This window comes from Pleurodeles waltl, chromosome 4_1, assembly GCF_031143425.1.
Source record: "Pleurodeles waltl isolate 20211129_DDA chromosome 4_1, aPleWal1.hap1.20221129, whole genome shotgun sequence".
In the NCBI taxonomy this organism is placed as follows: Eukaryota; Metazoa; Chordata; class Amphibia; order Caudata; family Salamandridae; genus Pleurodeles; species Pleurodeles waltl.
Window position 1 is genome coordinate 811,018,141 of NC_090442.1, and position 72,089 is coordinate 811,090,229.

The following is a 72,089-nucleotide window of genomic DNA, read 5'->3' on the forward strand; positions in this document are numbered from 1 at the left end:
AGTGGATACCCAACTTTTCGATCATTTCAAAGCCATTAATAAAGCTGACAGGAAAGGAGATCAAGGATGAGCCATACACTATAACCTTGTCTAAGGAAGAACTCGAGTCATTTATGGAATGAAGAGAAAGCATGTGCAGGGCACCAGCATTAGGAATGCCAGACTATGAGAAACCTTTTCTGTTGTTTTGTCATGAACGTGATGCTTGTTCTTTGTCTGTCTTAACACAGGTCCACGGAGATGCAAATCGCCCTGTAGCATATTTTTCAGCTACCTTGGACCCTGTCGCAGCAGCCTTACCGGGTTGTTTGCGTGCAGTCGCAGCAGTTGGTCAGAGCCTTACACAATGTGAAGGAATAGTCATGGGATACCCTCTAACAGTAATGGTTCCACACTCAGTTGAAATACTGTTGACTCGAACTAAGATTCAGCACATGACAAATGCACGTCTCACTAGGTATGAGACGATCATACTGGGGTCACCGAATGTCACGCTGAAGAGGTGCACTGTACTGAACCCGGCAACTTGACTCCCTAATGAAAATACTGAAATCAAAGATGGGGAAGAATTTGAACATGATTGTCTTGAAGTGAGGGAGTTGTGTACCAAACCCCGTCCAGACATACAGGACACACAGTTAAAAGAAAATGATTGCATTATGTTTGTAGATGGGTCCTGTCTAAGAGATTCTACTGGAACACTGAGAGCTGGATATGCTGTATGTACCATAACTGGTATCATTGAAGCTTCCTGGCTCGAAAAAGTGTTTTCTGTACAAGTGGCAGAATTGATTGCCCTTACTAAGGCATGCCACGCAGCTGTAAATTTGAAAGTCACTATCTATACTGACAGCAGATACGGATTCGGAATTGTACATGATTTTGGCCGACTTTGATCACAGAGAGGTTTTATGACCTCATCTGGTTCACCTGTGAAAAATGGTGAACAGATAAAGGATTTGTTACATGCAATTCAGTTACCTCTTGAAATTGCCGTGGTGAAATGCAGTGCTCACATTAGATCGCAAGAGTTTGTGTCCATGGGAAACGGCTATGCAGATCAAGTCGCAAGATTTTGCGCATTGAGCTGTATATCGTTCAAGAAGCAATGGGAATTGTTACCACAAACTGAGAATGACACATGTTTGAACCTTGCATTGCGGGTGGTTGACACATTAGATGAGTTAAAAACATTACAGAGCCGTGCAAGCAAGGAAGAAAAACGCTCTTGGCAAAGAATGCAATGTGTACAAAGGGCAGATGATCTATGGGTCTCAGAAGAAGGGAAACTAGTTTTGCCAAACAGCCTTCTATCCCAATTCGCCAGGCTCTACCATGGTCAGGCTCACCTAGGAAGAGATGCCATGATCAGGTCATTCAAAATTGATTGGTTTAATCCAAAATTCAGACATGCCGCAGAAATTACTTGTCACAGGTGCATTATCTATCAACAGATGAATGCCGGAAAAGGAACCGTGGTAACTTTGAGCCACATTTGGAGAGCTGGAGGTCCATTTAACAAGATGCAAATGGATTTCATTGAAATGCCTGTTTGTGGAGGACTGAAGTATGTGTTGGTGATCGTGTGTGTTTTCAGTCATTGGATCGAGGCATATCCCGCATGTAGAAATGACAGTCTTACAGTCGCAAAACTACTACTTAGGGAACTGATACCAAGATTCGGGTTTCCGGTTTCTATAGAATCAGATAGGGGTAGACACTTCGACAACGAGGTGATTAAACTCTTGTGCGCTGCACTTGACATCGAGCAAAATCTGCATTGTAGCTACCGCCCGAAGCATCAGGACTAGTAGAACAAATTAATGGTACTTTGAAATCGAGAATGGCAAAAATGTGCGCAGCAACTAATATGAAGTGGCCAGATGCTTTGCCTCTAGTGTTGATGTCAATGAGAAACACCCCAGACAAGAAAACGGGATTATCCCCCCATGAAATCCTCAGGGGTAGAGCTATGAGATTACCAGCAGTACCTGCAAATGCACTAGTGAATATAACAGATGATATGGTGTTGGATTACTGCAAAGGTTTCGCTGATGTGATTTGCTCTTTCTCTCACCAGGTGGAAGCTAACACGTTGACACCGATTGGAGATCCTGGCCACTCTCTCCAAGCTGGTGACTGGGTGGTTGTCAAGAAGCACGTGAGAAAATCGTGTCTAGAACCACGTTGGAAAGGGCCATATCAAGTAATCTTGACGACTACTACTGCTGTAAAGTGTGCCGGAGTTCCCAACTGGATATATGCTAGTCACACAAAAAGGGTAGCGTGTCCTGTTGAAGAGGAACTTGAAGCTTCCGGCACAACAACTTCAGAAAGAGAAGTCTCAGGGCTAGACAACAGCCAAGGAGGAACTGAGATTACTAAAGAGCCCACTGAGAACAGCCTTGTCCCTCTAACAGTCAATGAGTTCGAGAGAGGTGACAGAGTGCCTATCTCAGTAGAGGCGGCAGGAGAATTAAATCAAGAAGAAGTTCTCCCAGAAGTAGATAAGTACGGGTTAGAACTCGAACCCGGTACAGAACCAGAAGAAGAAGAAGGAGAAATTGTAGAGAGAAATCAGAACATATCAGAATCTCCTGAGCCAGCTGCAGGTCCATCAAGAGAAAACACCATATCACAAGAGGAGGGTGCTGTCCAGGGTCCTGAAAGAAAACATCAAGAGAAGACACATAAAGGAGACAATTGGCCTGATAAACCACTGTTCAAAATAAGAGACGTATCAAGTGACACAATAATAGAAGAGAACAATACCTCTCGAGTGGAAGAATTGAGTGAAGGAGAACAACAGGGTGAACGAAGGCTGAAGCGAAAGAGAATTGCAAACAGAAGATATATCGGTCCTGAATGGGCATATGCTACAACATCAGAATGGCAACAAGAATTCTTAGCTTTCTGTTTTGATCGAGAGGTACCAGGCCAATACTACGGTACTTGAACGAATCTGAGGAAATCTTGGATAAAAATCTGAAATAGAAAATTGAAAAGAAAGAGAGACTTTATGAATTACCTAAAGTGACACTAGAACTGGATTTGACTATTGGTAAACCTGATTACGACAAGCTGCTAACCAGATTTGACAAAAGAGATCCTGGAGTGAGTGAAGACGCTGTAAATAAAACGCGGAAAACCGGAGAGTTTGAGCTATCTTCTGGTCGATTGACGCTCTACTGTCTGATTCTATACAAACATGGCTCATAATAGAAATAGTAGCAAGGGAAGTAAAGTGTGTGGTTGGCTAGAACTTATAATAGGTGTTGTGTGTGCAGTGATAATTGTGGGAGTGATTATAGGAATGCCTTGGATAGAGAAAGAAACTATTAATGCTACTTCTAAGCCTGAAACTACCACATTAACACCATGGGAGAGATTTGAACAGGATGCAAGACATATGCATGAGGGAACTAATGCAAAAGGGGAACTTTCTACTAATGTCTTCTATTGCTTACTAAATGAGTGTAGGAAAGTACCATCTTGCCTGGCATGTTACCCCCATTTTTCACTGTATATATGTTGTTTTAGTTGTATGTGTCACTGGGACCCTGGTAACCCAGGGCCCCAGTGCTCATAAGTGTGCCTGAATGTGTTACCTGTGTAGTGACTAACTGTCTCACTGAGGCTCTGCTAATCAGAACCTCAGTGGTTATGCTCTCTCATTTCTTTCCAAATTGTCACTAACAGGCTAGTGACCAATTTAACCAATTTACATTGGCTTACTGGAACACCCATATAATTCCCTAGTATATGGTACTGAGGTACCCAGGGTATTGGGGTTCCAGGAGATCCCTATGGGCTGCAGCATTTCTTTTGCCACCCATAGGGAGCTCCGACAATTCTTACACAGGCCTGCCACTGCAGCCTGAGTGAAATAACGTCCACGTTATTTCACAGCCATTTTACACTGCACTTAAGTAACTTATAAGTCACCTATATGTCTAACCTTGCAAAGTTACTTAGTGTGAGGGCACCCTGGCACTAGCCAAGGTGCCCCCACATTGTTCAGGGCCAATTTCCCTGACTTTGTGAGTGCGGGGACACCATTACACGCGTGCACTACATATAGGTCACTACCTATATGTAGCTTCACAATGGTAACTCCGAATATGGCCATGTAACATGTCTATGATCATGGAATTGCCCCCTCTATGCCATCCTGGCATAGTTGGCACAATCCCATGATCCCAGTGGTCTGTAGCACAGACCCTGGTACTGCCAAACTGCCCTTCCTGGGGTTTCACTGCAGCTGCTGCTGCTGCCAACCCCTCAGACAGGCATCTGCCCTCCTGGGGTCCAGCCAGGCCTGGCCCAGGATGGCAGAACAAAGAACTTCCTCTGAGAGAGGGTGTGACACCCTCTCCCTTTGGAAAATGGTGTGAAGGCAGGGGAGGAGTAGCCTCCCCCAGCCTCTGGAAATGCTTTCTTGGGCACTGTAAGGAAATGCCTCCTTGGCATGGTTGCCCCCTGACTTTTTGCCTTTGCTGATGCTATGTTTACAATTGAAAGTGTGCTGAGGCCTGCTAACCAGGCCCCAGCACCAGTGTTCTTTCCCTAACCTGTACTTTTGTATCCACAATTGGCAGACCCTGGCATCCAGATAAGTCCCTTGTAACTGGTACTTCTAGTACCAAGGGCCCTGATGCCAAGGAAGGTCTCTAAGGGCTGCAGCATGTCTTATGCCACCCTGGAGACCTCTCACTCAGCACAGACACACTGCTTGCCAGCTTGTGTGTGCTAGTGAAGACAAAACGAGTAAGTCGACATGGCACTCCCCTCCGGGTGCCATGCCAGCCTCTCACTGCCTATGCAGTATAGGTAAGACACCCCTCTAGCAGGCCTTACAGCCCTAAGGCAGGGTGCACTATACCATAGGTGAGGGTACCAGTGCATGAGCATGGTACCCCTACAGTGTCTAAATAAAACCTTAGACATTGTAAGTGCAGGGTAGCCATAAGAGTATATGGTCTGGGAGTCTGTCAAACACGAACTCCACAGCACCATAATGGCTACACTGAAAACTGGGAAGTTTGGTATCAAACTTCTCAGCACAATAAATGCACACTGATGCCAGTGTACATTTTATTGTAAAATACACCACAGAGGGCACCTTAGAGGTGCCCCCTGAAACTTAACCGACTATCTGTGTAGGCTGACTAGTTTTAGCAGCCTGCCACAAACCGAGACATGTTGCTGGCCCCATGGGGAGAGTGCCTTTGTCACTCTGAGGCCAGTAACAAAGCCTGCACTGGGTGGAGATGCTAACACCTCTCCCAGGCAGGAATTGTCACACCTGGCGGTGAGCCTCAAAGGCTCACCTCCTTTGTGCCAACCCAGCAGGACACTCCAGCTAGTGGAGTTGCCCGCCCCCTCCGGCCAGGCCCCACTTTTGGCGGCAAGGCCGGAGAAAATAATGAGAATAACAAGGAGGAGTCACTGGCCAGTCAGGACAGCCCCTAAGGTGTCCTGAGCTGAGGTGACTCTAACTTTTAGAAATCCTCCATCTTGCAGATGGAGGATTCCCCCAATAGGGTTAGGATTGTGACACCCTCCCCTTGGGAGGAGGCACAAAGAGGGTGTACCCACCCTCAGGGCTAGTAGCCATTGGCTACTAACCCCCCAGACCTAAACACGCCCTTAAATTTAGTATTTAAGGGCTACCCTGAACCCTAGAAAATTAGATTCCTGCAACTACAAGAAGAAGGACTGCCTAGCTGAAAACCCCTGCAGAGGAAGACCAGAAGACGACAACTGCCTTGGCTCCAGAAACTCACCGGCCTGTCTCCTGCCTTCCAAAGATCCTGCTCCAGCGACGCCTTCCAAAGGGACCAGCGACCTCGACATCCTCTGAGGACTGCCCCTGCTTCGAAAAGACAAGAAACTCCCGAGGACAGCGGACCTGCTCCAAGAAAAGCTGCAACTTTGTCTCCAGCAGCTTTAAAGAACCCTGCAAGCTCCCCGCAAGAAGCGTGAGACTTGCAACACTGCACCCGGCGACCCCGACTCGGCTGGTGGCGATCCAACACCTCAGGAGGGACCCCAGGACTACTCTAAGACTGTGAGTACAAAAACCTGTCCCCCCTGAGTCCCCACAGCGCCGCCTGCAGAGGGAATCCCGAGGCTTCCCCTGACCGCGACTCTTTGAAACCAAAGTCCCGACACCTGGGAGAGACCCTGCACCCGCAGCCCCCAGGACCTGAAGGACCGGACTTTCACTGGAGGAGTGACCCCCAGGAGTCCCTCTCCCTTGCCCAAGTGGAGGTTTCCCCGAGGAACCCCCCCCTTGCCTGCCTGCAGCGCTGAAGAGATCCCTAGATCTCCCATTGACTTCCATTACAAACCCGACGCTTGTTTCTACACTGCACCCGGCCGCCCCCGCGCTGCTGAGGGTGAAATTTCTGTGTGGGCTTGTGTCCCCCCCGGTGCCCTACAAAACCCCCCTGGTCTGCCCTCCGAAGACGCGGGTACTTACCTGCAAGCAGACCGGAACCGGGGCACCCCCTCCTCTCCATTCTAGCCTATGTGTTTTGGGCACCACTTTGAACTCTGCACCTGACCGGCCCTGAGCTGCTGGTGTGGTGACTTTGGGGTTGCTCTGAACCCCCAACGGTGGGCTACCTTGGACCAAGAACTGAACCCTGTAAGTGTCTTACTTACCTGGTAAAACTAACAAATACTTACCTCCCCTAGGAACTGTGAAAATTGCACTAAGTGTCCACTTTTAAAACAGCTATTTGGGAATAACTTGAAAAGTATACATGCAATTTTGATGATTTGAAGTTCCTAAAGTACTTACCTGCAATACCTTTCGAATGAGATATTACATGTAGAATTTGAACCTGTGGTTCTTAAAATAAACTAAGAAAAGATATTTTTCTATATAAAAACCTATTGGCTGGATTTGTCTCTGAGTGTGTGTACCTCATTTATTGTCTTGTGTATGTACAACAAATGCTTAACACTACTCCTTGGATAAGCCTACTGCTCGACCACACTACCACAAAATAGAGCATTAGTATTATCTATTTTTACCACTATTTTACCTCTAAGGGGAACCCTTGGACTCTGTGCATGCTATTCCTTACTTTGAAATAGCACATACAGAGCCAACTTCCTACATTGGTGGATCAGCGGTGGGGTACAAGACTTTGCATTTGCTGGACTACTCAGCCAATACCTGATCACACGACAAATTCCAAAATTGTCATTAGAAATTGATTTTTGCAATTTGAAAAGTTTTCTAAATTCTTAAAAGACCTGCTAGGGCCTTGTGTTAGATCCTGTTTAGCATTTCTTTTAGAGTTTAAAAGTTTGTAAAAGTTTGAATTAGATTCTAGAACCAGTTTTAGTTTCTTAAAAAGTATTCCAACTTTTAGAAGCATAATGTCTAGCACAGATGTGAATGTGGTGGAACTCGACACCACACCTTACCTCCATCTACAGATGAGAGAGCTAAGGTCACTCTGTAAACTAAAGAAAATAGCAATGGGCCCCAAACCTACCAAAGTACAGCTCCAGGAGCTTTTGGCAGAGTTTGAAAAGGCCAACCCCTCTGAGGATGGCAACTCAGAGGATGAAGATAGTGACTTGGAGGGAAATTCCCCCCCTCCAGTCCTACTTAGGGAGAGCAGGGCTTCTCAAGCCCTGACTCCACAAATAATAGTCAGAGATGCTGGTTCCCTCACAGGAGGGACCAACAACTCTGAAATCACTGAGGATAACTCCAGTGAAGAGGACATCCAGTTAGCCAGGATGGCCAAAAGATTGGCTTTGGAAAGACAGATCCTAGCCATAGAGAGGGAAAGACAAGAGATGGGCCTAGGACCCATCAATGGTGGCAGCAACATAAATAGGGTCAGAGATTCTCCTGACATGTTGAAAATCCCCAAAGGGATTGTAACTAAATATGAAGATGGTGATGACATCACCAAATGGTTCACAGCTTTTGAGAGGGCTTGTGTAACCAGAAAAGTGAACAGATCTCACTGGGGTGCTCTCCTTTGGGAAATGTTCACTGGAAAGTGTAGGGATAGACTCCTCACACTCTCTGGAAAAGATGCAGAATCTTATGACCTCATGAAGGGTACCCTGATTGAGGGCTTTGGATTCTCCACTGAGGAGTACAGGATTAGGTTCAGGGGGGCTCAAAAATCCTCGAGCCAGACCTGGGTTGACTTTGTTGACTACTCAGTGAAAACACTAGATGGTTGGATTCAAGGCAGTGGTGTAAATAATTATGATGGGCTGTACAATTTATTTGTGAAAGAACACCTGTTAAGTAATTGTTTCAATGATAAACTGCATCAGCATCTGGTAGACCTAGGACCAATTTCTCCCCAAGAATTGGGAAAGAAGGCGGACCATTGGGTCAAGACAAGGGTGTCCAAGACTTCAACAGGGGGTGACCAAAAGAAAGGGGTCACAAAGACTCCCCAGGGGAAGGGTGATGAGACAACCAAAACTAAAAATAGTAAAGAGTCTTCTACAGGCCCCCAAAAACCGGCACAGGAGGGTGGGCCCAGAGCCTCTTCACAAAACAATGGGTACAAGGGTAAAAACTTTGATCCCAAAAAGGCCTGGTGTCATAGCTGTAAACAGCATGGACACCAAACTGGAGACAAGGCCTGTCCCAAGAAAGGTTCCACTCCAAACTCCCATCCAGGTAACACTGGTATGGCTAGTCTCCAAGTGGGATCAACAGTGTGCCCAGAGCAAATCAGGGTCCACACTGAAGCTACTCTAGTTTCTGAGGGTGGGGTGGATTTAGCCACACTAGCTGTCTGGCCGCCTAACATGCAAAAATACAGACAGCAACTCTTAATTAATGGGACTAGAATAGAGGGCCTGAGGGATACAGGTGCCAGTGTCACCATGGTGACAGAGAAACTGGTTTCCCCTGGCCAATACCTGACTGGAAAAACTTACACAGTCACCAACGCTGACAATCAGAGAAAAGTACATCCCATGGCAATGGTTACTTTAGAATGGGGAGGGGTCAATGGCCTGAAACAGGTGGTGGTCTCCTCAAATATCCCAGTGGACTGTCTGCTTGGAAATGACCTGGAGTCCTCAGCATGGGCTGAGGTAGAGCTAAAAACCCACGCAGCAATGCTGGGTATCCCTGAACTGGTGTGTGTGAAAACAAGAGCACAATGCAAGGCACAGGGTGAAAAAGTAGAGCTGGAGTCTGGAAAAATGGCCCAGCCTACCAAGAGAACAGGAAAGTCAGTTGGGAAGCCAACTGCAACACAGCAAAAGAAAGGGAACCTCTCTTCTCAGGAAGAAGTTCTGCCCTCTGAGGGAACTGAGCCTTTGGAGCTTGAACCTTATCAGGTTGAGCTCTTAGGCCCAGGGGGACCCTCCAGGGAAGAGCTGTGTAAGGGACAAGAAACCTGTCCCTCTCTTGAAGGCCTTAGGCAGCAAGCTGCTGAAGAGTCCAAAGGCAAGAAAAATGGAACACATAGGGTCTATTGGGAAGATGGGCTCCTGTACACTGAGGCCAGAGACCCCAAACCTGGTGCCACTAGGAGAGTGGTAGTGCCTCAGCTGTTCAGAGAGTTCATCCTAACATTGGCCCATGACATTCCCCTTGCTGGACATTTGGGACAAACCAAGACGTGGGAGAGGTTAGTCAACCACTTCTACTGGCCCAATATGTCCAACATGGTTAAGGAGTTTTGCCTCTCCTGCCCCACCTGTCAAGCCAGTGGTAAGACAGGTGGGCATCCAAAGGCCCCCCTCATTCCACTTCCAGTGGTGGGGGTTCCCTTTGAAAGAGTGGGTGTGGACATAGTTGGTCCACTGGAACCTCCCACAGCCTCAGGAAATATGTATATCCTGGTAGTAGTGGATCATGCTACCAGGTATCCTGAAGCTATTCCCCTTAGGTCGACTACTGCCCCTGCAGTAGCCAAGGCCCTCATTGGTATCTTTACCAGAGTGGGTTTCCCTAAGGAGGTGGTGTCTGACAGAGGTACCAACTTCATGTCAGCATACCTAAAACACATGTGGAATGAGTGTGGAGTGACTTATAAATTCACTACACCATACCATCCACAAACTAATGGCTTGGTTGAGAGATTCAACAAGACATTAAAAGGCATGATCATGGGGCTCCCAGAAAAACTCAAAAGGAGATGGGATGTCCTCTTGCCATGTCTGCTTTTCGCTTACAGAGAGGTGCCACAGAAGGGAGTAGGATTCTCACCCTTTGAACTTCTGTTTGGTCATCCTGTAAGGGGACCACTTGCCCTTGTTAAAGAAGGCTGGGAGAGACCTCTCCATGAGCCTAAACAGGACATAGTGGACTATGTACTTGGCCTTCGCTCTAGAATGGCAGAGTACATGGAAAAGGCAACCAAAAACCTTGAGGCCAGCCAACAGCTCCAGAAGTTTTGGTATGACCAAAAGGCTGCACTGGTTGAGTTCCAACCAGGGCAGAAAGTCTGGGTTCTGGAGCCTGTGGCTCCCAGGGCACTCCAGGACAAATGGAGTGGCCCTTACCCAGTACTAGAGAGGAAGAGTCAGGTCACCTACTTGGTGGACCTGGGCACAAGCAGGAGCCCCAAGAGGGTGATCCATGTAAACCGCCTTAAGCTCTTCCACGACAGGGCTGATGTCAATCTGTTGATGGTAACAGATGAGGATCAGGAGGCAGAGAGTGAACCTCTCCCTGATCTTCTGTCATCAGACCCAAAAGATGGTACAGTAGATGGAGTGATCTACTCAGACACCCTCTCTGGCCAACAGCAAGCTGATTGTAGGAGAGTCCTACAACAGTTTCCTGAACTCTTCTCCTTAACCCCTGGTCAGACACACCTGTGTACCCATGATGTGGACACAGGAGACAGCATGCCTGTCAAGAACAAAATCTTTAGACAGTCTGACCATGTTAAGGAAAGCATCAAGGTGGAAGTCCACAAGATGCTGGAATTGGGAGTAATTGAGCGCTCTGACAGCCCCTGGGCTAGCCCAGTGGTCTTAGTCCCCAAACCTCACACCAAAGATGGAAAGAAAGAGATGAGGTTTTGTGTGGACTACAGAGGGCTCAATTCTGTCACCAAGACAGATGCCCATCCAATTCCAAGAGCTGATGAGCTCATTGATAAATTAGGTGCTGCCAAATTTCTAAGTACCTTTGACTTGACAGCAGGGTACTGGCAAATAAAAATGGCACCTGGAGCAAAAGAAAAGACAGCATTCTCCACACCTGATGGGCATTATCAGTTTACTGTTATGCCCTTTGGTTTAAAGAATGCCCCCGCCACCTTCCAAAGGTTGGTGAATCAAGTCCTTGCTGGCTTGGAGTCCTTTAGCACAGCTTATCTTGATGATATTGCTGTCTTTAGCTCCACCTGGCAGGATCACCTGGTCCACCTGAGGAAGGTTTTGAAGGCTCTGCAATCTGCAGGCCTCTCTATCAAGGCATCCAAATGCCAGATAGGGCAGGGAACTGTGGTTTACTTGGGCCACCTTGTAGGTGGAGGCCAAGTTCAGCCACTCCAACCCAAGATCCAGACTATTCTGGACTGGGTAGCTCCAAAAACCCAGACTCAGGTCAGGGCATTCCTTGGCTTGACTGGGTATTACAGGAGGTTTGTGAAGGGATATGGATCCATTGTGACAGCCCTCACTGAACTCACCTCCAAGAAAATGCCCAAGAAAGTAAACTGGACTGTGGACTGCCAACAGGCCTTTGACACCCTGAAACAGGCAATGTGCTCAGCACCAGTTCTCAAAGCTCCAGATTATTCTAAGCAGTTCATTGTGCAGACTGATGCCTCTGAACATGGGATAGGGGCAGTTTTGTCCCAAACAAATGATGATGGCCTTGACCAGCCTGTTGCTTTCATTAGCAGGAGGTTACTCCCCAGGGAGCAGCGTTGGAGTGCCATTGAGAGGGAGGCCTTTGCTGTGGTTTGGTCCCTGAAGAAGCTGAGACCATACCTCTTTGGGACTCACTTCCTAGTTCAAACTGACCACAGACCTCTCAAATGGCTGATGCAAATGAAAGGTGAAAATCCTAAACTGTTGAGGTGGTCCATCTCCCTACAGGGAATGGACTTTATAGTGGAACACAGACCTGGGACTGCCCATGCCAATGCAGATGGCCTTTCCAGGTTCTTCCACTTAGAAAATGAAGACTCTCTTGGGAAAGGTTAGTCTCATCCTCTTTCGTTTGGGGGGGGGTTGTGTAAGGAAATGCCTCCTTGGCATGGTTGCCCCCTGACTTTTTGCCTTTGCTGATGCTATGTTTACAATTGAAAGTGTGCTGAGGCCTGCTAACCAGGCCCCAGCACCAGTGTTCTTTCCCTAACCTGTACTTTTGTATCCACAATTGGCAGACCCTGGCATCCAGATAAGTCCCTTGTAACTGGTACTTCTAGTACCAAGGGCCCTGATGCCAAGGAAGGTCTCTAAGGGCTGCAGCATGTCTTATGCCACCCTGGAGACCTCTCACTCAGCACAGACACACTGCTTGCCAGCTTGTGTGTGCTAGTGAGGACAAAACGAGTAAGTCGACATGGCACTCCCCTCCGGGTGCCATGCCAGCCTCTCACTGCCTATGCAGTATAGGTAAGACACCCCTCTAGCAGGCCTTACAGCCCTAAGGCAGGGTGCACTATACCATAGGTGAGGGTACCAGTGCATGAGCATGGTACCCCTACAGTGTCTAAATAAAACCTTAGACATTGTAAGTGCAGGGTAGCCATAAGAGTATATGGTCTGGGAGTCTGTCAAACACGAACTCCACAGCACCATAATGGCTACACTGAAAACTGGGAAGTTTGGTATCAAACTTCTCAGCACAATAAATGCACACTGATGCCAGTGTACATTTTATTGTAAAATACACCACAGAGGGCACCTTAGAGGTGCCCCCTGAAACTTAACCGACTATCTGTGTAGGCTGACTAGTTTTAGCAGCCTGCCACAAACCGAGACATGTTGCTGGCCCCATGGGGAGAGTGCCTTTGTCACTCTGAGGCCAGTAACAAAGCCTGCACTGGGTGGAGATGCTAACACCTCTCCCAGGCAGGAATTGTCACACCTGGCGGTGAGCCTCAAAGGCTCACCTCCTTTGTGCCAACCCAGCAGGACACTCCAGCTAGTGGAGTTGCCCGCCCCCTCCGGCCAGGCCCCACTTTTGGCGGCAAGGCCGGAGAAAATAATGAGAATAACAAGGAGGAGTCACTGGCCAGTCAGGACAGCCCCTAAGGTGTCCTGAGCTGAGGTGACTCTAACTTTTAGAAATCCTCCATCTTGCAGATGGAGGATTCCCCCAATAGGGTTAGGATTGTGACACCCTCCCCTTGGGAGGAGGCACAAAGAGGGTGTACCCACCCTCAGGGCTAGTAGCCATTGGCTACTAACCCCCCAGACCTAAACACGCCCTTAAATTTAGTATTTAAGGGCTACCCTGAACCCTAGAAAATTAGATTCCTGCAACTACAAGAAGAAGGACTGCCTAGCTGAAAACCCCTGCAGAGGAAGACCAGAAGACGACAACTGCCTTGGCTCCAGAAACTCACCGGCCTGTCTCCTGCCTTCCAAAGATCCTGCTCCAGCGACGCCTTCCAAAGGGACCAGCGACCTCGACATCCTCTGAGGACTGCCCCTGCTTCGAAAAGACAAGAAACTCCCGAGGACAGCGGACCTGCTCCAAGAAAAGCTGCAACTTTGTCTCCAGCAGCTTTAAAGAACCCTGCAAGCTCCCCGCAAGAAGCGTGAGACTTGCAACACTGCACCCGGCGACCCCGACTCGGCTGGTGGCGATCCAACACCTCAGGAGGGACCCCAGGACTACTCTAAGACTGTGAGTACAAAAACCTGTCCCCCCTGAGTCCCCACAGCGCCGCCTGCAGAGGGAATCCCGAGGCTTCCCCTGACCGCGACTCTTTGAAACCAAAGTCCCGACACCTGGGAGAGACCCTGCACCCGCAGCCCCCAGGACCTGAAGGACCGGACTTTCACTGGAGGAGTGACCCCCAGGAGTCCCTCTCCCTTGCCCAAGTGGAGGTTTCCCCGAGGAACCCCCCCCTTGCCTGCCTGCAGCGCTGAAGAGATCCCTAGATCTCCCATTGACTTCCATTACAAACCCGACGCTTGTTTCTACACTGCACCCGGCCGCCCCCGCGCTGCTGAGGGTGAAATTTCTGTGTGGGCTTGTGTCCCCCCCGGTGCCCTACAAAACCCCCCTGGTCTGCCCTCCGAAGACGCGGGTACTTACCTGCAAGCAGACCGGAACCGGGGCACCCCCTCCTCTCCATTCTAGCCTATGTGTTTTGGGCACCACTTTGAACTCTGCACCTGACCGGCCCTGAGCTGCTGGTGTGGTGACTTTGGGGTTGCTCTGAACCCCCAACGGTGGGCTACCTTGGACCAAGAACTGAACCCTGTAAGTGTCTTACTTACCTGGTAAAACTAACAAATACTTACCTCCCCTAGGAACTGTGAAAATTGCACTAAGTGTCCACTTTTAAAACAGCTATTTGGGAATAACTTGAAAAGTATACATGCAATTTTGATGATTTGAAGTTCCTAAAGTACTTACCTGCAATACCTTTCGAATGAGATATTACATGTAGAATTTGAACCTGTGGTTCTTAAAATAAACTAAGAAAAGATATTTTTCTATATAAAAACCTATTGGCTGGATTTGTCTCTGAGTGTGTGTACCTCATTTATTGTCTTGTGTATGTACAACAAATGCTTAACACTACTCCTTGGATAAGCCTACTGCTCGACCACACTACCACAAAATAGAGCATTAGTATTATCTATTTTTACCACTATTTTACCTCTAAGGGGAACCCTTGGACTCTGTGCATGCTATTCCTTACTTTGAAATAGCACATACAGAGCCAACTTCCTACAGGCACAGATGTGCCCAATTCTGCATAAGCCAGTCTACACCGGTTCAGGGGACCACTTAGCCCTGCTCTGGCGCGAAACTGGACAAAGGAAAGGGGAGTGACCACTCCCCTGACCTGCACCTCCCCTGGGAGGTGTCCAGAGCTCCTCCAGTGTGCTCCAGACCTCTGCCATCTTGGAAACAGAGGTGCTGCTGGCACACTGGACTGCTCTGAGTGGCCAGTGCCACCAGGTGACGTCAGAGACTCCTTCTGATAGGCTCCTTCAGGTGTTGCTAGCCTATCCTCTCTCCTAGGTAGCCAAACCCTCTTTCCTGGCTATTTAGGGTCTCTGTCTCTGGGGAAACTTTAGAAAACGAATGCAAGAGCTCATCCGAGTTCCTCTGCATCTCTCTCTTCACCTTCTGACAAGGAATCGACTGCTGACCGCGCTGGAAGCCTGCAACACTGCAACAAAGTAGCAAAGACGACTACTGCAACTCTGTAACGCTGATCCTGCCGCCTTCTCGACTGTTTTCCTGGTGGTGCATGCTGTGGGGGTAGTCTGCCTCCTCTCTGCACTAGAAGCTCCGAAGAAATCTCCCATGGGGCAACGGAATCTTCCCCCTGCAACCGCAGGCACCAAAAAGCTGCATTACCGGTCCCTTGGGTCTCCTCTCAGCACGACGAGCGAGGTCCCTCGAATCCAGCAACTCTGTCCAAGTGGCCCACACAGTCCAGTGACTCTTCAGTCCAAGGTTGGTGGAGGTAAGTCCTTGCCTCACCTCGCTAGACTGCATTGCTGGGAACCGCGACTTTTGCAGCTACTCCGGCCTCCGTGCACTTCCGGCGGAAATCCTTTGTGCACAGTCCAGCCTGGGTCCACGGCACTCTAACCTGCATTGCACGACCTCCTAAGTTGTTCTCCGGCGACGTGGGACTTCTTTGTGCGACTTCGGGTGAGCACCGTTTCACGCATCCTTGTAGTGCCTGTTTCTGGCACTTCTCCGGGTGCTACCTGCTGCTAAGAGGGCTCCTTGTCTTGCTCGACGTCCCCTCTACCTCCTGGTCCAATTTGCGACCTCCTGGTCCCTCCTGGGCCACAGCAGCATCCAAAAACGCTAACCGCACGATTTGCAGCTAGCAAGGTGTGACCGGGCCGCCCCGGGCAACAGCGGGGAACCGGCAGAAACGGAACCGCTACGGCCGCGTTCCCAGGTTCCCCTGGAAACGCGTCCGCAACGAGGCCAGCGTCCTGACGTTGCCTCGGCAACCTCCGGTGACGAGGAGGCTCCGGATTGGCCACCAGGCGGCCAAAAGACGGAAGCTCCGGTCGAGAGGGGGAGAGCCGGGAAGGGAGAGAGGAAGGAGAACGACGGCGGCGGCGGCGAACCGAAGGAGGAAGAGAGAGACGGCGACAAGAACATCGGAGGAGGACCCCAGTGGCCTGGAAGCGGCGGAACCCGAACCCAGAGGAACAGCGCCCGACCGGAAGCAGGGGAGACCAGCCCAGACCGACGAGAGGACCTCCACAGAGCCAGCCACGACCCTGGAGGGTCGTGGCTCTACAAGGTACGGTCCTTCTGGACAAACCGAGGGGCACAATAAAAGGGGAGAAACGCTGGGGAAGGGAGGAAGGCAGGGTGAGGGGAGGGAGGAGAGAAGGGCACTTTAGAGAGCACCGGGAGAGCACAAAAGGGTAAAGTACGGAATATACACAAGCCCTGAAGTCCTCACTGGCACCTATATCACACATAAACCCCCCCCCCCCTCCTTAAACCTTTTCCCAGCAAAACATATAAGTAGAAGACGTGGTATAAGGCGTCCGTTCCACTCACCAGCGGTATGTGTTCCCTTTTTCTTATATGTCACATCCGGGACCTGACGAGGACGATCCGGTACGCCACCTAGAGAAAAGGAAGAAAAGGGACACAGATTAGAAGGAAGATATTCACCACTCCAGAGAAGAAACTGGCGCTAAACGTCGTACTGACTTTTCATCAGTTCTTATTTCAAATTACTAATAAATACTTACCTCAAAAACCCAAATTTACCTCTCCTGAGTGTCTATACTGTGGGGACTGTCTACAGTGGTGTCAGAAGTGGGATCTTGTTTCTAATCCCTCTCCATAAAACAGTCCAGACAGTATACACAATGAGTGAGAGTCCATCGTTAGAGACCGTGATTAAGCAACTAGCGGAAGGGCAAAGACACTTACAACTAGTATGAGAGGCCCAACAGAGAGAGGCCAAAGAAGACCGAGAAACCTTACAATCTGCGCTGAAGAGCCAGGCGACCATACTGGCGAACAACCAGTTAGTCCATGAAAGTGCGATGAAAAAACTAACGGAGACTATCGCCGCTAGTAAGGTACATCCGAATGTACCTAGTTCCGTATTACAGAAGTATCAGGAGGGAGAGGATCCGGAATCCTTTTTCACCAACTTTGAACGGGTAGCCTCCTCCGCCCTATGGCCAGAAGATAAATGGGGACAATATGTGGCCCCCCTGCTCACCGGTCTCTTACAATCAGCATATCAAGCCGCTAACCCAGGTGGTGTCAACCCCTATCAAGACATAAAAACAAGTATACTAGAAAGGGTGGGTCACGACACAGAATATTACAGGATGAGATTTCGTAAAGCCAAATGGGGCACCAACGAAGACCCTAGAACCTTTTATTTTCGTGTGAAGGATCTAGCATTAAAATGGTTAGGCCATATTGGAGATAGTCGGGAGGAAGTCATCAAAACCATTATACTGGAACAATATCTCGATGGTCTACATCCATCCACAAAACACTGGATAAGACAACACCCAAAAGTGGATACTGAGACGGCCATCGATCTGGCCTGTGCTTTTCATCGATCCACCGATGTCAGAAACTGTCCCACGCGAAGTATCATTAAACCAGTTCTACCGTCCCCAAAGACATTTGTAAAAAGTCCACCCGACTATCTAGTACCACGTAGGATTCCTGAAGGCCCGCCTACCATGGGACCCCAATGTTATAGTTGTGGTGAATGGGGACACATCGCACGTATGTGTCCCCAGAAACAAGAAATGGGAGAACCCATGGAGATAGGGATGACAAGGCGAAGGGTGTTATGTACTGGGAAGGGCGCCCTAAAATTTAAAATGATGATACAAGTGGACGGGAAAAGTGTATATGCCCTGGTTGACTCCGGCTGCAGCCAGTCAGTAATTAGGAAAGACTTGATAAATAATGATATAGAAGAGAAACAATGGGTATCTATATGTTGCATACACGGGGACAAGGCCCAGTATCCTATACAGGTACTCCAGATCAGGTGGGGACCCTATCAGGACTTCCTCCCAGTGGGGATAATGCCCCGGTTAATCGAGGAATGCATCATTGGGACAGACTACATCCACTTCCAAGAACTATTAGACTACGTCAGAGATAGCAAACAAACTAAGGATTGGTGGGGAGAGGCACCTTTTTCAGAGAGTGATATTGAGTGTCCGCTATATCGTAGAAAGTTGTCACGAAGAGAGAAACGACAGGGAAAAGGGGACTATCGGAAGACGAAAGGTGACAACACCTATGGAGAGATAGTGGCAGAAATTCATGAAGTTCCTAGTACTTTTTCCCAACAACAGAGAGAGGACCCCTCCCTTAACAATGCCTGGAGGTCGGCAGTAACAGAGGAGACAGAAGAGGTGGGTCCCTACTTTATAGTGCAAAAAAACTTATTATATCGGGTTACTACCACCCGACGGGGAGAACGTAAACGCCAACTTCTGGTACCTACCCACTATCGGGAACATGTTCTTACACTAGCTCATAATCACCCAGGGGGAGGACACTTTGGGAGAGAAAACACCGAGGAATATTTGCTCAGAAGGTTTTATTGGCCTGGAGTGTACGCCCACATACGTAGGTATTGCGCCCAATGTCCCCGTTGTCAGTTAACCGAACCTAGTCGGCCTAGGAAGGCGCCTCTCCTACCCCTTCCCATCATCGATATCCCGTTCAAAAGAATAGGGATGGATCTAGTGGGACCTTTGATTCCTTCGTCAAAAGGACACACCTACATCTTAGTCATTGTAGATTATGCTACACGATACCCAGAGGCCATTCCCCTGACTAGTATGACAACCAAGACAGTGGCCCAAGCTATGATTAACGTATTTTCTCGTCTTGGGTTTCCACATGAAATCCTCACGGACCAGGGGACCCCTTTTATGTCCACCTTAATGAAACAAGTGTGTAAAACATTGGGGATAGCTCAGATCAGAACCTCCGTTTACCATCCTCAAACGGACGGATTAGTCGAAAGATATAATCGAACCATTAAAACCCTGCTGAGAAAGACTATCAATGAGACAGGGAAGGATTGGGATCAAAAGTTACCCCTAGTGTTGTACGCCATACGGACACATGAGCAAGCATCCACGGGGCATAGCCCCTTTGAGTTGGTCTTCGGACGCCAACCTCGGTCCCTTTTAGACATGGCGGTAGAATCCTGGGAGGCCGAGGCTGAGGAAGCAGGGACTCCTTTGTTAGAATATGCGGAAAAATTGAGGAACCACCTACACAGCTTATGGACCGACGTACACGCAAACCTGGAACAGGCCCAACAAACACAAAAGTCCTATTATGACAAAGGAAGTAAACTACGGGTTTTACAACCCGAGGACCAGGTCCTAATAATGAGACCCACCTCCGACCATAAACTCCTGGCCAAATGGCAGGGCCCATATCGAGTAATCAAAGCAGTTTCCCCTGTCACCTACCTTATCGAAATATCCTCCCGTCCAATAAAAACACAAATATATCATGTAAACCTGCTAAAAAAATGGGAGACCCCCGCACAACCTGAACGTTCCGTAGAAATGGGTCAGTTTGTGTGTCCCGACAAGACCCTAGATATCGAGTTCTACCCTACCAACCCCGATACTGAAAGTACCCTACCCATAGTAGACGATATTTTACCTGAAGGGCAAAAGCAACAAGCCCTTAAGGTTTTAAAGCAATGGCAACCACTCTTTTCAGAGAAACCAGGAAAGACGTTTTTAATTCACCATAATATACGCACAAGCTCAGGGCAGATCACCAGAGAACGCCCGTATCGTATTCCAGAAGCTAGAAAACACATAATCGAAGAAGAAATCAAAACAATGTTATCCCTAGGGGTCATCGAACCGTCCACTAGTCCCTGGTGTTCACCGGTTGTCCTAGTACCGAAGCCTGATGGTAGCGTCAGGTTTTGCATAGATTTCCGCAAACTGAACTCAAACTCCCTATTCGACACCTATCCCATCCCTAGGGTGGACGATGTTCTCGAAAAACTAGGGAAAGCAAAATACATGTCTACTATCGACCTAACTAAAGGGTATTGGCAGATTCCCTTAGCTCCTCCAGATAGAGAAAAAACAGCTTTTTCTACCCAGTCCGGGTTATATCAATTTACAGTACTGCCTTTTGGGCTTCATGGAGCCCCTGCAACCTTTCAGAGGTTGATGGATAGGATTCTAAAACCCTATCCTGCATTCTCCGCTGCGTATCTAGATGATGTAGTCGTATTTAGTGAAACATGGGAGGACCACTTAATACACCTACAGAGAATATTCCAAGCCCTTCAAACTGCTGGTTTGACGGCCAATCCCAAGAAATGTGTGATAGGTAAAACCGACATCTCCTATTTGGGATATCGGATTAATCAGGGTACACTACAACCTCAAAATGGGAAGGTGGATGCCATTTTACATGCCCCTCTTCCACACACGAAAAAGGAATTACGCTCCTTTTTAGGATTAGTGGGCTATTATCGGCGCTTCATTCCACATTACTCCACCTTAGCAGCACCTCTTACGGACCTACTCACTAAACGATATCCCAATCGACTTTTGCCTTTTTCGGAGACGCAAAACGCGAGTTTTGAACAGTTGAGAGTTTCCTTAACCTCCGATCCCATCCTGCACTGCCCAGATTTTACGAAGCCGTTTCACCTCTACACTGACGCATCGGATGTTGGGCTTGGAGGGGTTCTGACTCAGCCAGATAGCGAGGGGCTTGACCATCCGGTGGTCTACATCAGTAGAAAACTGGTTTCCCGGGAACGTAACTATCCAATTATAGAGAGAGAGTGCTTGGCTATCAAGTGGGCCATTGACTGTTTGCAGTACTATCTCCTAGGGCGGCCGTTTATACTATTCACGGATCACGCTCCTCTTACATGGCTGGCTGCGCATAAAGATTCTAACTCCAGGATACTGCGATGGTTCCTTGAACTGCAACCATTCTCCTTTCAGGTTCGGCACGTCCCTGGATCTCACCAGGCCCCCGCTGATTATCTGTCCCGATTTCCTCTGTCTTCGCCTGTCCTGGAACAGGACAGTTCTTGGGGAAGGGTGTGTGACCGGGCCGCCCCGGGCAACAGCGGGGAACCGGCAGAAACGGAACCGCTACGGCCGCGTTCCCAGGTTCCCCTGGAAACGCGTCCGCAACGAGGCCAGCGTCCTGACGTTGCCTCGGCAACCTCCGGTGACGAGGAGGCTCCGGATTGGCCACCAGGCGGCCAAAAGACGGAAGCTCCGGTCGAGAGGGGGAGAGCCGGGAAGGGAGAGAGGAAGGAGAACGACGGCGGCGGCGGCGAACCGAAGGAGGAAGAGAGAGACGGCGACAAGAACATCGGAGGAGGACCCCAGTGGCCTGGAAGCGGCGGAACCCGAACCCAGAGGAACAGCGCCCGACCGGAAGCAGGGGAGACCAGCCCAGACCGACGAGAGGACCTCCACAGAGCCAGCCACGACCCTGGAGGGTCGTGGCTCTACAAGGTACGGTCCTTCTGGACAAACCGAGGGGCACAATAAAAGGGGAGAAACGCTGGGGAAGGGAGGAAGGCAGGGTGAGGGGAGGGAGGAGAGAAGGGCACTTTAGAGAGCACCGGGAGAGCACAAAAGGGTAAAGTACGGAATATACACAAGCCCTGAAGTCCTCACTGGCACCTATATCACACATAAAACCCCCCCCCCCTCCTTAAACCTTTTCCCAGCAAAACATATAAGTAGAAGACGTGGTATAAGGCGTCCGTTCCACTCACCAGCGGTATGTGTTCCCTTTTTCTTATATGTCACATCCGGGACCTGACGAGGACGATCCGGTACGCCACCTAGAGAAAAGGAAGAAAAGGGACACAGATTAGAAGGAAGATATTCACCACTCCAGAGAAGAAACTGGCGCTAAACGTCGTACTGACTTTTCATCAGTTCTTATTTCAAATTACTAATAAATACTTACCTCAAAAACCCAAATTTACCTCTCCTGAGTGTCTATACTGTGGGGACTGTCTACACAAGGCTTGTTGGCGTTCTTTCGGCGGGAAAACACTTCTGCACGACTCTACAAGGCGAGAGGGATCCGTCCTCCAAAGGGGAAGTCTCTAACCCTTTGCGTTCCTGCAGAAACCGCAGCTTCTTCTGTCCAGTAGAAGCTTCTTTGCACCCGCAGCTGGCATTTCCTGGGCATCTGCCCATCTCTGACTTGCTTGTGACTTTTGGACTTGGTCCCCTTGTTCCACCGGTACCCCAGATTGGAAATCCAGCGTTGTTGCATTGTTGGTTTGTGTCTTTCCTGCATTATTCCTCTAACACGACTTCTTTGTCCTTAGGGGAACTTTAGTGCACTTTGCACTCACTTTTCAGGGTCTTGGGGAGGGTTATTTTTCTAACTCTCACTATTTTCTAATAGTCCCAGCGACCCTCTACAAGGTCACATAGGTTTGGGGTCCATTCGTGGTTCGCATTCCACTTTTGGAGTATATGGTTTGTGTTGCCCCTATCCCTATGTTTCCCCATTGCATCCTATTGTAACTATACATTGTTTGCACTGTTTTCTAAGACTATACTGCATATTTTTGCTATTGTGTATATATATCTTGTGTATATTTCCTATCCTCTCACTGAGGGTACACTCTAAGATACTTTGGCATATTGTCATAAAAATAAAGTACCTTTATTTTTAGTATAACTGTGTATTGTGTTTTCTTATGATATTGTGCATATGACACTAAGTGGTACTGTAGTAGCTTCACACGTCTCCTAGTTCAGCCTAAGCTGCTCTGCTAAGCTACCATTATCTATCAGCCTAAGCTGCTAGACACCCTATACACTAATAAGGGATAACTGGGCCTGGTGCAAGGTGCAAGTACCCCTTGGTACTCACTACAAGCCAGTCCAGCCTCCTACCTTGGTTGTGCAGTGGTGGGATAAGTGCTTTGAGACTGCTTACCACTCTTGTCATTGTACTTTTCATAAGAGAAAAATATACAAAACAAGTTCAGTGTATATACACATTGCCAAAAAGTTTTGCATTTCCTCTTTTCACTCTTTTCTAAGTGCTGAAAAGTACTTCTAACTTTCTAAAAAGTTCTAAAAAGTTTTTAAAGTTTTTTTTCTCTGTCTTTCTAAAAGCTCTGACAAACTTTTTTCTCTTTTGCTATCACTTTAACTCTCTCTAAAAATGTCTGGCACAGGCCAAAATGTTGATCTGTCCAAACTTGCATATGATCACCTTAGCTGGAAAGGAGCAAGGAGTCTCTGCATAGAGAGAGGTTTGAGTGTAGGGAAGAATCCTTCCTTGGAATTGTTACTTAACATGCTTAGAGAACAGGATAAGGCTAGGAGTGCCCCATCTGTTGAAAAAGTAGCTAATGGTTCCCAATCTGATCCAGGGACTCCCCCAGGAAAAGATTCAGGAAAGAAACTTCCTAGCCTGCCCATTACTAGACAGTCTAGCATAGTTGGTAATGATGAAGAGCCACACCATACAAATAGTGTTGTCTCACATCATAGCAAAAGCATTTATTCACACCACAGTGGTACTGATGTTTTTGATAGCCAAGCTGTTAGGGTGCCCTCTGTAAGGGACAGGTCTCCTTCTGTTCATTCCCATCATACCTCTGTATCTAGAAATGTCCCTCCCACCAACCCTGATGACAGATTGTTAGAAAGGGAACTCAATAAGTTGAGGGTGGAACAAACCAGACTGAAGCTTAAAAAGCAACAGCTGGATTTGGATAGACAGTCTTTAGAATTAGAGAAGGAAAGACAGAAGTTGGGTTTAGAAACCCATGGTGGCAGCAGCAGTATTCCCCATAGTCATCCTGCAAAAGAGCATGATTCCAGGAATCTGCACAAGATAGTTCCCCCTTATAAGGAGGGGGATGACATTAACAAGTGGTTTGCTGCACTTGAGAGGGCCTGTGCTGTACAGGATGTCCCTCAAAGGCAGTGGGCTGCTATCCTATGGCTATCATTTAGTGGAAAAGGTAGGGATAGGCTCCTTACTGTGAAAGAAAGTGATGCCAATAATTTTACAGTACTTAAGAATGCACTCCTGGATGGTTATGGCTTAACCACTGAACAGTACAGGATAAAGTTCAGAGAGACCAAAAAGGAGTCTTCACAAGACTGGGTTGATTTCATTGACCATTCAGTGAAGGCCTTGGAGGGGTGGTTACATGGCAGTAAAGTTACTGATTATGACAGCCTGTATAACTTGATCCTGAGAGAGCATATTCTTAATAATTGTGTGTCTGATTTGTTGCACCAGTACTTGGTGGACTCTGATCTGACCTCTCCCCAAGAATTGGGAAAGAAGGCAGACAAATGGGTCAGAACAAGGGTGAACAGAAAAGTTCATACAGGGGGTGACAAAGATGGCAACAAAAAGAAGGATGGTAAGTCTTCTGACAAGGGTGGGGACAAATCTAAAAATGAGTCTTCATCAGGCCCACAAAAACACTCTGGTGGGGGTGGTGGGTCCAAATCCTCCTTTAATCAAAACAAAGAAAAGAAACCATGGTGCTATTTATGTAAAGTAAAAGGCCATTGGACAACAGATCCCAGTTGTCCAAAGAAAAGCACCAAGCCTCCTACCACTACAACCCCTACTGCTAGCCCTAGTGTCCCTACTAATAGCAGTGGTGGTGGGAGCAAACCTACTAATAGCCAATCCAAGGGAGTAGCTGGGCTCACTATTGGTAACTTAGTTGGGGTTGGCCTTGTTAGGGAGGCCACAGAGGCTGTGTTAGTCTCTGAGGGGGCTATTGATTTAGCCACCTTAGTTGCTTGTCCCCTTAATATGGATAAGTAGAAGCAGCTACCCCTAATAAATGGTGTTGAGGTTCAGGCCTACAGGGACACTGGAGCCAGTGTGACTATGGTCATAGAGAAACTGGTCCACCCTGAACAACACCTACTTGGTCACCAGAACCAAGTAACCGATGCTCACAACAACACACTTAGCCACCCCATGGCTGTTGTTAATCTCAACTGGGGGGGGGTTACTGGTCCAAAGAAAGTTGTGGTAGCCACAGATTTACCTGTAGACTGTCTACTAGGAAATGATTTGGAGACATCAGCTTGGTCAGATGTGGAGTTGGAGGCCCATGCAGCAATGCTGGGCATCCCAGGGCATATTTTTGCTTTGACAAGGGCTCAGGCCAAAAAGCAAAAAGGACAGGGAAGCTTGGATCCTGGAACAATGGACCAAGTGCTCCCTAAAGCTAGGGCTAGTAGAAGCAAACCACTTCCTACTATCCCTCCCTCTACAGTGGATTCAACTTCTGAGGAAGAAGAATTCCCTCCCTGTGCAGAACCTACACCAGAGGAGCTGAAAGCAGACACTGCTGAGCTTTTGGGTGAAGGGGGGCCTGCCAGGGAGGAGCTGAGTATGGCACAGCAAACCTGTCCCACATTAGAGGGTCTAAGACAGCAAGCTGTCAAACAGGCTAATGGGGATGTCAGTGACTCTCACAGAGTTTACTGGGAGGACAACCTCTTGTACACTGAGCATAGGGATCCTAAACCTGGAGCTGCCAGGAGATTAGTGATTCCTCAGGAGTACAGAAAGTTCCTCCTAACTCTTGCCCACGACATTCCCCTAGCTGGGCATCTGGGACAAATGAAAACTTGGGACAGACTTGTTCCCTTGTTTCATTGGCCTAGAATGTCTGAGGACACAAAAGATTTTTGTAAGTCCTGTGAAACCTGTCAAGCCAGTGGCAAGACAGGTGGCACCCCAAAGGCACCCCTTATTCCACTGCCTGTGGTTGGGGTTCCCTTTGAAAGGGTAGGGGTTGACATAGTTGGCCCCCTTGACCCTCCTACTGCTTCAGGCAATAGGTTTATCTTGGTGGTAGTGGACCATGCCACAAGATACCCTGAAGCAATTCCTTTAAGGACCACTACAGCACCTGCAGTGGCAAAGGCCCTCCTGGGAATATTTTCTAGGGTGGGCTTCCCAAAGGAAGTAGTATCAGACAGGGGAAGCAATTTCATGTCTGCATACTTAAAGGCCATGTGGAAGGAGTGTGGTGTAACTTACAAGTTCACAACACCCTATCATCCACAAACAAATGGACTGGTGGAGAGATTTAATAAAACTCTCAAAGGCATGATTATGGGTCTCCCTGAAAAACTCCGCAGGAGATGGGATATCCTTCTACCATGCCTCCTTTTTGCCTACAGGGAGGTACCCCAGAAAGGAGAGGGCTTCAGCCACTTTTAACTTCTTTTTGGACACCCTGTTAGGGGTCCACTCACACTTGTAAAGGGGGGTTGGGAACAACCTTTAAAAGCTCCTAAGCAGGATATTGTGGATTATGTACTTGGCCTCAGATCAAGGATGGCTGAGTACATGAAAAAGGCCAGCAAAAACCTTCAGGCCAGCCAAGAGCTCCAGAAGCAATGGCATGATCAGAAGGCTGTTTTGGTTCAGTACCAACCAGGGCAGAAAGTGTGGGTCTTGGAGCCTGTGGCCCCAAGAGCACTCCAAGATAAATGGAGTGGACCCCACACAATTGTTGAAAAGAAGGGAGAAGTCACCTATTTAGTTGACTTAGGCACTGCCAGGAGTCCCCTTAGGGTGCTCCATGTCAACCGCCTGAAACCCTACTATGACAGGGCTGATCTCACCCTGCTCATGGCAACTGATGAGGGACAGGAAGAAGACAGTGATCCTCTACCTGATCTCTTCTCTTCAACAGAACAAGATGCTCTTGTGGAAGGTGTAGTTTTGGCTGATTGTCTTACTGCTGAGCAGAAAGACCATTGCATAAATCTCCTAGATCAATTCTCTGAACTCTTCTCTACTGTGCCAGGTACCACTTCTTGGTGTGAGCACACTATAGATACTGGAGACAGTTTACCTGTCAAAAGTAAGATCTATAGGCAGCCTGACCATGTCAGGGACTGCATAAAGCAAGAAGTGCAGAAAATGTTAGAACTAGGAGTGGTTGAGCACTCTGAAAGTCCATGGGCTTCTCCTGTGGTACTTGTACCAAAACCCCATTCCAAAGATGGAAAGAAGGAAATGCGGTTATGTGTAGACTATAGAGGTCTCAACTTGGTAACCAAAACTGATGCTCACCCTATACCCAGGGCAGATGAGCTCATAGATACACTGGCATCTGCCAAGTATCTAAGCACTTTTGATTTGACTGCAGGGTATTGGCAGATCAAATTGTCAGAAGATGCTAAACCTAAAACTGCATTTTCAACCATTGGAGGACATTACCAGTTTACTGTAATGCCTTTTGGTTTGAAAAATGCACCTGCCACTTTTCAAAGGTTGGTGAACACAGTCCTGCAAGGGCTGGAAGCTTTCAGTGCAGCATATTTGGACGATATAGCTGTCTTTAGCTCCAGCTGGGATGATCACCTGGTCCACCTATGGAAAGTTTTGGAGGCCCTGCAGAAGGCAGGCCTCACTATCAAGGCTTCAAAGTGCCAGATAGGGCAGGGGAAGGTGGTTTATCTGGGACACCTTGTTGGTGGGGAACAGATTGCACCACTTCAGGGGAAATCCAAACAATTATTGATTGGGTTCCCCCTACCACTCAGACTCAGGTGAGAGCCTTCCTATGCCTCACTGGGTATTACAGGAGGTTCATTAAGAACTATGGCTCCATTGCAGCCCCTCTTAATGAACTCACATCCAAGAAAATGCCTAAAAAGGTATTATGGACAGCAAACTGTCAGAAAGCTTTTGAGGAGCTGAAGCAGGCCATGTGCTCTGCACCTGTCCTGAAAAGCCCTTGTTACTCTAAAAAATTCTATGTCCAAACTGATGCATCTGAATTAGGAGTAGGGGCAGTCCTATCACAACTTAATTCTGAGGGCCAGGATCAACCTGTTGCTTTTATTAGTAGGAGGTTGACCCCTAGAGAAAAGCGTTGGTCTGCCATAGAGAGGGAGGCCTTTGCTGTGGTCTGGGCTCTGAAGAAGTTGAGGCCATACCTGTTTGGCACTCACTTCATTGTTCAGACAGACCACAAACCTCTACTTTGGCTAAAACAAATGAAAGGTGAAAATCCTAAATTGTTGAGGTGGTCCATATCCCTACAGGGAATGGACTATACAGTGGAACATAGACCTGGGAGTAGCCACTCCAATGCAGATGAACTCTCCAGATATTTCCACTTAGACAATGAAGACTCATCAGGTCATGGCTAGTCTTATTGTCCTTCGTTTGGGGGGGAGTTGTATAGGAAAGTACCATCTTGCCTGGCATGTTACCCCCATTTTTCACTGTATATATGTTGTTTTAGTTGTATGTGTCACTGGGACCCTGGTAACCCAGGGCCCCAGTGCTCATAAGTGTGCCTGAATGTGTTACCTGTGTAGTGACTAACTGTCTCACTGAGGCTCTGCTAATCAGAACCTCAGTGGTTATGCTCTCTCATTTCTTTCCAAATTGTCACTAACAGGCTAGTGACCAATTTTACCAATTTACATTGGCTTACTGGAACACCCTTATAATTCCCTAGTATATGGTACTGAGGTACCCAGGGTATTGGGGTTCCAGGAGATCCCTATGGGCTGCAGCATTTCTTTTGCCACCCATAGGGAGCTCTGACAATTCTTACACAGGCCTGCCACTGCAGCCTGAGTGAAATAACGTCCACGTTATTTCACAGCCATTTTACACTGCACTTAAGTAACTTATAAGTCACCTATATGTCTAACCTTTACCTGGTAAAGGTTAGGTGCAAAGTTACTTAGTGTGAGGCCACCCTGGCACTAGCCAAGGTGCCCCCACATTGTTCAGGGCCAATTTCCCTGACTTTGTGAGTACGGGGACACCATTACACGCGTGCACTACATATAGGTCACCACCTATATGTAGCTTCACAATGGTAACTCCGAATATGGCCATGTAACATGTCTATGATCATGGAATTGCCCCCTCTATGCCATCCTGGCATAGTTGGCACAATCCCATGATCCCAGTGGTCTGTAGCACAGACCCTGGTACTGCCAAACTGCCCTTCCTGGGGTTTCACTGCAGCTGCTGCTGCTGCCAACCCCTCAGACAGGCATCTGCCCTCCTGGGGTCCAGCCAGGCCTGGCCCAGGATGGCAGAACAAAGAACTTCCTCTGAGAGAGGGTGTGACACCCTCTCCCTTTGGAAAATGGTGTGAAGGCAGGGGAGGAGTAGCCTCCCTCAGCCTCTGGAAATGCTTTCTTGGGCACAGATGTGCCCAATTCTGCATAAGCCAGTCTACACCGGTTCAGGGGACCCATTAGCCCTGCTCTGGCGCAAAACTGGACAAAGGAAAGGGGAGTGACCACTCCCCTGACCTGCACCTCCCCTGGGAGGTGTCCAGAGCTCCTCCAGTGTGCTCCAGACCTCTGCCATCTTGGAAACAGAGGTGCTGCTGGCACACTGGACTGCTCTGAGTGGCCAGTGCCACCAGGTGACGTCAGAGACTCCTTCTGATAGGCTCCTTCAGGTGTTGCTAGCCTATCCTCTCTCCTAGGTAGCCAAACCCTCTTTCCTGGCTATTTAGGGTCTCTGTCTCTGGGGAAACTTTAGATAACGAATGCAAGAGCTCATCCAAGTTCCTCTGCATCTCTCTCTTCACCTTCTGCCAAGGAATCGACTGCTGACCGCGCTGGAAGCCTGCAACACTGCAACAAAGTAGCAAAGACGACTACTGCAACTCTGTAACGCTGATCCTGCCGCCTTCTCGACTGTTTTCCTGGTGGTGCATGCTGTGGGGGTAGTCTGCCTCCTCTCTGCACTAGAAGCTCCGAAGAAATCTCCTGTGGGTCGACGGAATCTTCCCCCTGCAACCGCAGGCACCAAAAAGCTGCATTACCGGTCCCTTGGGTCTCCTCTCAGCACGACGAGCGAGGTCCCTCGAATCCAGCAACTCTGTCCAAGTGGCCCCCACAGTCCAGTGACTCTTCAGTCCAAGGTTGGTGGAGGTAAGTCCTTGCCTCACCTCGCTAGACTGCATTGCTGGGAACCGCGACTTTTGCAGCTACTCCGGCCTCCGTGCACTTCCGGCGGAAATCCTTTGTGCACAGTCCAGCCTGGGTCCACGGCACTCTAACCTGCATTGCACGACCTCCTAAGTTATTCTCCGGCGACGTGGGACTTCTTTGTGCGACTTCGGGTGAGCACCGTTTCACGCATCCTCGTAGTGCCTGTTTCTGGCACTTCTCCGGGTGCTACCTGCTGCTAAGAGGGCTCCTTGTCTTGCTCGACGTCCCCTCTACCTCCTGGTCCAATTTGCGACCTCCTGGTCCCTCCTGGGCCACAGCAGCATCCAAAAACGCTAACCGCACGATTTGCAGCTAGCAAGGCTTGTTGGCATTCTTTCGGCAAGAAAACACTTCTGCACGACTCTACAAGGCGAGAGGGATCCGTCCTCCAAAGGGGAAGTCTCTAACCCTTTGCGTTCCTGCAGAAACCGCAGCTTCTTCTGTCCAGTAGAAGCTTCTTTGCACCCGCAGCTGGCATTTCCTGGGCATCTGCCCATCTCCGACTTGCTTGTGACTTTTGGATTTGGTCCCCTTGTTCCACAGGTACACCAGATTGGAAATCCAGCGTTGTTGCATTGTTGGTTTGTGTCTTTCCTGCATTATTCCTCTAACACGACTTCTTTGTCCTTAGGGGAACTCTAGTGCACTTTGCACTCACTTTTCAGGGTCTTGGGGAGGGTTATTTTTCTAACTCTCACTATTTTCTAATAGTCCCAGCGACCCTCTACAAGGTCACATAGGTTTGGGGTCCATTCGTGGTTCGCATTCCACTTTTGGAGCATATGGTTTGTGTTGCCCCTATCCCTATGTTTCCCCATTGCATCCTATTGTAACTATACATTGTTTGCACTGTTTTCTAAGACTATACTGCATATTTTTGCTATTGTGTATATATATCTTGTGTATATTTCCTATCCTCTCACTGAGGGTACACTCTAAGATACTTTGGCATATTGTCATAAAAATAAAGTACCTTTATTTTTAGTATAACTGTGTATTGTGTTTTCTTATGATATTGTGCATATGACACTAAGGGGGTCATTCTGACCCTGGCGGCCGGTGGCCGCCAGGGCCACCGACCACGGGAGCACCGCCAACAGGCTGGCGGTGCTCCCACGAGCATTCTGACCGCGGCGGTTCAGCCGTGGTCAGAAGCGGAAAGTCGGCGGTCTCCCGCCGACTTTCCGCTGCTCGGGGGAATCCTCCATGGCTGCGGAGCGCGCTCCGCAGCCATGGGGATTCTGACACCCCCTACCGCCATCCTGTTCCTGGCGGGTCTCCCGCCAGGAACAGGATGGCGGTAGGGGGTGCCGCGGGGCCCCTGGGGGCCCCTACAGTGCCCATGCCCATGGCATGGGCACTGCAGGGGCCCCCATAAGAGGGCCCCGCAAAGTATTTCAGTGTCTGCCATGCAGACACTGAAATACGCGACGGGTGCAACTGCACCCGTCGCACCCCTGCAACTACGCCGGCTCAATTCTGAGCCGGCGTCCTCGTTGCAGGGGCATTTCCTCTGGGCCGGCGGGCGCTCTTTTGGAGAGCACCCGCCGGCCCAGAGGAAATGTTAGAATGGCCGCCGCGGTCTTGTGACCGCGGCGCGGTCATTTGGCGGCGGAACCTTGGCGGACGGCCTCCGCCGTCCGCCAAGGTTAGAATCAGGCCCTAAGTGGTACTGTAGTAGTTTCACACGTCTCCTAGTTCAGCCTAAGCTGCTCTGCTAAGCTACCATTATCTATCAGCCTAAGCTGCTAGACACCCTTTACACTAATAAGGGATAACTGGGCCTGGTGCAAGGTGCAAGTACCCCTTGGTACTCACTACAAGCCAGTCCAGCCTCCTACAATGAGTATGTGGAAACTATGGATGCGAAAGATTGTTACGTATGTACTAAAATTCCTTCATCTGTGCAGGAGGGAGTTACATATCATAGCCTCCCGCTTACTTATGGCATTAGTTGTAGTTTGCTATTAACAAGATTCTATAATCAAGAGCATGTGCAATATTTCTATTCAAACTTGGATGTTGTGTTCTCTTTTGTGCCTGTGATTAGGGGCCAGATGTAGCAACTTTGCATATTGCGACTTGCAATTTGCGAGTCCGAGCGACTCGCAAATTGCAACTCGCAATTTGCAATGCAGAACGGTGTCTCAGACACCGTCTGCGATTCGTTGTGGGGTCGCAAAGACCCAACTCATTAATATTAATGAGGAGGGTCGCAAATTGTGGCCCCCTAGCGACTATGGGCACTCACGGGTATGGAGGCCTGCTGTAGTCAGCAGACCTCCATGTCCGTGACTGCTTTTAAATAAAGCAGTTTTCTTTTTTCAATTGTAGCCCGTTTTCCTTAAAGGAAAACGAGCTGCATTTAAAAAAAAAAATTAAAAAACTTTTGTTTCGGATTTTTTCAGGGCAAGTAGTGGTCCCTTGGACCACTACCTGCTCTGAAAAAATAATTTGGGGTCCAGTCACAAAGGGGAAGGGGTCCCATGGGGACCCCTTCCCGTTTGCGAGTGGGTTACCATCTACTTCAAGTGGATGGTAACTGAGACTCCATTTGGAGTTGCATACCACTGCGACTCGCAAATAGGAAGGGAACACCCCTTCCTATTTGCGACTCTGAAATGCATTTTGCGAGTCGGTTCCGACTCGCAAAATGCATTTCTGCATAGCAAACTCAGGTTTGCGACTCGCAAACGGCGATTTTCGCCGTTTGCGACTCGCAAACTGTTTGCTACATCTGGCCCTGAATTCTTAAATAAATTAGCTAAGGAAAATAGTTAGGGGATTCTTTGAGCCGACGCTTACATGTGGGACTGCCTATGCCCATCACAATAATTTAACTTGCTTACTATCGCCTGTAGAGAAAAGTTTTTTAGATCACACAGATGATAGACGCAAAGCATTAAAAGAAAGATTAGAAAAAGGATTAGAGAAGCGCACATACGCAAATGATTATGCTTACACTGCAATCAAGACACAAGGCAAATTAGCTATAGATGCATTACATGTAGGTAGGCTTTGTATATATAGCCCAAAATCTGAACAGGATAATTTGTTTGTGGGAACGAGTGAATGCAGGCATGTGTTTTTATTTCAGAGTAAATGGACCTTTATGCTAAATGGACAAGATCCAGCGATTCCTGGGATCTATTATATCTGTGGGCTAAATGCTTATTACCGACTCCCTAAGGGAAGGTATGGGACATATTATTTGGGAATAGCATTCCCAAAGATTTACCAAATCGATGACTTAAAACAGATACCTAAGACGTCTGAATTACAACATCCTAGACAAAAACGAGAATCAGTGGCGGCTGTCATTGGTGATATATTTGAAGCCATAATCCCATCAGTAGGGGTTATCTTGAATTCTATGAAGATTCAAAAGTTGTCTACTTTAGTGGACAACATGCTGACAAATTTTACAGGGGCTATACTCCTGATGGATACTGAACTTGCTGCAGAAAGAGCTATGACTCTTCAAAATCGGCTTGCTTTAGACATTCTTTTAGCTAAGAGCGGAAGAGTCTGCAAGATGCTCAATGAGCGTCATTGTTGTTCATTAATACCAGATAACAGTAAAAAGATTAGAAGTATGCTTACTAACCTTCCTAGAGATAGTACAGATTTGACAGATTTGAAGGAACTCGGTGTTTGGGAGAAATTTGGAAAGGGAATTGTCAGGGTTGGGAGCTGGTTTACCAACATTTGGAATGGGGTACTTGCAAAAATCTTGATGGGTCTATTAATTGTTTTGGTCTGTCTATTAGGATTATGGGGGGCATGCAAAGTTGATGACAAAATAAAAAGAAATTGGACTAAAAGAACTAGGAGAAACGAAGAAAGTGAAAGAGAGAAAATGTTTAATGAAATTTGGGTAAGTTCACATAAAGGGCAAGATGTTGAAATGCGTATTATGCGCAAGGTGAAAAATTGAAAATTGAAAAATAATGATGAAAGGTCAAAGGGAAAGGTTTGTGTGTTGACGAGCGTCATCAGAGGAGGGACTGAGAGAGCGTAGCTTAAATATTACATATATTAAATGTGAAATGCTTATATGAATGCCTAATAATGCTGCATATAAAAACGACCATAAACATTAATTGCTTAGTGTGTATTCTCATCATGATTATAAGTGTAAAGTTACTATTGTGCTCATAAACTGATGTTGATTATAAGAAATAATTGCTTGCACCATAATTAACTGAATATATTAACACTTACGAAGATTGCCTTTATATATTAAAAAAAAAACATAGGCCTTAAGTTAGCGTGAGTTAAAGATTTAGCCATGTAACTCTCATATTAAAGCATATTTTCTGTTTTTCCAGTGTGCTGACTCGTAAAGGGCCATGACCCAGCATTTGTTCTTTTCTTCGCTTCATGTAGCAATAATGATTTTCTTCCCATCCGCACATTAGCTGTTTTTGCAATGGACCTTATACAGTTTGCAACAAAAGTAAAAATATTCAAGGACACTTGACAATGGAAAAGAGAACTTTTGACCCGAGAAACGTGCCAAGGCGATGACATCCTCCGGATGTGCCACCTACGAAGACGTCAATTGCGAAGACCAATTGTAAGAAGTTGGCTCTGCATGCACTATTTCAAAGTAAGGAATAGTATGCACAGAGTCCAAGGGTTCCCCTTAGAGGTAAGATAGTGGCAAAAAGAGATAATACTAATGCTCTATTTTGTGGTATTTTGGTCGAGCAATAGGCTTATCAAAGGAGTAGTGTTAAGCATTTGTTGTACATACACAAGCAATAAATGAGGAACACACCTCAAAGACAATTCCAGGCCAATAGGTTTTTGTATAGAAAAATATATTTTCTTAGTTTATTTTAAGAACCACAGGTTCAAGATTTACATGTAATACTTTAAATGAAAGGTATTGCAGGTAGGTACTTTAGGAACTTTGAATTAGCAAAATAGCATATACAGTTTTCACATATAGCTATTTTAAAACTAGACAGTTCAATTTTCAACAGTTCCTGGGGGGAGTAAGAGTTTGTTAGTTTTTGCAGGTAAGTAAACCACCTACGGGGTTCAAGTTTGGGTCCAAGGTAGCCCACTGTTGGGGGTTCAGAGCAACCCCAAAGTTACCACGCCAGCAGCTCAGGGCCGGTCAGGTGCAGAGGTCAAAGTGGTGCCCAAAACACATAGGCTTCAATGGAGAAGGGGGTGCCCCAGTTTGCCAGCAGGTAAGTACCCACGTCTTCGGAGGGCAGACCAGGGGGGTTTTGTAGGGCACCGGGGGGGACACAAGTCCACACAGAAAGTACACCCTCAGCAGCACGGGGGCGGCCGGGTGCAGTGTGCAAACAAGCGTCGGGCTTGTAATAGGAATCAATGGGAGACCAAGGGGTCTCTTCAGCGATGCAGGCAGGCAAGGGGGGGGGCTCCTCAGGGTAGCCACCTCCTGGGCAAGGGAGAGGGCATCCTGGGGGGTCACTCCTGCACTGTAGTTCCGATCTTTCAGGTCCTGGGGCTGCGGGTGCAGAGTCTTTACCAGGCGTCGGGATCTGGGAGACAGGCAGTCGCGGTCAGGGGGAGCCTCGGGATTCCCTCTGCAGGCATCGCTGTGGGGGCTTAGGTGGGACAACTCTGGCTACTCACGGTCTCGCTGTCGCCGGGGAGTCCTCCCTGAAGTGTTGTTTCTCCACAAGTCGAGCCGGGGGCGTCGGGTGCAGAGTAGCAAGTCTCACGCTTCTGGCGGGAAACGCAAGTTGTTTTAAAGTTGCTCCTTTGAAACAAAGTTGCAGTCTTGGGTGAACAGAGCCGCTGTCCTCTGGAGTTTCTTGGTCCTTCTAGAGCAGGGCAGTCCTCTGAGGATTCAGAGGTCGCTGGTCCCTGGGGAGAGCGTCGCTGGAGCAGGGTCTTTAGAAGGGGGGAGACAGGCCGGTAGAGCTGGGGCCAAAGCAGTTGGTGTCTCCGTCTTCTCTGCAGGGTTTTTCAGTTTAGCAGTCCTTTTCTTCTTAGGTTGCAGGAATCTATCTTGCTGTGTTCTCGGAGCCCCTAAATACTCGATTTAGGGGTGTGTTTAGGTCTGGGAGGGCAGTAGCCAATGGCTACTGTCCTTGAGGGTGGCTACACCCTCTTGGTGCCTCCTCCCTGAGGGGAGGGGGGCACATCCCTATTCCTATTGGGGGAATCCTCCATCTGCAAGATGGAGGATTTCTAAAAGTCAGAGTCACCTCAGCTCAGGACACCTTAGGGGCTGTCCTGACTGGCCAGTGACTCCTCCTTGTTTTTCTCATTATCTCTCCTGGACTTGCCGCCAAAAGTGGGGGCTGGGTCCAGGGGGCGGGCATCTCCACTAGCTGGAGTGCCCTGGGGCATTGTAACACGAAGCCTGAGCCTTTGAGGCTCACTGCTAGGTGTTACAGTTCCTGCAGGGGGGAGGTGTGAAGCACCTCCACCCAGAGCAGGCTTTGTTTCTGTCCTCAGAGAGCACAAAGGCCCTCACCACATGGGGTCAGAAACTCGTCTCTCAGCAGCAGGCTGGCACAGACCAGTCAGTCCTGCACTGAACAATTGGGTAAAATACAAGGGGTATCTCTAAGATGCCCTCTGTGTGCATTTTTTAATAAATCCAACACTGGCATCAGTGTGGGTTTATTATTCTGAGACGTCTTATACCAAACTTCCCAGTATTCAGTGTAGCCATTATGGAGCTGTGGAGTTCGTTTTTGACAGACTCCCAGACCATATACCCTTATGGCTACGCTGCACTTACAATGTCTAAGGTTTTGCTTAGACACTGTAGGGGCATAGTGCTCATGCACCTATGCCCTCACCTGTAGTATAGTGCACCCTGCCTTAGGGCTGTAAGGCCTGCTAGAGGGGTGACTTACCTATGCCACAGGCAGTGTGAGGTTGGCATGGCACCCTGAGGGGAGTGCCATGTCGACTTAGTCATTTTCTCCCCACCAGCACACACAAGCTGACAAGCAGTGTGTCTGTGCTGAGTGAGGGGTCCCTAGGGTGGCATAAGACATGCTGCAGCCCTAAGAGACCTTCCCTGGCAACAGGGCCCTTGGTACCAAGGGTATCAGTTACAAGGGACTTACCTAGGTGCCAGGGCTGTGCCAATTGTGGAGACAATGGTACATTTTAGGTGAAAGAACACTGGTGCTGGGGCCTGGTTAGCAGGGTCCCAGCACACTTCTCAGTCAAGTCAGCATCAGTATCAGGCAAAAAGTGGGGGGTAACTGCAACAGGGAGCCATTTCCTTACACCAATCAAAGTGTTATAAATTATCGTGGGGCGACAATTTGGATTACCTAATGTATAATTTGATAGGTTAAAGATAGTGGGGTATAGCAAATGTCCAATAGGATTTTGGGGGAAGGTATTACGAAAAGGGGATAAAAGCTCATGACACAGAAGAGTTGAGAGAATTAGGTAGGGAATGCTATTGATTTTATCCAGAAACTCCGTCACTCTGTTTGGTGACTTGAGACTCATTAAAACTAACCTCACCCATAAACTGCTCTTTTCCTCCTTATGAGGGAAGTGACCATTTCTGCCCTTTAGTTAAGTCCTGACTGATGGTGATACGGCTGATGACCTGAAGACGAAGACTGATCCTGTGTGCTGACTCAATCCTTGGAGGGTAATTATGACAATGCTATTGTAATTTGTCTATTTGCTTTTCCTTTCTAGGTACCAACTGCTGTGTTTTTTATTAGAGACCATAGTTTAGATGTTTTCCAAATTGATGTTCTAAATTGTTTTGCATGAAGCCCAACATGCTGATGCTAATTAGTGGATAGGCTAGGCGATCACTTGACTGATACAAATAGACAAGACTGACATTGTGCTATGCTGAACTGAGACTTACGTGACATTCAATGTATTCTGGTCTATGTTCACCTTATGTTATGCCCTTATGTTTGTAATCTTTGCATTATTGAAGTCTTATAACTGCTGCCATATCGTAACTATATTCTTTTGTTTCTTGGTTTTGAGATTGACACTTTTATTAGTAGATTGTAATCAATAGGGAATAAAATTCATAAAAATTCTAACAAAGGTGTGGTTATTCATGACTGAAAGGTCATGGTTGCGCCGACAGTTTGATCAATGGTTTTATCCAAAGTGAAGTGTATTGTGGTGATAAATATTGGTGACATTATTGACATATTACTTGATATATTGATCAGTTATGTTGCCCAACTGTGTCTCACCACTGGGTCAAAAGATTCATCGGCCTAAAACGAGTCCTGATGTATATAAAATTGACATAGAGGAAAGCGTTAACACTATCACAAAGTCGAAATGCAAAAGTGGCTGTGTGTGTCCAAAGTTTTGATATAACTGTGTATTACTAGAAGACTTTATATGACTTCAGGCTAGGCTAAAGGCGCTTTAAAACCAGGCTTTTTCATACTCAGGCACCACTGCGAATTCCACATCTCAGTCAGGAAATCCTTGCTTCACTTTCTTCCGACGTCACACCGAAACAGTCAATCCGATCCTAAGAGGTACGTATACATAAATTTAGAAGGGCTTCGCGCTTTACTCTGACAACAGACTCCATAGTCAGGACAGTTACCTTGCAAAAAAAAAAGAAGCTTAGTCTCTCTTTTATATCCAAAGGATTTGTTCAGTTGATGCCTAGAATATTGGTTGCCATCTTGAAGCATAATGTAGATTTTCCTAGTTTTAATGACGGAAAGTCTTAATTTTATTAAAGACACGGAGGCGAGTATTATGCGTTCTTTTCTTGCTTTAATTTAAATAGCAGCAAGTGAATAAACTACAAGTCCCATGGGCGAAGAGAACACGAGCCAATGGGAAACAATTTGAAGTCCATAAACAATAACCAATGACATTAGTGAAAGGGTATGATGACGTAACTGGACTGCGAACAGCCCTCTTTTCTTGCGCTTGACAATCAGCTGGTACGAAATAAAGGAAAAATAGAAACCAGAATGAGAACAGCCATGATAAAAGATAACAACTCGGAGCAAAAATTCATAAGTCCAGGAAACTGATGGTGGAGAGCAGCACACTGGTGATCCGCCAGGCTGAGAAGAGGATAAGGATATATGGAAGATGTTGATGGAGCATCCACACTATGACTGTAAGGATTAGGTAGCAGGTTGAACCGCCGATGTTGACACTAAAGGGATGGGAAAAATAAAACAGAAATAGTTACTACAACCAGGGTGGGATAATACTCGCCTCCGTGTCTTTAATAAAATTAAGACTTTCCGTCATTAAAACTAGGAAAATCTACATTTTATGGCAAGACCGGAGGCTCCTATTATGCAAGTTTAAAGCAAATTAATGACATTCAAAGAAACATTATCTACTGGTTTACAATAAAATACTCTAAAAACATTATCATTAGACCAATCTGCAGATCTAAGAATGTCCTCAAGACGGGAACCCGTCCAAAATGCTTTGGAAGCCATAGCACCTCTGGAAGAGTGAGCTCCAAAAGTAGAAGTGTCAATCCCAGCCAAAGACATAATCCACTTAACCCAGCGAGCCAAGGTGGCCGAAGACACCGGCTTATAAGGTTTCCTGAAAGAGATAAGCAATTGAGTAGAGGAGGACGTTCTTAGATGAGCAGTCATGAGTTCATAAGCTTTTAAACATTGAGCAACACATAATTTAGGACGATCCGGAAAATATGGATAAAAAACAGAGTGTAAATTTGATTTTGTTCTTCGAGACACAGTAAAAAGCACACTAGACGGAGTAAACTGTCTTGCAGAGATATCTAGAGCTTTGACATCTGAAATTCGTTTAATAGAAATAAGGCACAACAACATGGTGAGTTTAGCCGACAACATCTTTAAAGAAAGAGAAGAATTGTCAGGCCATGCTAGGAAAAAATTTAGAACTACATTAACATCCCATAAAAAACTGTACTTAGGTAACGGAGGATTGGCAAATTTTACTCCCTTCAAAAGACGACAAATAAGTGGGTGTTCACCCACCGGTTTTCCGTTGACAAATTGGTGATTAGAAGAAATAGCTGACCTGTACAGATTAATAGTACGATAAGCTTTACCCTTACTAGCCTCAGCGGCAAGGAAATTCACTATAAAGGTGACATCTGCTGAAAAGGAATCAATGCGTTTTCCCAGACACCAGCTATGCCATAAAGCCCAAGCTGATTTGTAAGCCTTTGTTGTTCCAGGAGCCCAGGACTGTCTGATATATTCCGAAGCTTGTGACGAAATGAGAGGGAAGTGTTGGGAACTCCCGAAATTTTCCTTTTTTTTTTTTTTTTTTTTTTTTTTATTGGAAGGAAACACATAACACATATATTCTTATGTCATTATACACTGAAGGCTTAAAAAAAGAAAAGAAAAAAGGAAAAAAAAAAATATATTACCAAGTTATATCATACTGTAAGGAAATGCCTCCTTGGCATGGTTGCCCCCTGACTTTTTGCCTTTGCTGATGCTATGTTTACAATTGAAAGTGTGCTGAGGCCTGCTAACTAGGCCCCAGCACCAGTGTTCTTTCCCTAACCTGTACTTTTGTATCCACAATTGGCAGACCCTGGCATCCAGATAAGTCCCTTGTAACTGGTACTTCTAGTACCAAGGGCCCTGATGCCAAGGAAGGTCTCTAAGGGCTGCAGCATGTCTTATGCCACCCTGGAGACCTCTCACTCAGCACAGACACACTGCTTGCCAGCTTGTGTGTGCTAGTGAGGACAAAACGAGTAAGTCGACATGGCACTCCCCTCAGGGTGCCATGCCAGCCTCTCACTGCCTATGCAGTATAGGTAAGACACCCCTCTAGCAGGCCTTACAGCCCTAAGGCAGGGTGCACTATACCATAGGTGAGGGTACCAGTGCATGAGCATGGTACCCCTACAGTGTCTAAACAAAACCTTAGACATTGTAAGTGCAGGGTAGCCATAAGAGTATATGGTCTGGGAGTCTGTCAAACACGAACTCCACAGCACCATAATGGCTACACTGAAAACTGGGAAGTTTGGTATCAAACTTCTCAGCACAATAAATGCACACTGATGCCAGTGTACATTTTATTGCAAAATACACCCCAGAGGGCACCTTAGAGGTGCCCCCTGAAACTTAACCGACTATCTGTGTAGGCTGACTAGTTCCAGCAGCCTGCCACACTAGAGACATGTTGCTGGCCCCATGGGGAGAGTGCCTTTGTCACTCTGAGGCCAGTAACAAAGCCTGCACTGGGTGGAGATGCTAACACCTCCCCCAGGCAGGAGCTGTAACACCTGGCGGTGAGCCTCAAAGGCTCACACCTTTGTCACAGCACCGCAGGACACTCCAGCTAGTGGAGTTGCCCGCCCCCTCCGGCCCGGCCCCCACTTTTGGCGGCAAGGCCGGAGAAAATAATGAGAATAACAAGGAGGAGTCACTGGCCAGTCAGGACAGCCCCTAAGGTGTCCTGAGCTGAGGTGACTCTAACTTTTAGAAATCCTCCATCTTGCAGATGGAGGATTCCCCCAATAGGGTTAGGATCGTGACCCCCTCCCCTTGGGAGGAGGCACAAAGAGGGTGTACCCACCCTCAGGGCTAGTAGCCATTGGCTACTAACCCCCCAGACCTAAACACGCCCTTAAATTTAGTATTTAAGGGCTACCCTGAACCCTAGAAAATTAGATTCCTGCGACAACAAGAAGAAGGACTGCCCAGCTGAAAACCCCTGCAGAGGAAGACCAGAAGACAACAACTGCCTTGGCTCCAGAAACTCACCGGCCTGTCTCCTGCCTTCCAAAGAACTCTGCTCCAGCGACGCCTTCCAAGGGACCAGCGACCTCTGAATCCTCTGAGGACTGCCCTGCTTCGAAAAAGACAAGAAACTCCCGAGGACAGCGGACCTGCTCCAAAAAGACTGCAACTTTGTTTCCAGAAGCAGCTTTAAAGAACCCTACAACTCCCCGCAAGAAGCGTGAGACTTGCAACACTGCACCCGGCGACCCCGACTCGGCTGGTGGAGAACCAACACCTCAGGGAGGACCCCCGGACTACTCTCCGACTGTGAGTACCAAAACCTGTCCCCCCTGAGCCCCCACAGCGCCGCCAGCAGAGGGAATCCCGAGGCTTCCCCTGACCGCGACTCTCTGAAACCTAAGTCCCGACTCCTGGAAAAGACCCTGCACCCGCAGCCCCCAGGACCTGAAGGACCGGACTTTCACTGGAGAAGTGACCCCCAGGAGTCCCTCTCCCTTGCCCAAGTGGAGGTTTCCCCGAGGAAGCCCCCCCTTGCCTGCCTGCAGCGCTGAAGAGATCCGTTGATCTCTCATAGACTAACATTGCGAACCCGACGCTTGTTTCTACACTGCACCCGGCCGCCCCCGCGCTGCTGAGGGTGAAATTTCTGTGTGGGCTTGTGTCCCCCCCGGTGCCCTACAAAACCCCCCTGGTCTGCCCTCCGAAGACGTGGGTACTTACCTGCAAGCAGACCGGAACCGGGGCACCCCCTTCTCTCCATTCTAGCCTATGCGTTTTGGGCACCACTTGGAACTCTGCACCTGACCGGCCCTGAGCTGCTGGTGTGGTGACTTTGGGGTTGCTCTGAACCCCCAACGGTGGGCTACCTTGGACCAAGAACTGAACCCTGTAAGTGTCTTACTTACCTGGTAAAACTAACAAAAACTTACCTCCCCCAGGAACTGTGAAAATTGCACTGTGTCCACTTTTAAAACAGCCATTTGTGAATAACTTGAAAAGTATACATGCAATTGAAATGATTCAAAGTTCCTAATGTACTTACCTGCAATACCTTTCAAACAAGATATTACATGTTAAATTTGAACCTGTGGTTCTTAAAATAAACTAAGAAAAGATATTTTTCTATAACAAAACCTATTGGCTGGATTTGTCTCTGAGTGTGTGTACCTCATTTATTGTCTATGTGTATGTACAACAAATGCTTAACACTACTCCTTGGATAAGCCTACTGCTCGACCACACTACCACGAAATAGAGCATTAGTATTATCTATTTTTACCACTATTTTACCTCTAAGGGGAACCCTTGGACTCTGTGCATGCTATTCCTTACTTTGAAATAGCACATACAGAGCCAACTTCCTACATTGGTGGATCAGCGGTGGGGTACAAGACTTTGCATTTGCTGGACTACTCAGCCAATACCTGATCACACGACAAATTCCAAAATTGTCATTAGAAATAGATTTTTGCAATTTGAAAAGTTTTCTAAATTCTTAAAAGACCTGCTAGGGCCTTGTGTTAGATCCTGTTTAGCATTTCTTTTAGAGTTTAAAAGTTTGTAAAAGTTTGAATTAGATTCTAGAACCAGTTGTAGATTCTTAAAAAGTATTCCAACTTTTAGAAGCAAAATGTCTAGCACAGATGTGACTGTGGTGGAACTCGACACCACACCTTACCTCCATCTTAAGATGAGGGAGCTAAGGTCACTCTGTAAAATAAAGAAAATAACAATGGGCCCCAAACCTACCAAAATACAGCTCCAGGAGCTTTTGGCAGAGTTTGAAAAGGCCAACCCCTCTGAGGGTGGCAACTCAGAGGAAGAGGATAGTGACTTGGAGGAAAATTCCCCCCTACCAGTCCTATCTAGGGAGAACAGGGTCTCTCAAACCCTGACTCCAAAAATAATAGTCAGAGATGCTGGTTCCCTCACAGGAGAGACCAACACCTCTGAAATCACTGAGGATAACTCCAGTGAAGAGGACATCCAGTTAGCCAGGATGGCCAAAAGATTGGCTTTGGAAAGACAGATCCTAGCCATAGAGAGGGAAAGACAAGAGATGGGCCTAGGACCCATCAATGGTGGCAGCAACATAAATAGGGTCAGAGATTCTCCTGACATGTTGAAAATCCCTAAAGGGATTGTAACTAAATATGAAGATGGTGATGACATCACCAAATGGTTCACAGCTTTTGAGAGGGCTTGTGTAACCAGAAAAGTGAACAGATCTCACTGGGGTGCTCTCCTTTGGGAAATGTTCACAGGAAAGTGTAGGGATAGACTCCTCACACTCTCTGGACAAGATGCAGAATCTTATGACCTCATGAAGGGTACCCTGATTGAGGGCTTTGGATTCTCCACTGAGGAGTATAGGATTAGATTCAGGGGGGCTCAAAAATCCTCGAGCCAGACCTGGGTTGACTTTGTAGACTACTCAGTAAAAACACTAGATGGTTGGATTCAAGGCAGTGGTGTAAGTAATTATGATGGGCTGTACAATTTATTTGTGAAAGAACACCTGTTAAGTAATTGTTTCAATGATAAACTGCATCAGCATCTGGTAGACCTAGGACCAATTTCTCCCCAAGAATTGGGAAAGAAGGCGGACCATTGGGTCAAGACTAGGGTGTCCAAAACTTCCACAGGGGGTGACCAAAAGAAAGGGGTCACAAAACCTCCCCAGGGGAAAGGTGGTGAGACAGCCAAAAATAAAAATAGTCAAGAGTCTTCTAAAGGCCCCCAAAAACCTGCACAGGAGGGTGGGCCCAGAGCCTCTTCACAAAACAATCCTGGGTACAAGGGTAAAAACTTTGATCCCAAAAAGGCCTGGTGTCGAAACTGTAGTCAGTCTGGACACCAAACTGGAGACAAGGCCTGTCCCAAGAAAAGTTCCACTCCAAACTCCAATCCAGGTAACACTGGAATGGCTAGTCTCCAAGTGGGATCAACAGTGTGCCCAGAGCAAATCAGGGTCCACACTGAAGCTACTCTAGTCTCTGAGGGTGGGGTGGATTTAGCCACACTAGCTGCCTGGCCCCCTAACATGCAAAAATACAGGCAGCAGCTCTTTATTAATGGGACAAGTGTAGAGGGCCTGAGGGATACAGGTGCCAGTGTCACCATGGTGACAGAGAAACTGGTTTCCCCTGGCCAATACCTGACTGGAAAAACTTATACAGTCACCAATGCTGACAATCAAACTAAAGCACATCCCATGGCAATGGTAACTTTAGAATGGGGAGGGGTCAATGGCCTGAAACAGGTGGTGGTCTCCTCAAACATCCCAGTAGACTGTCTGCTTGGAAATGACCTGGAGTCCTCAGCATGGGCTGAGGTAGAACTAAAAACCCATGCAGCCATGCTGGGTATCCCTGAACTGGTGTGTGTAAAAACAAGAGCACAATGCAAGGCACAGGGTGAAAAAGTAGAGCTGGAGTCTGGAAAAATGGCCCAGCCTACCAAGAGAAAAGGAAAGTCAGTTGGGAAACCAACTGCAACACAGTCAGAAAAAGAGAACCTCTCTTCTCAGGAAGAAGTTCTGCCCTCTGAGGGAACTGAGCCTTTGGAGCTTGAACCTTATCAGGTTGAGCTCTTAGGCCCAGGGGGACCCTCAAGGGAGGAGCTGTGTAAGGGACAAGAAACCTGTCCCTCTCTTGAAGGCCTTAGGCAGCAAGCTGCTGAAGAGTCCAAGGGCAAGAAAAATGGAACACATAGGGTCTATTGGGAAGATGGACTCCTGTACACTGAGGCCAGAGACCCCAAACCTGGTGCCACTAGGAGAGTGGTAGTGCCTCAGTCGTTCAGAGAGTTTATTCTGACCTTAGCCCATGATATTCCCCTTGCTGGGCATTTGGGACAAACCAAGACGTGGGAGAGGTTAGTCAACCACTTCTACTGGCCCAATATGTCCCAGAAGGTTAAGGAGTTTTGCCTCTCCTGCCCCACCTGTCAATCCAGTGGTAAGACAGGTGGGCACCCAAAGGCCCCCCTCATTCCACTTCCAGTGGTGGGGGTCCCCTTTGAAAGAGTGGGTGTGGACATAGTTGGTCCACTGGAACCTCCCACAGCCTCAGGAAATATGTACATCCTAGTAGTAGTGGATCATGCTACTAGGTATCCTGAAGCTATTCCCCTTAGGTCGACTACTGCCCCTGCAGTAGCCAAGGCCCTCATTGGTATCTTTACCAGAGTGGGTTTCCCTAAGGAGGTGGTGTCTGACAGAGGTACCAACTTCATGTCAGCATACCTAAAACACATGTGGAATGAGTGTGGAGTGACTTACAAATTCACTACACCATACCATCCACAAACTAATGGCTTAGTTGAGAGATTCAACAAGACATTAAAAGGCATGATCATGGGGCTCCCAGAAAAACTCAAAAGGAGATGGGATGTCCTCTTGCCATGTCTGCTTTTTGCTTACAGAGAGGTGCCACAGAAGGGAGTAGGATTCTCACCCTTTGAACTTCTGTTTGGCCACCCTGTAAGGGGACCACTTGCTCTTGTTAAAGAAGGCTGGGAGAGACCTCTTCATGAGCCTAAACAAGACATAGTGGACTATGTACTTGGCCTTCGCTCTAGAATGGCAGAGTACATGGAAAAGGCAACCAAAAACCTTGAGGCCAGCCAACAGCTCCAGAAGTTTTGGTATGACCAAAAGGCTGCACTGGTTGAGTTCCAACCAGGGCAGAAAGTCTGGGTTCTGGAGCCTGTGGCTCCCAGGGCACTCCAGGACAAATGGAGTGGCCCTTACCCAGTGCTAGAAAGGAAGAGTCAGGTCACCTACCTGGTGGACCTGGGCACAAGCAGGAGCCCCAAGAGGGTGATCCATGTGAACCGCCTTAAGCTCTTCCATGACAGGGCTGATGTGAATCTGTTGATGGTAACAGATGAGGATCAGGAGGCAGAGAGTGAACCTCTCCCTGATCTTCTGTCATCAGACCCAAAAGATGGCTCAGTAGATGGAGTGATCTACTCAGACACCCTCTCTGACCAACAGCAAGCTGATTGTAGGAGAGTCCTACAACAGTTTCCTGAACTCTTCTCCTTAACCCCTGGTCAGACACACCTGTGTACCCATGATGTGGACACAGGAGACAGCATGCCTGTCAAGAACAACATTTTTAGACAGTCTGACCATGTTAAGGAAAGCATCAAGGTGGAAGTCCACAAGATGCTAGAATTGGGAGTAATTGAGCGCTCTGACAGCCCCTGGGCTAGCCCAGTGGTCTTAGTCCCCAAACCTCACACCAAAGATGGAAAGAAAGAGATGAGGTTTTGTGTGGACTACAGAGGGCTCAATTCTGTCACCAAGACAGATGCTCATCCAATTCCTAGAGCTGATGAGCTCATAGATAAATTAGGTGCTGCCAAATTCTTAAGTACCTTTGACTTGACAGCAGGGTACTGGCAAATAAAAATGGCACCTGGAGCAAAAGAGAAAACAGCATTCTCCACACCTGATGGGCATTATCAGTTTACTGTTATGCCCTTTGGTTTAAAGAATGCCCCTGCCACCTTCCAAAGGTTGGTGAATCAAGTCCTTGCTGGCTTGGAGTCCTTTAGCACAGCTTATCTTGATGATATTGCTGTCTTTAGCTCCACCTGGCAGGGTCACCTGGTCCACCTGAAGAAGGTTTTGAAGGCTCTGCAATCTGCAGGCCTCTCTATCAAGGCATCCAAATGCCAGATAGGGCAGGGAACTGTGGTTTACTTGGGACACCTTGTAGGTGGAGGCCAAGTTCAGCCACTCCAACCCAAGATCCAGACTATTCTGGACTGGGTAGCTCCAAAAACCCAGACTCAAGTCAGGGCATTCCTTGGCTTGACTGGGTATTACAGGAGGTTTGTGAAGGGATATGGATCCATTGTGACAGCCCTCACTGAACTCACCTCCAAGAAAATGCCCAAGAAAGTGAACTGGACTGTGGAATGCCAACAGGCCTTTGACACCCTGAAACAAGCAATGTGCTCAGCACCAGTTCTAAAAGCTCCAGATTATTCTAAGCAGTTCATTGTGCAGACAGATGCCTCTGAACATGGGATAGGGGCAGTTTTGTCCCAAACAAATGATGATGGCCTTGACCAGCCTGTTGCTTTCATTAGCAGGAGGTTACTCCCCAGGGAGCAGCGTTGGAGTGCCATTGAGAGGGAGGCCTTTGCTGTGGTTTGGTCCCTGAAGAAGCTGAGACCATACCTCTTTGGGACTCACTTCCTAGTTCAAACTGACCACAGACCTCTCAAATGGCTGATGCAAATGAAAGGTGAAAATCCTAAACTGTTGAGGTGGTCCATCTCCCTACAGGGAATGGACTTTATAGTGGAACACAGACCTGGGACTGTCCATGCCAATGCAGATGGCCTTTCCAGGTTCTTCCACTTAGAAAATGAAGACTCTCTTGGGAAAGGTTAGTCTCATCCTCTTTCGTTTGGGGGGGGGGTTGTGTAAGGAAATGCCTCCTTGGCATGGTTGCCCCCTGACTTTTTGCCTTTGCTGATGCTATGTTTACAATTGAAAGTGTGCTGAGGCCTGCTAACCAGGCCCCAGCACCAGTGTTCTTTCCCTAACCTGTACTTTTGTATCCACAATTGGCAGACCCTGGCATCCAGATAAGTCCCTTGTAACTGGTACTTCTAGTACCAAGGGCCCTGATGCCAAGGAAGGTCTCTAAGGGCTGCAGCATGTCTTATGCCACCCTGGAGACCTCTCACTCAGCACAGACACACTGCTTGCCAGCTTGTGTGTGCTAGTGAGGACAAAACGAGTAAGTCGACATGGCACTCCCCTCAGGGTGCCATGCCAGCCTCTCACTGCCTATGCAGTATAGGTAAGACACCCCTCTAGCAGGCCTTACAGCCCTAAGGCAGGGTGCACTATACCATAGGTGAGGGTACCAGTGCATGAGCATGGTACCCCTACAGTGTCTAAACAAAACCTTAGACATTGTAAGTGCAGGGTAGCCATAAGAGTATATGGTCTGGGAGTCTGTCAAACACGAACTCCACAGCACCATAATGGCTACACTGAAAACTGGGAAGTTTGGTATCAAACTTCTCAGCACAATAAATGCACACTGATGCCAGTGTACATTTTATTGCAAAATACACCCCAGAGGGCACCTTAGAGGTGCCCCCTGAAACTTAACCGACTATCTGTGTAGGCTGACTTGTTCCAGCAGCCTGCCACACTAGAGACATGTTGCTGGCCCCATGGGGAGAGTGCCTTTGTCACTCTGAGGCCAGTAACAAAGCCTGCACTGGGTGGAGATGCTAACACCTCCCCCAGGCAGGAGCTGTAACACCTGGCGGTGAGCCTCAAAGGCTCACCCCTTTGTCACAGCACCGCAGGACACTCCAGCTAGTGGAGTTGCCCGCCCCCTCCGGCCCGGCCCCCACTTTTGGCGGCAAGGCCGGAGAAAATAATGAGAATAACAAGGAGGAGTCACTGGCCAGTCAGGACAGCCCCTAAGGTGTCCTGAGCTGAGGTGACTCTAACTTTTAGAAATCCTCCATCTTGCAGATGGAGGATTCCCCCAATAGGGTTAGGATCGTGACCCCCTCCCCTTGGGAGGAGGCACAAAGAGGGTGTACCCACCCTCAGGGCTAGTAGCCATTGGCTACTAACCCCCCAGACCTAAACACGCCCTTAAATTTAGTATTTAAGGGCTACCCTGAACCCTAGAAAATTAGATTCCTGCGACAACAAGAAGAAGGACTGCCCAGCTGAAAACCCCTGCAGAGGAAGACCAGAAGACAACAACTGCCTTGGCTCCAGAAACTCACCGGCCTCTCTCCTGCCTTCCAAAGAACTCTGCTCCAGCGACGCCTTCCAAGGGACCAGCGACCTCTGAATCCTCTAAGGACTGCCCTGCTTCGAAAAAGACAAGAAACTCCTGAGGACAGCGGACCTGCTCCAAAAAGACTGCAACTTTGTTTCCAGAAGCAGCTTTAAAGAACCCTACAACTCCCCGCAAGAAGCGTGAGACTTGCAACACTGCACCCGGCGACCCCGACTCGGCTGGTGGAGAACCAACACCTCAGGGAGGACCCCCATACTACTCTCCGACTGTGAGTACCAAAACCTGTCCCCCCTGAGCCCCCACAGCGCCGCCTGCAGAGGGAATCCCGAGGCTTCCCCTGACCGCGACTCTCTGAAACCTAAGTCCCGATGCCTGGAAAAGACCCTGCACCCGCAGCCCCCAGGACCTGAAGGACCGGACTTTCACTGGAGAAGTGACCCCCAGGAGTCCCTCTCCCTTGCCCAAGTGGAGGTTTCCCCGAGGAAGCCCTCCCTTGCCTGCCTGCAGCGCTGAAGAGATCCGTTGATCTCTCATAGACTAACATTGCGAACCCGACGCTTGTTTCTACACTGCACCCGGCCGCCCCCGCGCTGCTGAGGGTGAAATTTCTGTGTGGGCTTGTGTCCCCCCCGGTGCCCTACAAAACCCCCCTGGTCTGCCCTCCGAAGACGCGGGTACTTACCTGCAAGCAGACCGGAACCGGGGCACCCCCTTCTCTCCATTCTAGCCTATGCGTTTTGGGCACCACTTGGAACTCTGCACCTGACCGGCCCTGAGCTGCTGGTGTGGTGACTTTGGGGTTGCTCTGAACCCCCAACGGTGGGCTACCTTGGACCAAGAACTGAACCCTGTAAGTGTCTTACTTACCTGGTAAAACTAACAAAAACTTTCTCCCCCAGGAACTGTGAAAATTGCACTGTGTCCACTTTTAAAACAGCTATTTGTGAATAACTTGAAAAGTATACATGCAATTGAAATGATTCAAAGTTCCTAATGTACTTACCTGCAATACCTTTCAAACAAGATATTACATGTTAAATTTGAACCTGTGGTTCTTAAAATAAACTAAGAAAAGATATTTTTCTATAACAAAACCTATTGGCTGGATTTGTCTCTGAGTGTGTGTACCTCATTTATTGTCTATGTGTATGTACAACAAATGCTTAACACTACTCCTTGGATAAGCCTACTGCTCGACCACACTACCACGAAATAGAGCATTAGTATTATCTATTTTTACCACTATTTTACCTCTAAGGGGAACCCTTGGACTCTGTGCATGCTATTCCTTACTTTGAAATAGCACATACAGAGCCAACTTCCTACATTGGTGGATCAGCGGTGGGGTACAAGACTTTGCATTTGCTGGACTACTCAGCCAATACCTGATCACACGACAAATTCCAAAATTGTCATTAGAAATAGATTTTTGCAATTTGAAAAGTTTTCTAAATTCTTAAAAGACCTGCTAGGGCCTTGTGTTAGATCCTGTTTAGCATTTCTTTTAGAGTTTAAAAGTTTGTAAAAGTTTTAATTAGATTCTAGAACCAGTTGTAGATTCTTAAAAAGTATTCCAACTTTTAGAAGCAAAATGTCTAGCACAGATGTGACTGTGGTGGAACTCGACACCACACCTTACCTCCATCTTAAGATGAGGGAGCTAAGGTCACTCTGTAAAATAAAGAAAATAACAATGGGCCCCAAACCTACCAAAATACAGCTCCAGGAGCTTTTGGCAGAGTTTGAAAAGGCCAACCCCTCTGAGGGTGGCAACTCAGAGGAAGAGGATAGTGACTTGGAGGAAAATTCCCCCCTACCAGTCCTATCTAGGGAGAACAGGGTCTCTCAAACCCTGACTCCAAAAATAATAGTCAGAGATGCTGGTTCCCTCACAGGAGAGACCAACACCTCTGAAATCACTGAGGATAACTCCAGTGAAGAGGACATCCAGTTAGCCAGGATGGCCAAAAGATTGGCTTTGGAAAGACAGATCCTAGCCATAGAGAGGGAAAGACAAGAGATGGGCCTAGGACCCATCAATGGTGGCAGCAACATAAATAGGGTCAGAGATTCTCCTGACATGTTGAAAATCCCTAAAGGGATTGTAACTAAATATGAAGATGGTGATGACATCACCAAATGGTTCACAGCTTTTGAGAGGGCTTGTGTAACCAGAAAAGTGAACAGATCTCACTGGGGTGCTCTCCTTTGGGAAATGTTCACAGGAAAGTGTAGGGATAGACTCCTCACACTCTCTGGACAAGATGCAGAATCTTATGACCTCATGAAGGGTACCCTGATTGAGGGCTTTGGATTCTCCACTGAGGAGTATAGGATTAGATTCAGGGGGGCTCAAAAATCCTCGAGCCAGACCTGGGTTGACTTTGTAGACTACTCAGTAAAAACACTAGATGGTTGGATTCAAGGCAGTGGTGTAAGTAATTATGATGGGCTGTACAATTTATTTGTGAAAGAACACCTGTTAAGTAATTGTTTCAATGATAAACTGCATCAGCATCTGGTAGACCTAGGACCAATTTCTCCCCAAGAATTGGGAAAGAAGGCGGACCATTGGGTCAAGACTAGGGTGTCCAAAACTTCCACAGGGGGTGACCAAAAGAAAGGGGTCACAAAACCTCCCCAGGGGAAAGGTGGTGAGACAGCCAAAAATAAAAATAGTCAAGAGTCTTCTAAAGGCCCCCAAAAACCTGCACAGGAGGGTGGGCCCAGAGCCTCTTCACAAAACAATCCTGGGTACAAGGGTAAAAACTTTGATCCCAAAAAGGCCTGGTGTCGAAACTGTAGTCAGTCTGGACACCAAACTGGAGACAAGGCCTGTCCCAAGAAAAGTTCCACTCCAAACTCCAATCCAGGTAACACTGGAATGGCTAGTCTCCAAGTGGGATCAACAGTGTGCCCAGAGCAAATCAGGGTCCACACTGAAGCTACTCTAGTCTCTGAGGGTGGGGTGGATTTAGCCACACTAGCTGCCTGGCCCCCTAACATGCAAAAATACAGGCAGCAGCTCTTTATTAATGGGACAAGTGTAGAGGGCCTGAGGGATACAGGTGCCAGTGTCACCATGGTGACAGAGAAACTGGTTTCCCCTGGCCAATACCTGACTGGAAAAACTTATACAGTCACCAATGCTGACAATCAAACTAAAGCACATCCCATGGCAATGGTAACTTTAGAATGGGGAGGGGTCAATGGCCTGAAACAGGTGGTGGTCTCCTCAAACATCCCAGTAGACTGTCTGCTTGGAAATGACCTGGAGTCCTCAGCATGGGCTGAGGTAGAACTAAAAACCCATGCAGCCATGCTGGGTATCCCTGAACTGGTGTGTGTAAAAACAAGAGCACAATGCAAGGCACAGGGTGAAAAAGTAGAGCTGGAGTCTGGAAAAATGGCCCAGCCTACCAAGAGAAAAGGAAAGTCAGTTGGGAAACCAACTGCAACACAGTCAGAAAAAGAGAACCTCTCTTCTCAGGAAGAAGTTCTGCCCTCTGAGGGAACTGAGCCTTTGGAGCTTGAACCTTATCAGGTTGAGCTCTTAGGCCCAGGGGGACCCTCAAGGGAGGAGCTGTGTAAGGGACAAGAAACCTGTCCCTCTCTTGAAGGCCTTAGGCAGCAAGCTGCTGAAGAGTCCAAGGGCAAGAAAAATGGAACACATAGGGTCTATTGGGAAGATGGACTCCTGTACACTGAGGCCAGAGACCCCAAACCTGGTGCCACTAGGAGAGTGGTAGTGCCTCAGTCGTTCAGAGAGTTTATTCTGACCTTAGCCCATGATATTCCCCTTGCTGGGCATTTGGGACAAACCAAGACGTGGGAGAGGTTAGTCAACCACTTCTACTGGCCCAATATGTCCCAGAAGGTTAAGGAGTTTTGCCTCTCCTGCCCCACCTGTCAATCCAGTGGTAAGACAGGTGGGCACCCAAAGGCCCCCCTCATTCCACTTCCAGTGGTGGGGGTCCCCTTTGAAAGAGTGGGTGTGGACATAGTTGGTCCACTGGAACCTCCCACAGCCTCAGGAAATATGTACATCCTAGTAGTAGTGGATCATGCTACTAGGTATCCTGAAGCTATTCCCCTTAGGTCGACTACTGCCCCTGCAGTAGCCAAGGCCCTCATTGGTATCTTTACCAGAGTGGGTTTCCCTAAGGAGGTGGTGTCTGACAGAGGTACCAACTTCATGTCAGCATACCTAAAACACATGTGGAATGAGTGTGGAGTGACTTACAAATTCACTACACCATACCATCCACAAACTAATGGCTTAGTTGAGAGATTCAACAAGACATTAAAAGGCATGATCATGGGGCTCCCAGAAAAACTCAAAAGGAGATGGGATGTCCTCTTGCCATGTCTGCTTTTTGCTTACAGAGAGGTGCCACAGAAGGGAGTAGGATTCTCACCCTTTGAACTTCTGTTTGGCCACCCTGTAAGGGGACCACTTGCTCTTGTTAAAGAAGGCTGGGAGAGACCTCTTCATGAGCCTAAACAAGACATAGTGGACTATGTACTTGGCCTTCGCTCTAGAATGGCAGAGTACATGGAAAAGGCAACCAAAAACCTTGAGGCCAGCCAACAGCTCCAGAAGTTTTGGTATGACCAAAAGGCTGCACTGGTTGAGTTCCAACCAGGGCAGAAAGTCTGGGTTCTGGAGCCTGTGGCTCCCAGGGCACTCCAGGACAAATGGAGTGGCCCTTACCCAGTGCTAGAAAGGAAGAGTCAGGTCACCTACCTGGTGGACCTGGGCACAAGCAGGAGCCCCAAGAGGGTGATCCATGTGAACCGCCTTAAGCTCTTCCATGACAGGGCTGATGTGAATCTGTTGATGGTAACAGATGAGGATCAGGAGGCAGAGAGTGAACCTCTCCCTGATCTTCTGTCATCAGACCCAAAAGATGGCTCAGTAGATGGAGTGATCTACTCAGACACCCTCTCTGACCAACAGCAAGCTGATTGTAGGAGAGTCCTACAACAGTTTCCTGAACTCTTCTCCTTAACCCCTGGTCAGACACACCTGTGTACCCATGATGTGGACACAGGAGACAGCATGCCTGTCAAGAACAACATTTTTAGACAGTCTGACCATGTTAAGGAAAGCATCAAGGTGGAAGTCCACAAGATGCTAGAATTGGGAGTAATTGAGCGCTCTGACAGCCCCTGGGCTAGCCCAGTGGTCTTAATCCCCAAACCTCACACCAAAGATGGAAAGAAAGAGATGAGGTTTTGTGTGGACTACAGAGGGCTCAATTCTGTCACCAAGACAGATGCTCATCCAATTCCTAGAGCTGATGAGCTCATAGATAAATTAGGTGCTGCCAAATTCTTAAGTACCTTTGACTTGACAGCAGGGTACTGGCAAATAAAAATGGCACCTGGAGCAAAAGAGAAAACAGCATTCTCCACACCTGATGGGCATTATCAGTTTACTGTTATGCCCTTTGGTTTAAAGAATGCCCCTGCCACCTTCCAAAGGTTGGTGAATCAAGTCCTTGCTGGCTTGGAGTCCTTTAGCACAGCTTATCTTGATGATATTGCTGTCTTTAGCTCCACCTGGCAGGGTCACCTGGTCCACCTGAAGAAGGTTTTGAAGGCTCTGCAATCTGCAGGCCTCTCTATCAAGGCATCCAAATGCCAGATAGGGCAGGGAACTGTGGTTTACTTGGGACACCTTGTAGGTGGAGGCCAAGTTCAGCCACTCCAACCCAAGATCCAGACTATTCTGGACTGGGTAGCTCCAAAAACCCAGACTCAAGTCAGGGCATTCCTTGGCTTGACTGGGTATTACAGGAGGTTTGTGAAGGGATATGGATCCATTGTGACAGCCCTCACTGAACTCACCTCCAAGAAAATGCCCAAGAAAGTGAACTGGACTGTGGAATGCCAACAGGCCTTTGACACCCTGAAACAAGCAATGTGCTCAGCACCAGTTCTAAAAGCTCCAGATTATTCTAAGCAGTTCATTGTGCAGACAGATGCCTCTGAACATGGGATAGGGGCAGTTTTGTCCCAAACAAATGATGATGGCCTTGACAAGCCTGTTGCTTTCATTAGCAGGAGGTTACTCCCCAGGGAGCAGCGTTGGAGTGCCATTGAGAGGGAGGCCTTTGCTGTGGTTTGGTCCCTGAAGAAGCTGAGACCATACCTCTTTGGGACTCACTTCCTAGTTCAAACTGACCACAGACCTCTCAAATGGCTGATGCAAATGAAAGGTGAAAATCCTAAACTGTTGAGGTGGTCCATCTCCCTACAGGGAATGGACTTTATAGTGGAACACAGACCTGGGACTGCCCATGCCAATGCAGATGGCCTTTCCAGGTTCTTCCACTTAGAAAATGAAGACTCTCTTGGGAAAGGTTAGTCTCATCCTCTTTCGTTTGGGGGGGGGGGTTGTGTAAGGAAATGCCTCCTTGGCATGGTTGCCCCCTGACTTTTTGCCTTTGCTGATGCTATGTTTACAATTGAAAGTGTGCTGAGGCCTGCTAACCAGGCCCCAGCACCAGTGTTCTTTCCCTAACCTGTACTTTTGTATCCACAATTGGCAGACCCTGGCATCCAGATAAGTCCCTTGTAACTGGTACTTCTAGTACCAAGGGCCCTGATGCCAAGGAAGGTCTCTAAGGGCTGCAGCATGTCTTATGCCACCCTGGAGACCTCTCATGCAGCACAGACACACTGCTTGCCAGCTTGTGTGTGCTAGTGAGGACAAAACGAGTAAGTCGACATGGCACTCCCCTCAGGGTGCCATGCCAGCCTCTCACTGCCTATGCAGTATAGGTAAGACACCCCTCTAGCAGGCCTTACAGCCCTAAGGCAGGGTGCACTATACCATAGGTGAGGGTACCAGTGCATGAGCATGGTACCCCTACAGTGTCTAAACAAAACCTTAGACATTGTAAGTGCAGGGTAGCCATAAGAGTATATGGTCTGGGAGTCTGTCAAACACGAACTCCACAGCACCATAATGGCTACACTGAAAACTGGGAAGTTTGGTATCAAACTTCTCAGCACAATAAATGCACACTGATGCCAGTGTACATTTTATTGCAAAATACACCCCAGAGGGCACCTTAGAGGTGCCCCCTGAAACTTAACCGACTATCTGTGTAGGCTGACTTGTTCCAGCAGCCTGCCACACTAGAGACATGTTGCTGGCCCCATGGGGAGAGTGCCTTTGTCACTCTGAGGCCAGTAACAAAGCCTGCACTGGGTGGAGATGCTAACACCTCCCCCAGGCAGGAGCTGTAACACCTGGCGGTGAGCCTCAAAGGCTCACCCCTTTGTCACAGCACCGCAGGACACTCCAGCTAGTGGAGTTGCCCGCCCCCTCCGGCCCGGCCCCCACTTTTGGCGGCAAGGCCGGAGAAAATAATGAGAATAACAAGGAGGAGTCACTGGCCAGTCAGGACAGCCCCTAAGGTGTCCTGAGCTGAGGTGACTCTAACTTTTAGAAATCCTCCATCTTGCAGATGGAGGATTCCCCCAATAGGGTTAGGATCGTGACCCCCTCCCCTTGGGAGGAGGCACAAAGAGGGTGTACCCACCCTCAGGGCTAGTAGCCATTGGCTACTAACCCCCCAGACCTAAACACGCCCTTAAATTTAGTATTTAAGGGCTACCCTGAACCCTAGAAAATTAGATTCCTGCGACAACAAGAAGAAGGACTGCCCAGCTGAAAACCCCTGCAGAGGAAGACCAGAAGACAACAACTGCCTTGGCTCCAGAAACTCACCGGCCTGTCTCCTGCCTTCCAAAGAACTCTGCTCCAGCGACGCCTTCCAAGGGACCAGCGACCTCTGAATCCTCTGAGGACTGCCCTGCTTCGAAAAAGACAAGAAACTCCCGAGGACAGCGGACCTGCTCCAAAAAGACTGCAACTTTGTTTCCAGAAGCAGCTTTAAAGAACCCTACAACTCCCCGCAAGAAGCGTGAGACTTGCAACACTGCACCCGGCGACCCCGACTCGGCTGGTGGAGAACCAACACCTCAGGGAGGACCCCCGGACTACTCTCCGACTGTGAGTACCAAAACCTGTCCCCCCTGAGCCCCCACAGCGCCGCCTGCAGAGGGAATCCCGAGGCTTCCCCTGACCGCGACTCTCTGAAACCTAAGTCCCGACTCCTGGAAAAGACCCTGCACCCGCAGCCCCCAGGACCTGAAGGACCGGACTTTCACTGGAGAAGTGACCCCCAGGAGTCCCTCTCCCTTGCCCAAGTGGAGGTTTCCCCGAGGAAGCCCCCCCTTGCCTGCCTGCAGCGCTGAAGAGATCCGTTGATCTCTCATAGACTAACATTGCGAACCCGACGCTTGTTTCTACACTGCACCCGGCCGCCCCCGCGCTGCTGAGGGTGAAATTTCTGTGTGGGCTTGTGTCCCCCCCGGTGCCCTACAAAACCCCCCTGGTCTGCCCTCCGAAGACGTGGGTACTTACCTGCAAGCAGACCGGAACCGGGGCACCCCCTTCTCTCCATTCTAGCCTATGCGTTTTGGGCACCACTTGGAACTCTGCACCTGACCGGCCCTGAGCTGCTGGTGTGGTGACTTTGGGGTTGCTCTGAACCCCCAACGGTGGGCTACCTTGGACCAAGAACTGAACCCTGTAAGTGTCTTACTTACCTGGTAAAACTAACAAAAACTTACCTCCCCCAGGAACTGTGAAAATTGCACTGTGTCCACTTTTAAAACAGCCATTTGTGAATAACTTGAAAAGTATACATGCAATTGAAATGATTCAAAGTTCCTAATGTACTTACCTGCAATACCTTTCAAACAAGATATTACATGTTAAATTTGAACCTGTGGTTCTTAAAATAAACTAAGAAAAGATATTTTTCTATAACAAAACCTATTGGCTGGATTTGTCTCTGAGTGTGTGTACCTCATTTATTGTCTATGTGTATGTACAACAAATGCTTAACACTACTCCTTGGATAAGCCTACTGCTCGACCACACTACCACGAAATAGAGCATTAGTATTATCTATTTTTACCACTATTTTACCTCTAAGGGGAACCCTTGGACTCTGTGCATGCTATTCCTTACTTTGAAATAGCACATACAGAGCCAACTTCCTACATTGGTGGATCAGCGGTGGGGTACAAGACTTTGCATTTGCTGGACTACTCAGCCAATACCTGATCACACGACAAATTCCAAAATTGTCATTAGAAATAGATTTTTGCAATTTGAAAAGTTTTCTAAATTCTTAAAAGACCTGCTAGGGCCTTGTGTTAGATCCTGTTTAGCATTTCTTTTAGAGTTTAAAAGTTTGTAAAAGTTTGAATTAGATTCTAGAACCAGTTGTAGATTCTTAAAAAGTATTCCAACTTTTAGAAGCAAAATGTCTAGCACAGATGTGACTGTGGTGGAACTCGACACCACACCTTACCTCCATCTTAAGATGAGGGAGCTAAGGTCACTCTGTAAAATAAAGAAAATAACAATGGGCCCCAAACCTACCAAAATACAGCTCCAGGAGCTTTTGGCAGAGTTTGAAAAGGCCAACCCCTCTGAGGGTGGCAACTCAGAGGAAGAGGATAGTGACTTGGAGGAAAATTCCCCCCTACCAGTCCTATCTAGGGAGAACAGGGTCTCTCAAACCCTGACTCCAAAAATAATAGTCAGAGATGCTGGTTCCCTCACAGGAGAGACCAACACCTCTGAAATCACTGAGGATAACTCCAGTGAAGAGGACATCCAGTTAGCCAGGATGGCCAAAAGATTGGCTTTGGAAAGACAGATCCTAGCCATAGAGAGGGAAAGACAAGAGATGGGCCTAGGACCCATCAATGGTGGCAGCAACATAAATAGGGTCAGAGATTCTCCTGACATGTTGAAAATCCCTAAAGGGATTGTAACTAAATATGAAGATGGTGATGACATCACCAAATGGTTCACAGCTTTTGAGAGGGCTTGTGTAACCAGAAAAGTGAACAGATCTCACTGGGGTGCTCTCCTTTGGGCAATGTTCACAGGAAAGTGTAGGGATAGACTCCTCACACTCTCTGGACAAGATGCAGAATCTTATGACCTCATGAAGGGTACCCTGATTGAGGGCTTTGGATTCTCCACTGAGGAGTATAGGATTAGATTCAGGGGGGCTCAAAAATCCTCGAGCCAGACCTGGGTTGACTTTGTAGACTACTCAGTAAAAACACTAGATGGTTGGATTCAAGGCAGTGGTGTAAGTAATTATGATGGGCTGTACAATTTATTTGTGAAAGAACACCTGTTAAGTAATTGTTTCAATGATAAACTGCATCAGCATCTGGTAGACCTAGGACCAATTTCTCCCCAAGAATTGGGAAAGAAGGCGGACCATTGGGTCAAGACTAGGGTGTCCAAAACTTCCACAGGGGGTGACCAAAAGAAAGGGGTCACAAAACCTCCCCAGGGGAAAGGTGGTGAGACAGCCAAAAATAAAAATAGTCAAGAGTCTTCTAAAGGCCCCCAAAAACCTGCACAGGAGGGTGGGCCCAGAGCCTCTTCACAAAACAATCCTGGGTACAAGGGTAAAAACTTTGATCCCAAAAAGGCCTGGTGTCGAAACTGTAGTCAGTCTGGACACCAAACTGGAGACAAGGCCTGTCCCAAGAAAAGTTCCACTCCAAACTCCAATCCAGGTAACACTGGAATGGCTAGTCTCCAAGTGGGATCAACAGTGTGCCCAGAGCAAATCAGGGTCCACACTGAAGCTACTCTAGTCTCTGAGGGTGGGGTGGATTTAGCCACACTAGCTGCCTGGCCCCCTAACATGCAAAAATACAGGCAGCAGCTCTTTATTAATGGGACAAGTGTAGAGGGCCTGAGGGATACAGGTGCCAGTGTCACCATGGTGACAGAGAAACTGGTTTCCCCTGGCCAATACCTGACTGGAAAAACTTATACAGTCACCAATGCTGACAATCAAACTAAAGCACATCCCATGGCAATGGTAACTTTAGAATGGGGAGGGGTCAATGGCCTGAAACAGGTGGTGGTCTCCTCAAACATCCCAGTAGACTGTCTGCTTGGAAATGACCTGGAGTCCTCAGCATGGGCTGAGGTAGAACTAAAAACCCATGCAGCCATGCTGGGTATCCCTGAACTGGTGTGTGTAAAAACAAGAGCACAATGCAAGGCACAGGGTGAAAAAGTAGAGCTGGAGTCTGGAAAAATGGCCCAGCCTACCAAGAGAAAAGGAAAGTCAGTTGGGAAACCAACTGCAACACAGTCAGAAAAAGAGAACCTCTCTTCTCAGGAAGAAGTTCTGCCCTCTGAGGGAACTGAGCCTTTGGAGCTTGAACCTTATCAGGTTGAGCTCTTAGGCCCAGGGGGACCCTCAAGGGAGGAGCTGTGTAAGGGACAAGAAACCTGTCCCTCTCTTGAAGGCCTTAGGCAGCAAGCTGCTGAAGAGTCCAAGGGCAAGAAAAATGGAACACATAGGGTCTATTGGGAAGATGGACTCCTGTACACTGAGGCCAGAGACCCCAAACCTGGTGCCACTAGGAGAGTGGTAGTGCCTCAGTCGTTCAGAGAGTTTATTCTGACCTTAGCCCATGATATTCCCCTTGCTGGGCATTTGGGACAAACCAAGACGTGGGAGAGGTTAGTCAACCACTTCTACTGGCCCAATATGTCCCAGAAGGTTAAGGAGTTTTGCCTCTCCTGCCCCACCTGTCAATCCAGTGGTAAGACAGGTGGGCACCCAAAGGCCCCCCTCATTCCACTTCCAGTGGTGGGGGTCCCCTTTGAAAGAGTGGGTGTGGACATAGTTGGTCCACTGGAACCTCCCACAGCCTCAGGAAATATGTACATCCTAGTAGTAGTGGATCATGCTACTAGGTATCCTGAAGCTATTCCCCTTAGGTCGACTACTGCCCCTGCAGTAGCCAAGGCCCTCATTGGTATCTTTACCAGAGTGGGTTTCCCTAAGGAGGTGGTGTCTGACAGAGGTACCAACTTCATGTCAGCATACCTAAAACACATGTGGAATGAGTGTGGAGTGACTTACAAATTCACTACACCATACCATCCACAAACTAATGGCTTAGTTGAGAGATTCAACAAGACATTAAAAGGCATGATCATGGGGCTCCCAGAAAAACTCAAAAGGAGATGGGATGTCCTCTTGCCATGTCTGCTTTTTGCTTACAGAGAGGTGCCACAGAAGGGAGTAGGATTCTCACCCTTTGAACTTCTGTTTGGCCACCCTGTAAGGGGACCACTTGCTCTTGTTAAAGAAGGCTGGGAGAGACCTCTTCATGAGCCTAAACAAGACATAGTGGACTATGTACTTGGCCTTCGCTCTAGAATGGCAGAGTACATGGAAAAGGCAACCAAAAACCTTGAGGCCAGCCAACAGCTCCAGAAGTTTTGGTATGACCAAAAGGCTGCACTGGTTGAGTTCCAACCAGGGCAGAAAGTCTGGGTTCTGGAGCCTGTGGCTCCCAGGGCACTCCAGGACAAATGGAGTGGCCCTTACCCAGTGCTAGAAAGGAAGAGTCAGGTCACCTACCTGGTGGACCTGGGCACAAGCAGGAGCCCCAAGAGGGTGATCCATGTGAACCGCCTTAAGCTCTTCCATGACAGGGCTGATGTGAATCTGTTGATGGTAACAGATGAGGATCAGGAGGCAGAGAGTGAACCTCTCCCTGATCTTCTGTCATCAGACCCAAAAGATGGCTCAGTAGATGGAGTGATCTACTCAGACACCCTCTCTGACCAACAGCAAGCTGATTGTAGGAGAGTCCTACAACAGTTTCCTGAACTCTTCTCCTTAACCCCTGGTCAGACACACCTGTGTACCCATGATGTGGACACAGGAGACAGCATGCCTGTCAAGAACAACATTTTTAGACAGTCTGACCATGTTAAGGAAAGCATCAAGGTGGAAGTCCACAAGATGCTAGAATTGGGAGTAATTGAGCGCTCTGACAGCCCCTGGGCTAGCCCAGTGGTCTTAGTCCCCAAACCTCACACCAAAGATGGAAAGAAAGAGATGAGGTTTTGTGTGGACTACAGAGGGCTCAATTCTGTCACCAAGACAGATGCTCATCCAATTCCTAGAGCTGATGAGCTCATAGATAAATTAGGTGCTGCCAAATTCTTAAGTACCTTTGACTTGACAGCAGGGTACTGGCAAATAAAAATGGCACCTGGAGCAAAAGAGAAAACAGCATTCTCCACACCTGATGGGCATTATCAGTTTACTGTTATGCCCTTTGGTTTAAAGAATGCCCCTGCCACCTTCCAAAGGTTGGTGAATCAAGTCCTTGCTGGCTTGGAGTCCTTTAGCACAGCTTATCTTGATGATATTGCTGTCTTTAGCTCCACCTGGCAGGGTCACCTGGTCCACCTGAAGAAGGTTTTGAAGGCTCTGCAATCTGCAGGCCTCTCTATCAAGGCATCCAAATGCCAGATAGGGCAGGGAACTGTGGTTTACTTGGGACACCTTGTAGGTGGAGGCCAAGTTCAGCCACTCCAACCCAAGATCCAGACTATTCTGGACTGGGTAGCTCCAAAAACCCAGACTCAAGTCAGGGCATTCCTTGGCTTGACTGGGTATTACAGGAGGTTTGTGAAGGGATATGGATCCATTGTGACAGCCCTCACTGAACTCACCTCCAAGAAAATGCCCAAGAAAGTGAACTGGACTGTGGAATGCCAACAGGCCTTTGACACCCTGAAACAAGCAATGTGCTCAGCACCAGTTCTAAAAGCTCCAGATTATTCTAAGCAGTTCATTGTGCAGACAGATGCCTCTGAACATGGGATAGGGGCAGTTTTGTCCCAAACAAATGATGATGGCCTTGACCAGCCTGTTGCTTTCATTAGCAGGAGGTTACTCCCCAGGGAGCAGCGTTGGAGTGCCATTGAGAGGGAGGCCTTTGCTGTGGTTTGGTCCCTGAAGAAGCTGAGACCATACCTCTTTGGGACTCACTTCCTAGTTCAAACTGACCACAGACCTCTCAAATGGCTGATGCAAATGAAAGGTGAAAATCCTAAACTGTTGAGGTGGTCCATCTCCCTACAGGGAATGGACTTTATAGTGGAACACAGACCTGGGACTGTCCATGCCAATGCAGATGGCCTTTCCAGGTTCTTCCACTTAGAAAATGAAGACTCTCTTGGGAAAGGTTAGTCTCATCCTCTTTCGTTTGGGGGGGGGGTTGTGTAAGGAAATGCCTCCTTGGCATGGTTGCCCCCTGACTTTTTGCCTTTGCTGATGCTATGTTTACAATTGAAAGTGTGCTGAGGCCTGCTAACCAGGCCCCAGCACCAGTGTTCTTTCCCTAACCTGTACTTTTGTATCCACAATTGGCAGACCCTGGCATCCAGATAAGTCCCTTGTAACTGGTACTTCTAGTACCAAGGGCCCTGATGCCAAGGAAGGTCTCTAAGGGCTGCAGCATGTCTTATGCCACCCTGGAGACCTCTCACTCAGCACAGACACACTGCTTGCCAGCTTGTGTGTGCTAGTGAGGACAAAACGAGTAAGTCGACATGGCACTCCCCTCAGGGTGCCATGCCAGCCTCTCACTGCCTATGCAGTATAGGTAAGACACCCCTCTAGCAGGCCTTACAGCCCTAAGGCAGGGTGCACTATACCATAGGTGAGGGTACCAGTGCATGAGCATGGTACCCCTACAGTGTCTAAACAAAACCTTAGACATTGTAAGTGCAGGGTAGCCATAAGAGTATATGGTCTGGGAGTCTGTCAAACACGAACTCCACAGCACCATAATGGCTACACTGAAAACTGGGAAGTTTGGTATCAAACTTCTCAGCACAATAAATGCACACTGATGCCAGTGTACATTTTATTGCAAAATACACCCCAGAGGGCACCTTAGAGGTGCCCCCTGAAACTTAACCGACTATCTGTGTAGGCTGACTTGTTCCAGCAGCCTGCCACACTAGAGACATGTTGCTGGCCCCATGGGGAGAGTGCCTTTGTCACTCTGAGGCCAGTAACAAAGCCTGCACTGGGTGGAGATGCTAACACCTCCCCCAGGCAGGAGCTGTAACACCTGGCGGTGAGCCTCAAAGGCTCACCCCTTTGTCACAGCACCGCAGGACACTCCAGCTAGTGGAGTTGCCCGCCCCCTCCGGCCCGGCCCCCACTTTTGGCGGCAAGGCCGGAGAAAATAATGAGAATAACAAGGAGGAGTCACTGGCCAGTCAGGACAGCCCCTAAGGTGTCCTGAGCTGAGGTGACTCTAACTTTTAGAAATCCTCCATCTTGCAGATGGAGGATTCCCCCAATAGGGTTAGGATCGTGACCCCCTCCCCTTGGGAGGAGGCACAAAGAGGGTGTACCCACCCTCAGGGCTAGTAGCCATTGGCTACTAACCCCCCAGACCTAAACACGCCCTTAAATTTAGTATTTAAGGGCTACCCTGAACCCTAGAAAATTAGATTCCTGCGACAACAAGAAGAAGGACTGCCCAGCTGAAAACCCCTGCAGAGGAAGACCAGAAGACAACAACTGCCTTGGCTCCAGAAACTCACCGGCCTCTCTCCTGCCTTCCAAAGAACTCTGCTCCAGCGACGCCTTCCAAGGGACCAGCGACCTCTGAATCCTCTAAGGACTGCCCTGCTTCGAAAAAGACAAGAAACTCCTGAGGACAGCGGACCTGCTCCAAAAAGACTGCAACTTTGTTTCCAGAAGCAGCTTTAAAGAACCCTACAACTCCCCGCAAGAAGCGTGAGACTTGCAACACTGCACCCGGCGACCCCGACTCGGCTGGTGGAGAACCAACACCTCAGGGAGGACCCCCATACTACTCTCCGACTGTGAGTACCAAAACCTGTCCCCCCTGAGCCCCCACAGCGCCGCCTGCAGAGGGAATCCCGAGGCTTCCCCTGACCGCGACTCTCTGAAACCTAAGTCCCGATGCCTGGAAAAGACCCTGCACCCGCAGCCCCCAGGACCTGAAGGACCGGACTTTCACTGGAGAAGTGACCCCCAGGAGTCCCTCTCCCTTGCCCAAGTGGAGGTTTCCCCGAGGAAGCCCTCCCTTGCCTGCCTGCAGCGCTGAAGAGATCCGTTGATCTCTCATAGACTAACATTGCGAACCCGACGCTTGTTTCTACACTGCACCCGGCCGCCCACGCGCTGCTGAGGGTGAAATTTCTGTGTGGGCTTGTGTCCCCCCCGGTGCCCTACAAAACCCCCCTGGTCTGCCCTCCGAAGACGCGGGTACTTACCTGCAAGCAGACCGGAACCGGGGCACCCCCTTCTCTCCATTCTAGCCTATGCGTTTTGGGCACCACTTGGAACTCTGTACCTGACCGGCCCTGAGCTGCTGGTGTGGTGACTTTGGGGTCGCTCTGAACCCCCAACGGTGGGCTACCTTGGACCAAGAACTGAACCCTGTAAGTGTCTTACTTACCTGGTAAAACTAACAAAAACTTACCTCCCCCAGGAACTGTGAAAATTGCACTGTGTCCACTTTTAAAACAGCTATTTGTGAATAACTTGAAAAGTATACATGCAATTGAAATGATTCAAAGTTCCTAATGTACTTACCTGCAATACCTTTCAAACAAGATATTACATGTTAAATTTGAACCTGTGGTTCTTAAAATAAACTAAGAAAAGATATTTTTCTATAACAAAACCTATTGGCTGGATTTGTCTCTGAGTGTGTGTACCTCATTTATTGTCTATGTGTATGTACAACAAATGCTTAACACTACTCCTTGGATAAGCCTACTGCTCGACCACACTACCACGAAATAGAGCATTAGTATTATCTATTTTTACCACTATTTTACCTCTAAGGGGAACCCTTGGACTCTGTGCATGCTATTCCTTACTTTGAAATAGCACATACAGAGCCAACTTCCTACATTGGTGGATCAGCGGTGGGGTACAAGACTTTGCATTTGCTGGACTACTCAGCCAATACCTGATCACACGACAAATTCCAAAATTGTCATTAGAAATAGATTTTTGCAATTTGAAAAGTTTTCTAAATTCTTAAAAGACCTGCTAGGGCCTTGTGTTAGATCCTGTTTAGCATTTCTTTTAGAGTTTAAAAGTTTGTAAAAGTTTTAATTAGATTCTAGAACCAGTTGTAGATTCTTAAAAAGTATTCCAACTTTTAGAAGCAAAATGTCTAGCACAGATGTGACTGTGGTGGAACTCGACACCACACCTTACCTCCATCTTAAGATGAGGGAGCTAAGGTCACTCTGTAAAATAAAGAAAATAACAATGGGCCCCAAACCTACCAAAATACAGCTCCAGGAGCTTTTGGCAGAGTTTGAAAAGGCCAACCCCTCTGAGGGTGGCAACTCAGAGGAAGAGGATAGTGACTTGGAGGAAAATTCCCCCCTACCAGTCCTATCTAGGGAGAACAGGGTCTCTCAAACCCTGACTCCAAAAATAATAGTCAGAGATGCTGGTTCCCTCACAGGAGAGACCAACACCTCTGAAATCACTGAGGATAACTCCAGTGAAGAGGACATCCAGTTAGCCAGGATGGCCAAAAGATTGGCTTTGGAAAGACAGATCCTAGCCATAGAGAGGGAAAGACAAGAGATGGGCCTAGGACCCATCAATGGTGGCAGCAACATAAATAGGGTCAGAGATTCTCCTGACATGTTGAAAATCCCTAAAGGGATTGTAACTAAATATGAAGATGGTGATGACATCACCAAATGGTTCACAGCTTTTGAGAGGGCTTGTGTAACCAGAAAAGTGAACAGATCTCACTGGGGTGCTCTCCTTTGGGAAATGTTCACAGGAAAGTGTAGGGATAGACTCCTCACACTCTCTGGACAAGATGCAGAATCTTATGACCTCATGAAGGGTACCCTGATTGAGGGCTTTGGATTCTCCACTGAGGAGTATAGGATTAGATTCAGGGGGGCTCAAAAATCCTCGAGCCAGACCTGGGTTGACTTTGTAGACTACTCAGTAAAAACACAAGATGGTTGGATTCAAGGCAGTGGTGTAAGTAATTATGATGGGCTGTACAATTTATTTGTGAAAGAACACCTGTTAAGTAATTGTTTCAATGATAAACTGCATCAGCATCTGGTAGACCTAGGACCAATTTCTCCCCAAGAATTGGGAAAGAAGGCGGACCATTGGGTCAAGACTAGGGTGTCCAAAACTTCCACAGGGGGTGACCAAAAGAAAGGGGTCACAAAACCTCCCCAGGGGAAAGGTGGTGAGACAGCCAAAAATAAAAATAGTCAAGAGTCTTCTAAAGGCCCCCAAAAACCTGCACAGGAGGGTGGGCCCAGAGCCTCTTCACAAAACAATCCTGGGTACAAGGGTAAAAACTTTGATCCCAAAAAGGCCTGGTGTCGAAACTGTAGTCAGTCTGGACACCAAACTGGAGACAAGGCCTGTCCCAAGAAAAGTTCCACTCCAAACTCCAATCCAGGTAACACTGGAATGGCTAGTCTCCAAGTGGGATCAACAGTGTGCCCAGAGCAAATCAGGGTCCACACTGAAGCTACTCTAGTCTCTGAGGGTGGGGTGGATTTAGCCACACTAGCTGCCTGGCCCCCTAACATGCAAAAATACAGGCAGCAGCTCTTTATTAATGGGACAAGTGTAGAGGGCCTGAGGGATACAGGTGCCAGTGTCACCATGGTGACAGAGAAACTGGTTTCCCCTGGCCAATACCTGACTGGAAAAACTTATACAGTCACCAATGCTGACAATCAAACTAAAGCACATCCCATGGCAATGGTAACTTTAGAATGGGGAGGGGTCAATGGCCTGAAACAGGTGGTGGTCTCCTCAAACATCCCAGTAGACTGTCTGCTTGGAAATGACCTGGAGTCCTCAGCATGGGCTGAGGTAGAACTAAAAACCCATGCAGCCATGCTGGGTATCCCTGAACTGGTGTGTGTAAAAACAAGAGCACAATGCAAGGCACAGGGTGAAAAAGTAGAGCTGGAGTCTGGAAAAATGGCCCAGCCTACCAAGAGAAAAGGAAAGTCAGTTGGGAAACCAACTGCAACACAGTCAGAAAAAGAGAACCTCTCTTCTCAGGAAGAAGTTCTGCCCTCTGAGGGAACTGAGCCTTTGGAGCTTGAACCTTATCAGGTTGAGCTCTTAGGCCCAGGGGGACCCTCAAGGGAGGAGCTGTGTAAGGGACAAGAAACCTGTCCCTCTCTTGAAGGCCTTAGGCAGCAAGCTGCTGAAGAGTCCAAGGGCAAGAAAAATGGAACACATAGGGTCTATTGGGAAGATGGACTCCTGTACACTGAGGCCAGAGACCCCAAACCTGGTGCCACTAGGAGAGTGGTAGTGCCTCAGTCGTTCAGAGAGTTTATTCTGACCTTAGCCCATGATATTCCCCTTGCTGGGCATTTGGGACAAACCAAGACGTGGGAGAGGTTAGTCAACCACTTCTACTGGCCCAATATGTCCCAGAAGGTTAAGGAGTTTTGCCTCTCCTGCCCCACCTGTCAATCCAGTGGTAAGACAGGTGGGCACCCAAAGGCCCCCCTCATTCCACTTCCAGTGGTGGGGGTCCCCTTTGAAAGAGTGGGTGTGGACATAGTTGGTCCACTGGAACCTCCCACAGCCTCAGGAAATATGTACATCCTAGTAGTAGTGGATCATGCTACTAGGTATCCTGAAGCTATTCCCCTTAGGTCGACTACTGCCCCTGCAGTAGCCAAGGCCCTCATTGGTATCTTTACCAGAGTGGGTTTCCCTAAGGAGGTGGTGTCTGACAGAGGTACCAACTTCATGTCAGCATACCTAAAACACATGTGGAATGAGTGTGGAGTGACTTACAAATTCACTACACCATACCATCCACAAACTAATGGCTTAGTTGAGAGATTCAACAAGACATTAAAAGGCATGATCATGGGGCTCCCAGAAAAACTCAAAAGGAGATGGGATGTCCTCTTGCCATGTCTGCTTTTTGCTTACAGAGAGGTGCCACAGAAGGGAGTAGGATTCTCACCCTTTGAACTTCTGTTTGGCCACCCTGTAAGGGGACCACTTGCTCTTGTTAAAGAAGGCTGGGAGAGACCTCTTCATGAGCCTAAACAAGACATAGTGGACTATGTACTTGGCCTTCGCTCTAGAATGGCAGAGTACATGGAAAAGGCAACCAAAAACCTTGAGGCCAGCCAACAGCTCCAGAAGTTTTGGTATGACCAAAAGGCTGCACTGGTTGAGTTCCAACCAGGGCAGAAAGTCTGGGTTCTGGAGCCTGTGGCTCCCAGGGCACTCCAGGACAAATGGAGTGGCCCTTACCCAGTGCTAGAAAGGAAGAGTCAGGTCACCTACCTGGTGGACCTGGGCACAAGCAGGAGCCCCAAGAGGGTGATCCATGTGAACCGCCTTAAGCTCTTCCATGACAGGGCTGATGTGAATCTGTTGATGGTAACAGATGAGGATCAGGAGGCAGAGAGTGAACCTCTCCCTGATCTTCTGTCATCAGACCCAAAAGATGGCTCAGTAGATGGAGTGATCTACTCAGACACCCTCTCTGACCAACAGCAAGCTGATTGTAGGAGAGTCCTACAACAGTTTCCTGAACTCTTCTCCTTAACCCCTGGTCAGACACACCTGTGTACCCATGATGTGGACACAGGAGACAGCATGCCTGTCAAGAACAACATTTTTAGACAGTCTGACCATGTTAAGGAAAGCATCAAGGTGGAAGTCCACAAGATGCTAGAATTGGGAGTAATTGAGCGCTCTGACAGCCCCTGGGCTAGCCCAGTGGTCTTAATCCCCAAACCTCACACCAAAGATGGAAAGAAAGAGATGAGGTTTTGTGTGGACTACAGAGGGCTCAATTCTGTCACCAAGACAGATGCTCATCCAATTCCTAGAGCTGATGAGCTCATAGATAAATTAGGTGCTGCCAAATTCTTAAGTACCTTTGACTTGACAGCAGGGTACTGGCAAATAAAAATGGCACCTGGAGCAAAAGAGAAAACAGCATTCTCCACACCTGATGGGCATTATCAGTTTACTGTTATGCCCTTTGGTTTAAAGAATGCCCCTGCCACCTTCCAAAGGTTGGTGAATCAAGTCCTTGCTGGCTTGGAGTCCTTTAGCACAGCTTATCTTGATGATATTGCTGTCTTTAGCTCCACCTGGCAGGGTCACCTGGTCCACCTGAAGAAGGTTTTGAAGGCTCTGCAATCTGCAGGCCTCTCTATCAAGGCATCCAAATGCCAGATAGGGCAGGGAACTGTGGTTTACTTGGGACACCTTGTAGGTGGAGGCCAAGTTCAGCCACTCCAACCCAAGATCCAGACTATTCTGGACTGGGTAGCTCCAAAAACCCAGACTCAAGTCAGGGCATTCCTTGGCTTGACTGGGTATTACAGGAGGTTTGTGAAGGGATATGGATCCATTGTGACAGCCCTCACTGAACTCACCTCCAAGAAAATGCCCAAGAAAGTGAACTGGACTGTGGAATGCCAACAGGCCTTTGACACCCTGAAACAAGCAATGTGCTCAGCACCAGTTCTAAAAGCTCCAGATTATTCTAAGCAGTTCATTGTGCAGACAGATGCCTCTGAACATGGGATAGGGGCAGTTTTGTCCCAAACAAATGATGATGGCCTTGACAAGCCTGTTGCTTTCATTAGCAGGAGGTTACTCCCCAGGGAGCAGCGTTGGAGTGCCATTGAGAGGGAGGCCTTTGCTGTGGTTTGGTCCCTGAAGAAGCTGAGACCATACCTCTTTGGGACTCACTTCCTAGTTCAAACTGACCACAGACCTCTCAAATGGCTGATGCAAATGAAAGGTGAAAATCCTAAACTGTTGAGGTGGTCCATCTCCCTACAGGGAATGGACTTTATAGTGGAACACAGACCTGGGACTGCCCATGCCAATGCAGATGGCCTTTCCAGGTTCTTCCACTTAGAAAATGAAGACTCTCTTGGGAAAGGTTAGTCTCATCCTCTTTCGTTTGGGGGGGGGGTTGTGTAAGGAAATGCCTCCTTGGCATGGTTGCCCCCTGACTTTTTGCCTTTGCTGATGCTATGTTTACAATTGAAAGTGTGCTGAGGCCTGCTAACCAGGCCCCAGCACCAGTGTTCTTTCCCTAACCTGTACTTTTGTATCCACAATTGGCAGACCCTGGCATCCAGATAAGTCCCTTGTAACTGGTACTTCTAGTACCAAGGGCCCTGATGCCAAGGAAGGTCTCTAAGGGCTGCAGCATGTCTTATGCCACCCTGGAGACCTCTCACTCAGCACAGACACACTGCTTGCCAGCTTGTGTGTGCTAGTGAGGACAAAACGAGTAAGTCGACATGGCACTCCCCTCAGGGTGCCATGCCAGCCTCTCACTGCCTATGCAGTATAGGTAAGACACCCCTCTAGCAGGCCTTACAGCCCTAAGGCAGGGTGCACTATACCATAGGTGAGGGTACCAGTGCATGAGCATGGTACCCCTACAGTGTCTAAACAAAACCTTAGACATTGTA